Source organism: Ixodes scapularis, unplaced genomic scaffold (genome assembly GCF_016920785.2).
Source record: "Ixodes scapularis isolate PalLabHiFi unplaced genomic scaffold, ASM1692078v2 PGA_scaffold3__209_contigs__length_174095766, whole genome shotgun sequence".
Classification (NCBI taxonomy): domain Eukaryota; kingdom Metazoa; phylum Arthropoda; class Arachnida; order Ixodida; family Ixodidae; genus Ixodes; species Ixodes scapularis.
In genome coordinates, this window is record NW_024609868.1 from 34,545,326 (window position 1) to 34,617,414 (window position 72,089).

At 43.8% G+C, this 72,089-nt stretch overlaps 3 protein-coding genes across 5 annotated transcripts in view; all 3 read right to left on the reverse strand.

Moving 5' to 3' along the window:
* Positions 1 to 23,846: 23,846 nt before the first annotated feature.
* On the reverse strand, positions 23,847 to 37,613 carry LOC8030739. Of its 3 annotated transcripts, none has more exons than XM_029974999.4 (7): positions 37,195 to 37,613; positions 35,924 to 36,271; positions 33,419 to 33,508; positions 30,340 to 30,663; positions 26,219 to 26,392; positions 24,877 to 25,050; positions 23,847 to 24,304 (listed from the first exon to the last, which is right to left on the reverse strand). In XM_029974999.4, exons 1-7 carry the CDS (start codon positions 37,195 to 37,197, stop codon positions 24,119 to 24,121), a joined length of 1,299 nt encoding a protein of 432 aa, XP_029830859.2. In that variant the 5' UTR covers positions 37,198 to 37,613; the 3' UTR covers positions 23,847 to 24,118. The 3 variants fall into 3 exon arrangements, with proteins under 3 accessions (XP_029830859.2, XP_029830858.2, XP_040067231.1); XM_029974998.4 differs by having other exon boundaries at positions 33,248 to 33,508; XM_040211297.3 differs by lacking the exon at positions 24,877 to 25,050 and having other exon boundaries at positions 33,248 to 33,508.
* Positions 37,614 to 48,546: 10,933 nt separating this feature from the next.
* On the reverse strand, positions 48,547 to 56,027 carry LOC8030738 (collagen alpha-1(IV) chain). Its single transcript, XM_002402665.5, has 3 exons — positions 55,279 to 56,027; positions 50,250 to 50,871; positions 48,547 to 49,768 (listed from the first exon to the last, which is right to left on the reverse strand). Exons 1-3 carry the CDS (start codon positions 55,294 to 55,296, stop codon positions 49,026 to 49,028), a joined length of 1,383 nt encoding a protein of 460 aa, XP_002402709.3. The 5' UTR covers positions 55,297 to 56,027; the 3' UTR covers positions 48,547 to 49,025.
* Positions 56,028 to 71,740: 15,713 nt separating this feature from the next.
* LOC8030737 (keratin-associated protein 19-2) overlaps positions 71,741 to 72,089 on the reverse strand; it is a 5,047-nt gene continuing 4,698 nt past the window's right edge. Inside the window, exon 3 of the mRNA XM_002402664.5 lies at positions 71,741 to 71,947. The gene's annotated coding sequence lies outside the window, so the exon portion shown is untranslated. The remainder of the gene's footprint in view (positions 71,948 to 72,089) is intronic.

Below are 72,089 nucleotides of genomic sequence, written 5' to 3' on the forward strand. Positions count from 1 at the left end.
AAAATTAAGTCTGCGCTGTGGCATTACGCAATGCAAGCACGACGCTTTGCATTCCGCAATGCCACAGCGCAGACTTCATTTTTAAGTCTAAACGAATGTTCCACCTCAAAAGCTATCGGACCGCAAGTTCCAATTTCGAGTCACTTAGAAATCGTGCGGTATTTCGCTTCGATGCACGTATCGGTGCCCGCGTCTCGGATCACTGATGAGGGGACGGGAGGACAGTGCTTAGAATCGAAGAGCACTGAGTGACTCAACAATTTTACATCGCAAAGAAAGTCATGACATATGGGCTCTTTTCAGCGTCGAAGCTATAACAATGATGCAGCGCTTTTGGATTCGAGCATTATTCGTTCACCCCTAATCAATGTTAAGCGTGTCATAGTATAGACCTTTCCAAATACCGCCTTCTGGGCGCTGCCACCTTTTTCTTCTGGGCTGTGGAAGGCTTTCTGAGCGTGCGCAGTAGCTGTCTTCCACGAAATACGAGATGCCACGCATGCGTCCACAGTTCAGTGACTCAGCATTTTCCGACTGGAAGGTAAGAGCTGGAACGGTCTATAGCGTTGAACGTGAATGGACCTGGCGGCCCGTGGCTTTGGCCTTCAGTCCATCGTAGGATTAGACGAAGTATATCGATCTTACGAAGGCGCGAGCGCGTCTATACTTTGATTTATCTAAGCTAAGAGCAAGCCAAACGCTACTATCACCACAAACAGAAACGTGCAGGCGAAATACGGAACGCCACGACGCGTTCTTTCCACTTGATCGTAAAAGTTGAAGGTAACGAAGGCACAGGAACACAAACAAAAAAATCACAGGAGGACGCTGAAACTTTGCCTTTGAGAGTGGAACGCGATAGCTAAATATAAACCACGCTCGTTCAGGAGCCGCGCAAGCGTGTCTGCGTGGTCTATTCGGTGGCGTCTTTGTCTCGAAGGGTCGTCGGTTCAAATCCTGCCTCCGCCTAAAATTCTTCGGATTTTTTTTTTTTTTTTTTTTTCATTAAGGCAAAGTATTACTTTATAAAGTAAAATCACTTGGGGACATCCGGCGACCTTTGCTTAGCATTACATGTCATGTCGGGTGGGACGCTCCCGGTAGCTGTTCCACCCGCGTTCCTCCTCGCCTTTATTCCACAACATGGCGAATAAACTTCTCCAAAAGCGCAACGTCACAACGTTTTGAAACGAGAGCTTTAAGGAGCTCGTGCCGAAGAAAATAAAACTGTGCATCGCAGAGAGCTCAAAATCCGCGAGAATCTGACTCTAGCGGTTGAGATAGAACGCAAAGGTTTTTAGAACCTGTCGTTACCTGGAACAAACGACAATTGAGGGAAGACGAAATTTATCTATGAGCCGACGTCCACTTATGCCCAATATCGTCAAAAAAAGAAATGACATTGCGAGCGCCTGTAGCATTATTTCAGTCAAAACAACTTGTCTGCAAGAAAAAAAAACAATATTATTTTTCTGGTTGACGAGCATTTTTCACTTACATAAATCCCAAGCGCGCGTCCAATATGTCAGTTGTTGTTTTGACAGGCTTGGGTGAGCGTTGGTTCATAAGAGAAATTTCGTCTTTCTGATTTATCATTTGATCCAGGTAACGTCACGTTCTCAAACTTTTGCGATCTTTTCCAACCTCTAGGGTCACATTCTCGCCGAGCTTCAGCTCCCTGCAATGCAAACGTTTCTTGTTTCCTTTTCTTCTTTTTTTCTTTTTTTACGCAGGCTTAAAAACTGATTTTTTTTTTTTTTTTTTTTTTTGTGAGCGTTTTGCACTTGTATAGCCCATGGCATCTTGAGAAACACAGGTTACTATGTCCCCGGTTGTTGCATCGTCATTTGTTTTTCGACGTACTTATCAGCTAATGCAGCTGTCTTAATTGCTCCCGAGTGATAAGTTTTCTTTTTCTAATGGGACACGTATATTTTTAAAACATTTACCAGAAAAAAAAAATATATATATATTACCAATTTTTACGCTTCTAGACGCAATTTAGGGAGAGAATGTGGAGGTCGCAGCCCGCTAAGCCTTCCCCGTACTTACAAGATGCTTATATATCTCACTTGTTGGAGAGATGATTGACGTGTGAAAGGTTGGTTGCCAATTGTCAGCGACAGGCCCATGCAATGCAATGCCTCCTGCTTACTAAAACAGCCCGCGACAGGATAAAGCCAAATTGCCGGTCCCCAGTTATCCTCTTTTTTTTTTTGTTTTATTCGTATGCATGCCTGTCGCCCCCATTAGTCATTATGCGAGGGCGTGAGTGAAAATTTCAAAAACACATACACATAAGCAAGCAAAAATATGGTTTACTATGTAATGAATCTCTGAAGTTTACTACGAAAGTTTTGAAATGTACTATTTTACGATTCCCTCTTTCACTTGCAAGAAACGGGGTTCAGAGCAGCCCCCTTTCTGACTCTCCTGGTCAAGTTTCAACTTGGCCGGCTTACAGCATTTTCTGGCAGGACTCGTTTGTTTTCCTCTGCTTGTCGCTCAAGCACCGTTAGCAACGAAGCTGGAAAGAGCATTTTCGCGCGATGATTTTGAATGATTTTAAAAGTTGTTTAAAGGCGTCCCAAAGATTTGAGCGTTTGCAGCGAGCTTTCATCCGAACCTTTTTCGTTCCCGAGCGACAATCTTTCGGTGGTTTCAAGAATTTAGAAGAAGCGGAATTTTCTTGGAAGACTGAGACGAGCGGGATGCCCGGCAGCTACATTGCGTGACAAAAATATCGCCGCTGTGGAAACAACTTTGGCCAAAAACGATCGGGGGACATTTAAATACATTGAAGCGGCACTACAAATTGGATCGCCGGCAGTGTAAAAAAATCTGCACGAGCACGTTTGAGTCCAAAATTTTTTATTCCGATGGGTGTCTCGCGTTTTGACAATTGAGCAAAAGCGCATCCGTGTTGAATGGTGCTAAAAAATGCTGGTCAGCTTCGACAAACGAAACTCAATACACCTGTTTCTGACATTGTTACAGGCGATGAGACCTGGATTTACCTGTTTGATTCCTAAAATAAACGTCAGTCAACAGCAGGCCTATGGCGTTTTCTCGATGAGGATCGATCCACCAACAAAAGTGAAGCGTTCCCGAGGTGTCAGAAAGAAAATGTTGGCGACTTCTTTCTGCAGAAGAGCTTATGTCGCAACTATTCCTCTAAAAGAACAAATGACTGCTACTGCTCAGTGATATGCGCAACAGTATGCCTACCAAAAGTTTCCGGCAAAGAACGGCGGCCAAGATCAGGACTGAGTGGTATCCTCTTGCATCATGAAGACAATGCTTCCGCGCACACAGCCAACATAACCATTCAATTCGGAGACCACAGACGTTAAACATTTGATTGATCCCCCTTACAGGCTTGACGTGGTCCCGAGTGATTATTTTCTGTTTACTACAGTAAAATATCGCATGCACGGTAAGAGGTTCTGAAGCCCTGGAGAAGCTGTTCATGCCTACACTAGTAAGCTTGCAGCGCTCGAAGAAAATGAGTGGAAGGAGTATTTGCACAAATTGTTTCCTAGAATTCGAAAGTGCAAATAATGTCATAAAGATTATTTTGAGAAAATTTATTGATCAAAAAGATTTTGGGCTTCTTCACTTTGGGTATCTTAATACTTCCTTTATATCGTAAATACAATCAATATCTGCAACATACCCAACTTCTTCCAGCAACACATGCCAAATACGGCATAAAGATTATTTTGAGAAAATTTATGGATCAAAAAGATTTTGGGCTTCTTCATTTTGGGTATCTCAATACTTCCTTTATATCGTAAATACAATCAACATCTGCAACATACCCAACTTCTTCCAGCAACACATGCCAAATACGGCATAAAGATTATTTTGAGAAAATTTATTGATCAAAAAGATTTTGGGCTTCTTCATTTTGGGTATCTCAATACTTCCTTTATATCGTAAATACAATCAACATCTGCAACATACCCAACTTCTTCCAGCAACACATGCCAAATACGGCATAAAGATTATTTTGAGAAAATTTATGGATCAAAAAGATTTTGGGCTTCTTCATTTTGGGTATCTCAATACTTCCTTTATATCGTAAATACAATCAACATCTGCAACATACCCAACTTCTTCCAGCAACACATGCCAAATACGGCATAAAGATTATTTTGAGAAAATTTATTGATCAAAAAGATTTTGGGCTTCTTCATTTTGGGTATCTCAATACTTCCTTTATATCGTAAATACAATCAACATCTGCAACATACCCAACTTCTTCCAGCAACACATGCCAACTACGGATAGTTCGAACAAGAAAATTAGAAAATAAAAAATCTTGTATGATAACGATATTCATCCTCGTTTTTAGGCCTGTCCAACCTTAAAGATCCATGATGTTGTGGCAGTATATGAAGATATCTTGTTGGCACATGTACGCCCATATACGATATGCAGGGTGTTCTTTTTTAAGCTTTACAAGTTCGTTTTAAAATAGTTGGGAAAGCTACACTATCAGTTTTGTGCACGTGAGTTATACGGCCAGGGGGACATAGAATAGACGGCTAATCGTAATGATCAGTTGGCTAATTAAGTAAACTTTGTTCATTAACATTTTATTTAATGCAAATAGACATACGGTTCCAATTACAAATTTGCAGAGCGTTATCGAAAACAACTAAATCAGTAATTTTCATAAAGACCTAGAGCGCATGAGAAGGGCAGTCAGTCGTGCACTAAATTTACCACTTGTGGAGCAGGTACAAGGCTAGTGGTTGCGGTAAGGCGCCTGCACGAGTTTTCCGTCTCTTATGAGAGCCCCAGTCTTGTATCTGCTCCGAAAGTGGTAACTTTAGCGCACTATTCCGCTTCTAACGCGCTCAAAGTCTTTCTAAGAATTACTCATTTAGGGGTTTTGGACGACGCTTAGCAAGTTTCTGATTGGAACCATATAAGTATTTTCACTAGTTAAAAAGTTAATTAACAATTTTTACTTAATTAGCCGACTGATCGTTACGATTAGCCCCTATACTATGTCCCCCTGGCCGTAATCTCACCTGCACAAACCGCATAACTGTAGCTTTCACAGTTCTTTTAAACAAATCTTCAAAGCTTTAGAAAAACACTCTGTTTACTGTGAAATGTGCGTGTATATTGTGAAAATATTTGAATCGTAAGCACTTTCTTCTTCGTTCGAAAAAGGTCCAACCTTATCATTGTTTCATTTGATTGCAACATACTTTCGTTAATTATCACAAATATTAGCGCACGATTTTCAATTCCCTCTAACTCATGTGGGACGTAACTTTGTGGTGGGTTCCAAATAGCAGAAACGTACTTTAAAATATGTGTGAAGGAAGACAAATAAAATGTTTCTTTTAGGCTATGGATGTGTTCTTAAAATCCTTACTTATAAAAAACAACATTTTCAGAATCACACCCGCCACCTCCATAGGCATCTTGTGGTGTCTACCGTTGTGAACCAGGGGATCGTGAAATATGCTGCCGGGGGATTCTTAAGGGGATACTGACAGGGTATTTACGCTCGCTGAGGTTTTTAATTGTACATGGCATATGAGAGCCCAACTACACAGAAAATAATTCGCGCCTCGAAATTTGTCTTCCTCCCTCCCGAAAACCGCCGATCGAGAACTGGCCAATTTGAGTCGCGCTCACTCTCTTTTTCGTGGTCACGTGCCGTTTTCTATGGTTTAGACACAACCACGAAATATAATCAAAGTCGTGGGTCATTGAAGGACCCACACTCAATACTATAAATAAAAAAGAAATATAATTATCCTTTTTTTCTGGCTTCTAGACGCCGCAAATCGTTGATTAAAGACAAGAAAAAAAAACAGTTGCACAGCCACGGGACTTCCACCAACTCTCTCCCCCTCTATATTTCTTCTTACTCCCCAGTTGAGTTTCGGTTACGGTTTAAGGCAATTGCTTTGTTTAACTTTATTAAAAATATACGTGACGGTGTAGCAAAATATTGATTGGGTAATCTTCTGACACCATGATTAATCGCCTAGCAAAAAATAAACCCAAAATTTTGGGGGGTGCATATGTATCTTTAAATACGAAGGAGTGTTGCTTCTTTCTGTTAAAAAGACCGATAGTTCCGTGTTCGGAGGCTTCCTTTAATTGTGCATAAAACAACTACATGAATAGAGTAAAGACATTAAAGCCATAACTGTCTGCCTCGGGCGGTTTCAGTAGATAAACAGTTACAAGAGAACGCCTCGGCGCCGAGTGTCCTGTCGCGTGCAGACAATGACTGCGGCTGACTTCCAGCCAGTGAACAGCGACTGTCGGGCATGAAAACGCGGGAGGAAAGCATTGTGGGCCCGCGTATGCGCCCGTACAAACTCAACGATTTCTCGTTCTGTCATGGGTTACGACAGTGCACCAAAACTTCTCCCATCCAATCAGGGTCCAGTCAAAGTTCCACTTGGTACAAGCCCCGACGCACTCGACGAATTGAACAAAAAGGCCGTAGCACTCACCAGGGAAGAAGAAAAAACAAGTTCCGTGGCTCAGAACTTGGGTATAAAATACCGAGCATCGCTCTGTTTAAAAGTCAGAAAAATATACGGACTCTACGATCCCGGCGAAGATCGCTAAAACGTGCCTCGCTGGGAAACTTACTCCAACAACGAAGCGCGGACGGTAGTAATAAAATATGGTGTCGGGAACGCGTCTACGACTGCTGCATTTACCGCGTCGTAAAAATTGGCATCTCGATGTCCGCCTGATCACGTCATAGATGTATCATGTTCCGGGGTCACGATCCTTGCGGTGTCACAACAGGGATTGTACCATATGTGGCAGACGCCTGTTTTTGCTGCAAGTTGCTCTCCATCTGACTGTTCACAAAAGCTGTCGTAGCAAGGAGTTTGAACGTCGCCACGGCAGCGACACTCGCATTCGCTCGTACTTTTTCGCCAGAATTTCTACGCCCAAACCGCGAGGATAGTGATATCCAACAGCTTGACACGGAGGTTTCTGTGACGTCATTTGTTGCCACTTCGGGACGACTTTTTGGCAACCGAACAGAGTCTCACCGGAAAAAAGCTCACCGGAAAAAAGCTCACCGGACAAAAGCTCACCGAACAGAAGCTCACCGGACAAAACTCACCGTACAAAAGCTCACCGGTCGAAAGCTCAACTATTTTTCGGTGGACCCAGACAAAAAGTTGACTTATTTTTGGCGGACCCAAACAGAACATCACTTTTTTTTTTTTTTTGACAAGTTCTGAGGAGCCTTTTCTTAAGCACAAAGCTGTGACAATTAAGCATTTGTACAACTATCGTTTGATGGGAGTCTACAATACGGCAGTAAAACAAAATAACAACTTTTTTTTATTTTTGTACTGTTGGGCCTGGAGAGAACAACCCAGACGTATGAAACTAGACACAGTGAGGGCCTGGTGTGTTACTACTTCCCGCACGAATTATGGACTCACTTCTTTAAAACATACACTACCGTCACTTTTGAATGATCCCAAAGGTGAAAATATTGAAATTACAAAAAAATCAAAGGGTATGCTACGCGAAATGCTATTGGAAAACAGTGTTAACGACTTTTTTTTTGTAGATAATCGATGCAATAAGATGTAGTACTTTGTTTTTTACGTGTCCTGTTTGAAATGTCTCTGCTGCTTTGCTACACGGAGTAGGGCCTCGTCAAGCTGCAAGCCACGCAGCTTTTTGCCCTATCTCCCTCCTTTGTAAAAAAAGTAAAAATAAATTATTAATATTATTATTAGGTTAGACGAAATTCTTTTGAAGTAAAAAAGACCGAGCTATAGACTGTGGGCTAAGTGGTTTCACGTCAACAGTTCTATGATTGAAAAGTATTTTCTTTAAACCCGGTTAACTAAAAACAAAGATCGAACGTTTAGAGTTTGAAATGAGATTTTTCACGAATGGCCCACGCAGGGTGACCGTGATCCGATGACGACCGGAATTTCCTCCGGAGCTGTAGAATGTACGCGAGGCCTCGCTAAGGGACGAAGACAGGACCAATAAATAATGTGAGGGGTAGAATAACGGGTTCCACAAGCTTTTGAGACAGGGTCATAGAAGTGTCCTGAGGTTGATCGAATGTCTTCAACATGTTCAAGCGTCGGTCACGAGAGCTTTGCTTCAAGCACGCCAAGGTGAACCCATGATGAAGAGGGTTCGGAAGGCAACGAAGCGTTTTCGAAACCGCCCGAGGAAGCTGTGTGTGGACTATCAGCTTCACAGAGACGTGCCGAAACTGCTGGAGGCCGTGGGAGGCTGCATTCGCCTTTAAAGATTTTAGAACTTCACATCCTTTTCTTAAACAAGAAGATACCTTGCGCGAGTGATGTGCACTTTTTTCGTAGAATACGCGGCTTAATTTCTCGTGTTCTTTGAGCTCATGTAGAGCCGCCTCGGTGGCTCCGAGGCGAGAGCGCCGGCCTACGGATTCCAAGGTGGCGGGTTCGAATCCCGACCGAGGTGCCCGCAATATGACGGAGGCTTATTGCGGAGAAGGCGCCGTGTAACCGAGCTTTCGGTTGCACGTCAAAAGATCCCCAGGTGGTCGAAAGTAATCCTCAGTCCTCCGCTGGGGCGTGCCAGATGCCCGTTGTAGGTTTGGCACGCAAAACCCCCAAATTTGACTTTTAGCTCATGTAGAAAAACAAAGAATTTTCTCCGGGTGAGCTTCTGTTCAGGTTCACGAGTAAGAGTGGTGAGCTTTTGTAAGGGTCCGTGAAAAAATCCGGCGAGCTTTTGTCAGGTGAGCTTCTGTCCGGGATTCCCACTCTTTATGTATGAACAGGATAGGACGCTAAACACACCAGTCAAAAACGCGTTCCAAGCACCGTAACTGAAGTAAACGAACGTTCCAGACATATGTATAGAAGTCCCATGAGCACACGACCAGCGAGCGTTGCGGGAAAATTGAGATAGTATGCGCACATTTCCAGGAATCGAGAAGCGACTTCGGTCGCGCTTTGAAAATTCTTCTAAAGGCGTGGCTATAACTCTCAATCTACGATGGTTTCTGACGGCCGCATCTTAAGGCTTATTCACACGATGCATCTTTTCAACGCGCCACAGTTTAGCGAAACCAAAATTTCGCGAAATCGGCCTGTTCAAACGTGGAGTTTGACGAGCGAAACCTGTGACGTACTGACTCACGAGAATTTCGCCAAACCTTGTCATCTGCACCGGGAATACCAAGCGTTTCGCATCAAAATGGTATGAAGTACGCACAGTGTGAAGAGACAGCCTGTTTTATTAATGCCACTCAATGAACTTCGTCAGATTCGGCTCACTGGGTTTACTAGTCCTGCCGAACCCGGGAAAAACCGCGAGATGATCTCGAAGCATTTTCGACATTTTTGCACCGCTAATAAAGAACGTTATCCCCAGTCATCATGTTTATATACGGTGCTAGCACCCGCCGCGACTGTTGACGAATCTGCACCGCGCCCCCAATCCGTACTGTAGGCGCCGTTCACACACCTGCAACTGAGTAGGACCAAGAGTCGTCGCCCGTACGCACCGCTTCTCCGCTTGTCGCTCGCAATGTTTGTTTGTTTTCTTTCGGCTTCGGCTCGGATACGGAATCGGTCGAAAATCAAGACTCCTCCAAAAGCTCGCTCCTCCTCGAAGGTCAGACGTCATAGCGAAGTCGAGCGGCCATTGGCAGCGTCCGCGTTTCTCCTTCGGGTGACTGACAGGCCTCGGTAAGGTTTCAGCGAAAAATTGCTCCAGAAGCGAGAAACACGCGCCACTTTTTTCGGAGGCGCGCCACTTTTTCGGTCGCGTTCAGACGGAAAATTTGTTTCCCGACACCTAGTTTCGCGACACAAGATTCGCCAACAAGATGCATCATGTAAATATACCTTTAGGGTTGCTTAACACTCTTGCGACCGACTTCGACAGAACCGGTTTCTAAGGCACTTGTGACTGCTTATGACGGGCCGTGCAGCAGCGATGGCGGTCGTTTGAGGCTTAAAATCCGGTCGTGTCAGAGTCGGTCGTAGTCGGTCGTAGTCGGTCGTAGTCGGTCGCAAGGGTATAAGCCAGCATTTTGGCTTTGAATACATCGTAGATATCCGTGCCTAGACTCCCTCCCTTGTGTCAGGGAGCAGATCAACACCACCTAATATAATCAGGACCCGCGGACAGCCTCCTCCACATCCATGGAGGACGCTGTACCTATACGGAAGGCAAGTCGTCTGCTTCTCGCGAAGGAGTTGCCGTGACGTCAGAACGACGCCGAGCTCTGATTGGCTTTGATAAAATAGTTGGTAGACCTTGATGCTAGATGCCTTGAAGTCTACTAGCTATTTTTTTTTTTCAATCAGCCACTAAGAGCTCGTCGTTAAGAGATCATCGTAAACCCTGTGCAAGAAGCTGACGAACTTGCGCTTAGCATAGGATGGGGCCAACCCAGCAATTGTAGCCGAGCAATACAGTCCAAGCGTCCTTTTGACGCATTCATTGGACACGAAACCCATGCCGAACGCTTACACAGCCATCGTGTCCAATCGTACATGCCCTAGATCTCACCATGACGACGCCAACATTCTAAACTGTAGGATATGATTATTTTGAATGGCTCTCAGTCAGACTTGCCAAGCTTTCAGAGCAGTAGAACTTTCGTGGAAAACAAACGTTTTCACGTGTGGTAGAAACGCTTGGCCTCGCCGCCTAAAAGACAAGGACCACGCCACACACCCTCCCCCCCCCCCTTTTACCCTCTCCTCACATACGTCATCACTAATGAACCCACATATCGCCACCTAGCTCGCTTCACCTACGCCGCCAGTACGTCTTGCAGTGTGCGTCTCGCAACGAGCGCGACGCTATCACGCGGAGACACCAAAAAGCACGCGTCTGCTGCTTTGTGGCGTGCTCTCGTCGAACTTCAGCGCGTTTGCTGTTTGGGGCGGGACTGGAGTTCGCTAACGATGACGCAACGCGCAGGACTTTTCTGTCAGGTGGTATTGGTCAGACAGAGGATCAAAAATAGTGTCGATACTCTGAGAGCCTTGCTTTCGAGCCTTGTGTGAGTCTGGAGGTGCGACCACTCAAATTGTGTATAAACGGCGCATCTAAGATTTTTAAAGCATGAAATGCTTTTTTTTTATATTTAGCGTATTAATTCCACAAAATGTTATGAAAGATCGAAGGTGCTTCAACTTTCTCTGCACTACAAGAGAGAGAGAGCGTTGCAGTAACCGCTCCCGAGGTTAGCGTCTTTCCCCGTAATTGCAGGGAAGGCACTGGAATGGTGAAACGCTGTCGCACATTAATGTTCCCCGTGGCATGGCAGACAAAACAAATCGCCTGCTTGTCATTCCATGGCGCTGACCCTCTGAAAAAAAGAAGCACAAGAGGCGTAATAAAAAAGTGACGTAATACCGAAGTCTTCGCTTGGTATACGCGCTGACCGTGGACTGGTTTGGAGCACACCTATATAAAGTTCGCAACGTCGCCACGGGATAGCGCCACAGACCCACTGACTGTGGAAACTGGCTCGAAAACACCTTCTGCAAGCGCCGAAAGATGGCGACGGGTTGTATATGTCTATAAAGCCCCCTCGGTGTGTTTGCGTTTGTCTTGCAAGGAGCGCCAAATGCGCCAGTGCAAGAGGCCCGTGTCTCGAGCGGCCCTTGGAAATAAATGACGGCGCATTCACTGAAATGACAGCCCTTGAAAGCGAATCGCGCCGGAGCACCCGCTCGTGGCGCGTGTCTTGCGCGTTTCCACATTAATGGTTGGCAACACTTGTATGCGGAAATTTTATCCTGGGACCTTTTATTTCGAGATGCTTGGCGATAAAACGCATAGTAACGGAGGCCGCACTGGATTGGCTGGTTATAGGGAGCGACGCCGTGACGTAACACCTAGCAACCGAAAATCGCCGGCGACGTCCCCCTTTACCAACTTTCGCGGCGGCGCCCCACCGGCGGCCTAGGTACGCCCTAGCCCCGCTGTCCCCCACGGTACCTCGGTTGCTAGGTGTTACGTCACGCCGTCGCTCCCTATATCCAGACAACCCTGTGCGGCCGCTGTCCTTCATGCACACGCTAAGTGACCTGATCTGCTTGCACCAGGGAGAAGAGGAGTTTCGAGAATATTCACCCTCTAAAAAAGTCCTGAAAGTGCTGCATTCGCTTTGTTATATATTGGGTGATTCAAGTATCGGCCAGGCTCTTTAAATAGACTGCAAAATTCGGTTTATGAACCTATCGCGCTACGACTTTGTGCAGAGTTGCCCACAGATGGTGCTTTTTGTTTGTAAAATTTGCAAAGAGCCAGCTTACCTGAGGAAAAAGTAAAAAGAAAAAAAGGCTTAGCTCCTATATAAAACGCCGCTAAGCCACCGATCTTCAAACCATAGGGCGCCCTATTGTTCCAAGACCGGTGGCTTCGCTGCATTTCCATCGGAGCTAAGCCTTTTTCTTTCTTTACTTTTTTCTCAGGTAAGTTCGCTCTCTGCTCATTTTACAAAAATAAATGCACCATCTGTGAGCAACGCTGCAGAAAGTCGTAGCACGATAAGTTAAGAAACCGAATTTTGCAGTCGATATAAAGAGCCTGCCTGCTCCTTGAATCACCCAGTATAACCGCGGCGCGAAATGCTGACGCATTTTTTTTAAAAATCAGCGTGACGGCAGCAGCGATTTCGGCTAATTGTTTGTTATGGTAGCACTTGCTGCCTGAGTTGCACGTCGCTTTGTCACGCTTGCTGGCTTGTAATTTACGGACATCCTAATATGCTTTGTCTCCACCGATTTAAGCTATTGAGTACCATAAGGATGTGCCTAAAATTTGTCGCATATACATACGAGGTTTGAGAAACCGTCCCATAAGTCCACCGGAAAGAGAGAACGAGAGAGAGGGAGAGAAAGAGATAGTTTGATTAAGAAAAGACACCAAGAATTATGTGGCAAATGGCGCGCGAGGTACGCATTAGAGTATATCGGAGAGCGCAATATTTTAATCACACTACAGTGTACGGTTGCACTCTTTCTCGCTGTAATCTCAAGAGCATCAAACCTGACATCAACAAATGTTTTTATTTATTTATTTATTTATTTATTTCCCACTCTCTTTCAACTTTTTAAATTTCACAGGTGCAGCCAAAACGCAAATTGGTGCCAAAAAAAAAAAACACTGGCCTCAGGGAGATTGGTGGACTTTAAAAACCACGCTAAACCTTTTTAAGCGCGGCACTTCTTGGCAAAAGACCGGATCTTTGAGGGAGACTCTAGTCAACAGATGTTTCTTCAGCCATGATGTCCTCCGTGCCCAGGGCGAAATCCGCCTCCTGGTCGGAACCCGCCTCCAGGCCTGAATCCGCCCCCAGGCCTGAATCCTCCGCCTCCGGGGCGTCCGTGAAAGCCTCCGCCTCCTCCTCCGGGGCGTCCGTGAAAGCCTCCGCGCTGTGCTTCAGTGGACGTGATGCAGAGGGTGACGACTAGGACTAGGGCCAAAAGCAGAACCTAAAAGCAAAGGAGGGAATTGAAAAATTATTTATTGCGATGATCAATGAGAACCCGGATTGAACAGCAACGAAAAACAAATCAGGCTACGTGATGCAAGCAGTTCGGCGTTTTTGTCGAGTCATTACTTTATGCACGTATTGATGTAGCAAAAGCGGTTTGACAGCTTTTCCAGGTCATTGTATTACGAGAAACTTTTAATAACTACTGAAAACCGTATCCTAGTCCTGATTCAGCCCCTCAATTGTTACGTTTACGGAAACAATCTTGAGATAACGAACACAAAACTCTCAACATTATAAGCGCAAAGCTCTGCATGTGCCCATTCAATTTATATACGAACTCATCTCTGTTACGTCATGGCGCGGTGGTGGCGCGTCGGTCGCACTTCTTGTCTGGGACTGTGGGCAGAAGTCCCCACGCCAGACGTGTATTCCTACGTTGTTTTGAAAGGAACCAGACAAAAACCTGCCATCTCGTCAAAACGCCGCGACTGGGGCCGTACCAAAAGTGTCGAGAAAGGTTTGAAGGTCAGTTTTTACGTGCTCGGTTCGTCCGAGAATCTGGATATGTGCCGTGAAAAGGGAAAGGCAGACGCCGTCGGACAACGATTGCTTGGGAGAGAAGCACTTTGGGTTGAATTCACGAATACTCATGGTCATCAGATTTATTTGTTTTGTTCCAACATGAACGACTGAAAACCGTCAAGTTGTGCGGACCACCTGCGGACTACGTTTAGTGCGCCTTCAAGTTCAAACGGCCGCCTGATCGTTCGAGCTGTCGTCTGCTCTTTCAAACGTTTCTGCTTGTCGTCTGCTCTCTTAGACGACGCCGGCTCGTAGACCAATTGTTGGCCCGGTGCTTGCGACAAGAAGTAAGTGCAGGCCTCAAAAGACTTAAATTTGAAGGTTGGTAAGCAGACTCGATGTAAACAGTAGATACAAGCAGGTGTTGATCATTGTTACCAGTAACCATCACCGACTTCTTAGGCCTAATTCGCTTGGTCCGATTCTGCTTGCGATTTTCAGTATCGACGTCGGCTATCTCAGCTACGGTTCACGCTTTTGCAGCCCGAGCGGCGTCGCGACTGAAAATTGCGAGCGAAATCGCATCATGCGAATCAGGCTTTAGCGTACATACTGCGGCGTCGACGCGGAATGAATCGCCACATGTCACATTATTCACGCGAAGTTTTGCGGTGTAACGAGCCTCGGTAATTTCGCTGACGCCGCTCAAGTAGTCAGACATCGCCAGGAAGACGTAGAATCAACGATTCGAACGCGAAAAAAGGCAGGGGGACTCACACCGACGCCGACAACATCGCGTTCCAAGGTTTGTTTATGGGCGACGGTGAGCTTCTTGCCCACACCCCCATCGCGCATGCGCGGCGCCGGTGGCGTCCGCTAGGGGCGCTCCGGTTTGTTTGTAAACATGAGTTGGTGTATACACGTTTGCAAGTCCGGCTTCAGGGCGCTGACATCTTGCCTGTCTGGGGTGCGCTTGGACCAGTCATAATCCGATTACGAAGCCTTGCTAAGGCGTCGTAATCGGATTATGGCCGCTCCCGAGAGCGCACCCCACTGAGGAAGATGGCGGCGCCCTGAGACCGGACTTGCAAACGTGTATATGCAGATACAAGATAAGGAGACAAATTGACAGAATCTGCGCGCTTTTGAAAAAGACTGTTCAGTCGTGAAAGAACGTTTCGATTAGCTCGGGTTTCTTCTGATGAAACAACACAATCGAGTATATTTGACGAAAATAATCTCTGGAGAAGGGGAACAAGAGGGACAAAGGGCAAACGAAAATCTCCAAACACAGCTAGGTGACTGGTGCGCGACCGAAAAAATCCGCCTGGTCCGGGTATCGAACCCGGGATCTCTCCATTACAGATGGAGCGCTCTACCAACTGAGCTAACCAGGGGTTATACGTCAGTAGAGCAAACTGGTTTTATCAGCTGCCACCAGTCTAACACCAACAATGGCGAAGCTTGCAATTTAAAGTTATGATTATAATGCAATTAAATGCAAAGGTGCAAGCGAGCTGGACAAAATTGACGAAAATAATTCCTGGAGAAGGGGAACGTACAAGAGAGACAAAGGACTAACAAAAGTCTCCAAACGCAGCTAGGTGACTGGTGCGCGACCAGAAAAATCCACCTGGTCCGTGTATCGAACCCGAGACCTCTTTATTACAGGTGGAGCACTCTACGAACTGAGCTAACCAGGGGTTGGACGTCGGAAACTATACTTCGCTTCGCCTGAAAATGGACGGCGTATGCTATAAATTATATAAATCAAACCAACACCATTTGAGTGTTACAGGACCTTTAAAAGCAGCGCTGTGATTGCTATCACGTGACATATTCAAAACATTTGATTTGTTGAGATGGCTCGTTTCGTCCGCTGCCGTTTGTCATAGAGTGAAACATAGTATAGTTCGTTCCGTAACATGGTACGTTTTCTGCAGTGTGTATGAATCTATTTTTACCTAACGATATGGAAGAACCTTTTCGTCGCTGCGCCAAACAGTAGAATCGGCTCACCAGGTCGCATGTGTTTTCCGGCTTTCTTCACTGTGCTCAAGACAACTACAACTCGAGAGTGCCGAGGTTATCAAATGTAACCCATCCGTTTGCTTCACGATGTACTGGTTGACTTTGTTTGTATATCTTCAATAAATCTCAGAATGTGTTCGCAACAAAAAAAAACACGTTTTTAAGCTCAGCGCTCAGGTGTAACCAGCGCGTCTTCCATAAGCCAACTTTGAAATTGCATTCCGATTTACAGATACCTACCATTGCGAATAACTGCATAGATGGCAGTAGAAATTCGAAATGATTATAGCGGCACTTGCGGTGTAACTTCGTATGAAAAAAGGGGGTCTCTGGTGCGCGTCGATACCAAAAATTAAAAAAATGTAAACTCTCCAACTTTTCTTCTTTTTTTTTCAATTTCCTTGAAAAAAAAACTTTGAATGAAAGACGGGATTCAGATTATCCATTCAATAAACGAGAAGAAAAGGACGGCAGCTAAATCAGACTAGAAAGATACTCTGGAGCAATATGATTTGCCTCTCAATTGCTGTGCCTTAGCCTAACATCTAGCGGCATGTTCTTTTATCCCTTGCCTCGTTCAAAATAAAAGTTTAAGTAAAAAAGTTTAGAAGACACCATAAAAATCCGACTTGAAAAAATGGTCAAGGAATCGTTCCAAAGGAAAATAATATTGCTTTCACGCCTTAATACTCAACCCCTAACGGTGGAATGATGTTAGGTATAAGGTATATTGATCTAAATCAGTTATATTAAGGACTGCATTTTATGTTAGCTTTCATTCTGCTAACACTGCAAACGGGCGTCACTCACGGGTACTTCCAAATCTACCCCGTGGTCATGTTATTTGGTCGCTCACTGATTTTGTATTCGATAACACCGCTCTACTATACATTATCCACATAAGCGAAATCAGCATACCTTCAAGTATTTTGCTATACTTTAATGAAACTATTCTTTTTTTTTTATTTCGCGAAAGCACAAAGTAAGCTAGTAACTGATATCTACAAAAAAAATCGACAAAAAAAAAGTCCAAAGAAACCTTTCGACCTAACAATCAAGTCATCCATGTGACGCTAGGCATGACGTGAGCATGTGACACGTCATGGGTGTTTTAACAAATCGTATATAGACGTGCGATGGTTTTTACAACGCGTAAGTTTGATGAAATTTATCCCGCGATGTTGAACGTTCACGCACATCCCTTGGCTCACCGTTTTGCCGACTGCCATGTCTGTCCTGTCGTGACGGTATCGGAGAGAAAGAATACCTTGGGCAAGATGTGCCAGGGTTGCTTTATATAGTGCAGACCCTCCCATCCCGTCCTACGTCACTTCGAAGCCCTGGCGACCAATCCCCGCGGCAGAAACGCAAGATCCCCCGATAGGATGCCATCGTCGAGCAGGTGGTGCCGAGTAATTTTATTTTCATTGTACTACCACTTTTTTTTTCAATGGGGGCTATCTTTACTTATCAATCCCAGCACTCTGTCCATCTTTATTTGAAATTTCTCTCACAAAAAAATAAGGAAAATACCTGCACCTGACCCAAGGCGCCGCAATAGACAGGACCCAATCGGAAAGACCCCCGCGAGACGGCGGTAATACATTAAAAGGGCAATGCAACTTGCAGTGCGCAAACCTGTTTTCGATTGCGTCCTTTCGAGTCTACTTGCGTAAGATGGCGAAGAACGTCCTTCGCAATCAACGCGGTTGCACAAATCGCGTAGTCGAGAAACACACAGAGTTCGTAAGCCTCCGGGTCAATGAACCTATACCTCACTGCATAGTAACCGACAGCTTAAGGAACGCGGGGCGTGGCTTATAATGATAACGCTTTTCTTGCTTCGTGATTGGTTATTCGCTGCCCTCATCGGCTGATGCCGCTCTCTGGTTGGCCCTTGAGCGATAATGAGATGCTCAGAAATCGCCCCGCGTTTCTTAAAGAGAGACTTACAGGGTATTTATGCTCGCTGAGATTGCTTTATTTGAACGTGACTTATAAGAGTCCGCCTATCGAGAACGTAATTTGCGGCTCGAAATTTGTTTTCTTCTCGCCCGGAAACGGCCGGTTGAGAATTGGTCGGTTTCAGTCGCGCTTACCCTCTTTTTTCCATGGTCACTCCGCGTTCAAACTATGTGAACCAAAGATATCCAAAGTCATGGATCATCTAATGCACACATTTAACATTAAAAATAGAAAAGTGTATGAACCTTATTTTTGTGACCTTCAAAACTACGTTGATCGAAAAAACAAATTGTAGAGCCCATCCACTTCACGTGAAGATGAAGGACCAGCGAAGCTTTTATCTTTATGACAACGTTACGACATTTTTACGACAACAATACGACATTTATACAATTTACATATGATTGCAATGGAGACAAGTACACGACCTGGTTGTTAAACTTTTTGTTTTTCCGATTTAGCCCAAGTCTCTCAATCAGCATCGCAAAAGCGAAAGAAGGTTAGATTGGCGCGTTCTGCCCTCAGCCTCGTCACAGCCACTCTTAGCTAAGATAAGTCGGTGGCCGTAGATGATAACAAGGGATCAGGACCTCACTATCTGATAATGCCAAGGAAGGCTGACTCAGGCGGGTTGCCCCCTCATTTTATTTATACTTGCCACGACCAATCGGAACGAAGGAGCGCCGTTTCAACGGGAGCTTTTTGTTAAGATCCATGGACGCATTTTTTTTTTCCAGATCCTAGCACATAACAGCTTCGCTGTAAATAGTTGCACAGATCATAGGATGTGCAGTTACAGGTTATTCTCAATATGGCGACGTATCGCTGGCTGGCCGAGGCGATGACGGTGCACGACGGACCAACGTTTCGACGGACGTGTGGCCGCTACTTAGGAACTGTTGTTCGTGGTAGCGGCCAACCGATCTTCAAGCGCAGAGCATCGAGCGGAAGGGATGTAAGTGCGAAATAATCTCAAGAAAAACGGTGCACGCAAATTCGTCGTGGTCGTCGTCAGCATCCAACGTCGGAGAAGCGGAGAAAACAACAAAAAAAACGCGGTCGGGTGTGTCCACGTGACTTCCGGCTATGAGCGCCCATGCTCGTGTTTCGGTTTTGGTTCGAGCAGTTGAGTGTTTTGAATTTATTAAGACGAAAGAAAAGCCTCACTTGTCCCATTGAGCGAAAAGCTGGAGTAAATGGCCATAAAAACGCGATTGCGCGGCACGCGCCTCTCCATGGGTGACCCTACTTGTTCATTTCCTTGACGTTGTCCTTGCGGCCATGGACGCCGGCGGGATTTTTTCTTGACGGGGGCAAAACATTCGCACCTGTCGTTCTGTTTTGTTCTCTTTTTTTTTTTTTTTTTTTCTTAATCTGGGGGGGGGGGGGGCGGCAGTGTCACAGGGTAAAAAATATTCCTGCAATCTACGGAAATGTGTTAGCCAAAATAAACGTAAAGGGTGCATATTAATACGCCCCAACCAATACATTCCCGCGACAATTTTACAATATTTATATGTAAAAAATTGTAAAACAAATGTTGACAGAAACATTCTTAAGTTGGCAGTTCTAATCGCTCACGTAAAAAGCCCCCCCCCCCCCCCCCCCCAAGCATTGTGACACCTCTCGATGTAATTCCCGCAACCCGGACGCAAAACTCTCGTGAATGATGAACGGGACAAACATATCAGGACCAACGGGTTATCGCTGACGAAAGAATCACCCGTCATTTATTATTTATCAGATTCTGCAACACGCCCACAAAACAAAAACTGAAAATACATCCTCGAATTTTCATTCATATACTTTTAGAAAACGAGGAAATATGCAAAAAGGCAAGCAAGCCTTTACATGATGTTTCGAGTCTTTTAATAGAACAGTTCAAAGATCCTATCGACGAATTACACTTCCTCCATGACATTTGAGTTTCCCCAATGAACAGTTTGTCTTTTCATAATACTTAACATATGAAGAGAGAAAAAGCTAGATATCACCAAAATGAGTGCGCGAGCTTAGAGACGATATCTCCGAGAAAACATACCATTTCACTTTCGTAAACACGAAGTCATAAAAGCTCTGGATTTATAAGAAGAGAACCAAACTGGAGAAACACCAGCACCCCAAATACAAAATACGCAAATGCAAGTCCGCAATTATATTGTATTTCCGGGTATAAACACTGATCAACGCCTACCTACTGCGACAAGATTGATAAGAGCTGAAATTTAACCCAGTCTTTACCTGGCATCGCTAGCGTTTAGGGTGAAATTTTCGAAAATAAATGTTGCTATTTATTTACATATTTTTCTTCGATAGGTTTCTCCTTCGTCAGCTCCACTTAAAATTACAGTTAAGATCATTCAGATAAATGAATGGGGCCCTGTCTGTTTGATAACAAAACTGAAAAAAAATTATGTTAGAGTGCTATCTGCTAACTCTATCCGGGTCTTATGTTTGTTTATCTGGTACCTGAAAAAGGGCGTCCCCCCGAAGTGTTGTGTATTCCTTCCCGTTTGTGTCCTTTTTTTAGTGTAACACAATCATATATCTTTTGCGATTTTGTGTTCAAACTTTAGTTTTACTTGAAAATATATATCCTTGATTAAAAAAAAAGACTAGGCCTATTCGTAACAGATGAGTTGAGGGTGAAGCGTACATCCCAATCATCCATTTCCGTGATATTTAAGGTGCATACAATGGTTTCATTCGCTTTATAATCGCTTGGATAATGCAAGAATAGACTCATTAGGTGACTTCCATAATTTTAGGGTGCAAGTGAAAGGGGTTTTTCCACTTTGAAAATTAAGTGTATGTTGTTGTTTTTTTGTTGTTTTTTTACCATGTTTTTATTGTTCTTTTCATTTTTTTTTATTTTTCCTTCAGTGTTTATCAAGTTTTTTGTTTATGCCCTCCCTATCATAGTCCCAAGTAGGAACTGATAGTACTTTGAAATAAATAAATAAACATTAAGCTGAATTTTCCGACTCCGGGTCGTTTGCGCGGGAAGACGACTTGCCCTCGCCTCCCAACCTCCGTAAATGGTCATGTTCACTGGCGCTTATGACCTGCTCTTCAGTGAATCGTTTCCAAAACACGTGGTTTATTACCGAAGCTGGAATGCCCCGTCCTTGAGGCCGAAACTGCCTGTCCTTTGGTGCGTCAGCTATGCAGCACTCGGCGCGGCTTTTCCAAAAGCAACCTGAACCCCGGCGTCCTCAGCACACGGGGCGCGGAGTTGGAGAGAACACTGGAGGAATTGCTTATTAAAATCTCACGTGGAGCTAGGCTCGTGAAAGTGAAGTAGTGAGTGAAGTTTTGAAGAACGGGGTGGTGTTTGGCATTTGCCCCATGAAGATAGTTATTGTTATTTCCCTTTTCCCCTGGTTTGACTTTTCCCAACCTTCCTACTAATGTCCGCAGAGCCCCGACCACACGCCCCACAAGAGGATATTGAGGGAATATTTCAACAGACAATTTGAGAACTTGTTTTTCGGGCCGTTTCATCAACTTTCTACTCGGGGCTGGAGTCTGGGCTTCATCACCACTGTGTGTTCATCGCGGGGGATTGCGGTGTTCTCAAAAACGGGTGCGCCCCTGCCCAGATTTGGGGTGGGGGGTCGCAGAGGCAAAAGGGGTTTGGTTGCCATTTTCGTTCCATTTGTTTCTTAGTCGTAATACGAGGTAAGACATCTCCTTTTTGTTATGTTCTGATAGTTGCTCTCAATTTTATTTTTTAATTGCTTTCGGTTGTTTTTCCCATTGTCAGCGTACCAATGGTCGCCCCGCTTGCTCGGGGGACCAGGCAGGCAGGGACAGTCTGGCTTGGGGCTGGCAAATGTCCCTTTTGCACCACCCCGCCGACGCACATGCTTGCGGCCGTCCTAGAAGTCGTTCTAGAACTTTAGGACGGCCTAACTTGACACATTACGTGAAAAACAAGCGGCTCGGTGTTGTTGTGCCCGAAAGATGGTCATAGAAATACGTCATCAAGCGCCACCATACGTCATCAGCGTCATGTCACCGCCGTAGCGCCGTGTAGAAAAGGTGCGCTTTGGACTTCATTTCTGCTCGTTAAGTGTTTCGTGCGCTGGACTGTGAGGCGACCGCGTCTACATCTACGGATTCGACATCGACAGCAGTGTCGACATCTACGGCGGCTTCCGCAGGAAAACGTGGCCACCCACGCAAATACGCCATAGCCTCCTTCAGTGTCCCCCTCTAGGCGTCGTTCTAGACATCGTCCTTGAGGTCTTCCTAGACGTCGTCCTAGAAGTCGTCCTAGAAGTCATCCGAGACGTCGTCTTAGAGGTTGTCCAAGACGTCGTCCTCTCGGCGTCCTCAAGGCGTCGTTCTCGACGGTGCCCTACACATCGTCCTCTAGGCGTCGTTCTCGACGTCGTCCTAGACGTCGTCCTTACGGTTGTCCTAGAGATCGTCCTAGAAGTCTTCCTTGACTTCTAGCACTCTTAGACGTCGTCCTTGACTGGCTTTCACCTTCCTACACCTAAGCAATCTTAGGTGTACTCGTTTAATTTTAAATGTATACGTGACTCTGCAGTATGATATTGATCGGAAGTTGCCTGACATCATATAAAATCGCCTAAAAATGTTTTAAATTTTTTTAATGGGAAAGGGGGGAGGGTTCAGTGTCTTTTTAAGCTGTCGGTAAGTTCACTCTCTTTGGCGAGCACGCGTCAGTTCTCACGTCTGTACAGGACCCTAATGGGCATTCATTCGAACGCGCGTGTATATCCATTAAAATTCTCAGGGGACCATATAAATGTTCATGAGTGTTCTTGTACATCCTTGCACATCCAAATTAGGGTAAATGTGGAACAATATAACTCTTGCAGTTTCATGCAGACGAATGTTGTGGTGTATGCGGGCATGCTCATGCGCTTGCTTCTACGCATTTTCTCACGAATGCGGTTCTGCAAGCATGAACTGCTATATTATGTAGACGGTCGTCTGTTACGTGTGTGCGTCTACACTTCTCGATCCAAGCACACGTGACGTGTCAGACACTTTAGGAACGTGGGTATTTTAACTCATTGCAAAAGCCTTTCACCCGACACCTGGCGCTTTTTCTCCTTCGATTATTTTATTACTCTCTCAGTATTGACCGGCACAAAGAAAACGTTTTGATTTAAACATGGATTTTTTTACCTGTCGCTTTTATGCAGATGTCGCGTCCTTGAAGATACATCTGTATGGCAACGACTTTCCAGGAACCATTATTGAAAGTACTAATCGTTTCTTGAGCGAACTCACGCAAGTCCACGCTTTGCCTCTCGGCTTACTTATAGAGTGCCGTCGCCTGAGGCAAAACACTCCGAAAACACTCAATATTAGCTTTAAGAAGAACTGGCGTCAGCAGCAAAACTGGCCTCCAGACGGCGTATAGCTATAGCCACACCCACAACCGATACGCTGACTTGTTTGTATTCTAAATTCAGTCCTTCTCCCAACTGATACCGGCACTAGAGTAGCTAATTTTAAACTCGAACTTTAATAGACCTCCGTTTTTTTACAAGCATACTGGTCGATATCCATTCGCTTGTTTTTTTAAAGAGTTATTTTCTAAAACAAAAATTGCCACAGGAATTGCTCTCGCCGTAATAACAAGCTACTCTCCACTTCATAAAAACACGGTAGACCAACATTCAGCGATTGGCTCAACGAGTTTGCTTGGTATCACGGTAAAGAGCAGGGGAGTTTGCCAGTTCACCTTTTCGTCTCCTTCCCTGAGCGCATTCATGGAAGTAGCGCGCATAAAGCGCGAAACCGGTCAACTGGTATCTTTACACGAGTCGCAGGGCGGTGTCAATGCACCTTTGGAAACGTGGTTCGTCTTTTTTATTGACGTTTTTTTATGCTCCTGGAGAGCTAGCGTATTTGTTGTTGTTTCCCGCTTGTTTTCCGGCGCATCGGAGCTCGACGGACGAAAACTGGTTAGCCGATCACAATCTTCAGCGCTGGACTCTTAAGTTTTATGCGCAACTCCGGTGACCCCGGTTGACCCACGGAGAAACCTCTCGCGGATCGCCTTGACCTTCGCTTGACCCCCTTGGCCGCTGTCCGAACGACCAAGTCTGTGCTCGCGGGACGCGTCTAGGAGGTCGACGGTTCCCTTCGGAACAAGTTCGTGAAAATGTCTCGGGACGCCGCGGGTTGATGCATATTTTGCAGGAATTCCGCGAAGGCGTTCTCGTTCCGGTACACGTTCAGACGATCGAGTATGTCGCTGCCCATCTGTCCGAGTCCCTGGAGCATCTCTCTGGCCGCCTCGGGGAGTCTCTGCAAGTCGGACAGCAAACGAGAAACATTGCGATACGTTTTTTTTCGTTCGTACTGTGCTCCGTTTGACACAAAATTTGGCCCCAGCCGACGCGGAGAGCAAGTCGTCTGCTTCTGGCGTAGGAGTTGCGGTGACGTCACAACGACGCCGAGCTCTGATTGGCTTTGATTGGAAGGATAGCGAACATACCTCAATGCTAGATGCCTCAAGGTTTACCCACTATTATTATTATTTTTTTTTAATCAGCCAATAAAAGTTCGGCGTTCTGACATCATCGCAAGTCTTGTGCAAGAAGCAGACGAACTTTCGCTCCGCATACGATTCAATGGAACCAATCAAGCAGTTCAAAAAGTATAACGTCATGGCGCGCCGTTTTTGTACGCTGGCTAACATCGGCTAAACCGATCACACACAACGAATAATTCCGGGATTCTGCGCATTTGTTGTTGTTTTTTTTTTTGGAGCGCCGATGCTCCATCTGTGTTCCTCGTGCTCAGTCCAGGATGACCGTAAGACATTCCCTCGCTCTCAACTTAACAGCATCAGGAATTGTTGTGCAATTGCCACTCACCTGACTGCTGCCTTGCGTATTCTGTCCCGCGTTGGCCAAAGTACGAGCGTCGAGGTTTGTGCCCTCGACCTCAGCTCGAGTTGCTTGTTGTCCCTGCTGTTGAGGCTGAAGGTTGCGCAGTCCCTGCATCAACTTGTCGAAGGCGTTCTGGTCGATGATACCCAGAAGAGGCCGCTGTAAGAAAAACCACAAAAAAAAACTTGTCAGACCTTTTATCCAGACGTCCATCATGTCAGGCGTCCATCATGTGAATGGTTCAAAATATTGATACAAAAATTAATGTATTTACTATTTACCTAATTTGACTCCAGAAAAGTTGTCTATTTGCTGGGTATCTTATTAATAAGGACCGTTTTAACAAAGCATGACTAGACGACTGTGAGGATGAGATTTATTATCCCAAAACCTTGTTTAAAAGGTCACGCCAAGATTCTGACTCCAACACTGATCTTGTTGGCACGATTTTAATGAACATGATTGTAAACCTGATACTGGGGCAGAAAGAGAACACAACAGAAGGTAGTAAAAGAGGAGGCAACGTCTCAAACTCAGCTGCAAAGTTTGCAGCTGAGTTTGAGACGTTGCCTCCTCTTTTACTACCTTCTGTTGTGTTCTCTTTCTGCCCCAGTCTCAGGTTTACAATGATGTTCAACTTACACCAGCTCGCCTGCACTCTGACTACTTTTACGATTTTAATATTTTCCCGTGAATCGACCATATGCAAAAATTGTTCGAACGTCTGGCAACACTCTGTGCGCTGCCATATTTGTTGCGTCGAGTCTCTCCAAGTCGGACAGTAAACGAAAAACATTACGATACGTTTCATTTCGTTCGTACTGTGCTCCGTTTGACACTACTTTTGGCCCCAGCCGATGCGTAGAGCAAGTCGTCTGCTCCTTGCGGAGGAGTTGCGGTGACGTCAGAGCGACGCCGAGCTCTAATTGGCTTTCATTGGAAGGATAGTGAATATACCTCAATGCTAGATGCCTCAAAGTTTAGCCACTGATTTTTTTTTTTTTTTTCAATCAGCAAATAAGAGTTTGGCGTTCTGACATCATCGCAACGCTTGTGCAAGAAGCAGACGAACTTTCGCTTCGCATACGATTCAATGGAACCAATCAAGCAGTTCAGAAAGTGTATCGTCATGGCGCGCCATTTTTGTACGCTGGCGAACATCGGCTAAACCGATCACACAGAACGAATGCGCCGTGATTCTACGCATTTGTTTTTTGGTGCGCCGATGCTCCATCTGTGTTCATCGTGCTCATTCCAGGATGACCGTGAGACATACACTCACTATCAACTTAACAGCATCAGGAATCGTTGTGCAATTGCCACTCACCTGACTGCCGCCTTGCGTATTCTGTCCCGCGTTGGCCAAAGTACGAGCGTCGAGGTTTGTGCCCTCGACCTCAGCTCGAGTGGCTTGCTGTCCCTGCTGTTGAGGCTGAAGGTTGCGCAGTCCCTGCATCAACTTGTCGAAGGCGTTCTGGTCGATGATACCCAGAAGAGGCCGCTGTAAGAAAAACCACAAAAAAAAACTTGTCAGACCTTTTATCCAGACGTCCATCATGTCAGGCGTCCATCATGTGAATGGTTAAAAATATTGATACAAAAATTAATGTATTTACTATTTACCTAATTTGACTCCAGAAAAGTTGTCTATTTGCTGGGTATCTTATTAATAAGGACCGTTTTAACAAAGCATGACTAGACGACTGTGAGGATGAGATTTATTATCCCAAAACCTTGTTTAAAAGGTCACGCCAAGATTTTGATTCCAACACACTGATCTTGTTGGCACGATTTCAATGTTTTCCTGCGAATAGACCATATGCATAAATTGTTCGAACGTCTGGCAACACTCTGTGCGCTGCATCTTTGTTGCGTCGAGATTCCTTTGCTGTTTGTCAATTTCGTATCGTTGTCGGTAAAAATCGAGGCCTACTGCTCACTGTCACCGACCCTCACCCACACCTCCGAGATTAGTGTTAGTATTGTTTTAAGCTCTTCTTGGGTATGTAAGCATGTGCTCGTCGACCCGCCGCTCGCTGGTTTCTCGCCGCAACCAACATCGCAGACGTACATTTCAGCTCGAAATCCGGCTTTGAGTACCGATAAGGGCACGGGCGCTTGGTTTTCAAAAGCGATTTCTCTGCGCGGGTGCTTTTGCAAGCGAAGGATTTTTCCGAACTACGATTTTGCGCCCTGGCCTTTGTTAGAGCCAAAGCCAACTGGTGAGACGGAGCATGTTCTTCGGCGCCCCACTAGATGGCGCTGTGCACTCAGCATATCGAATATTCCAAACAGAAATGGAAATATGTTTACGTATATTGAAGTAACTCCCTCAAGACAAGAATTACTATGACCAAATTCTCGATCTGTCACAAAAGAGAATTTGTGAAACCTGGAGTTTCCAGTCTCGTGGTGCTTTTCGCGATTCTTTTTTTGCGCCAAAAAACAAAGCAAAGCAAATGAGACTTTAGATGTTGAGACACTGCGAAGCCGATCGGCCGTATGGCGCCACTGGCCTGTGTATGACCAATTGAACAAGTTCAGTGCAACTTTTAAACTGGCGTCTTTGGCGTGCGTCACGCAGTAGTGACACACGATCACACGCCAGTATGATGCTTGCGAAAGGAGGAAACATAAATAACACATAAAATTCATTCGAACTGGTAAACTTCCCACATGGTAAAATGAGACCGAAGCGTCCATTTCTGTTTCTTGATACTGTGTTTTCAAGACGTTGAGGGGAAAATAGCTCACTGCAAGAGGGCAGAGATAAGCATATTCAAAGCGTGTAAACACCTGTGACGTCACAACGCGCTTCGGGTAGATGTCTACCCAAACGTTCCAAAATGTCAAAATTTATTTTCTGGATTTTTTTTTTTTTAGTTAATGCGTGCTCTTCTGCCTGAAATGTGCCTCCGACTGGTGCGTTCACTGATCACTGACTCTGTTTCCACGATCTTAGATAGTGACGTCATGACGGGATTGCGATTCGCCGCGATCCTCTGCGGCACAACAGCGGATGCGAATACGCCACACGCCTATTGTTTTGTAGGCTGCTCTGCCGCAGTCTAGTTGAATAGTTGAAGGGGACATTATCTGGCAAAGGTAACGGCCCTTTATAAAAAGACCTTAAATCAAAAGAGGGACATATTTGAGGAGAAACAGAAAGGGCGAGGGATCTCTTACGGAAGGGATAGATGTATCCACTTTTTTATTATACAGGGAGAGTGATTTTTATTGATTATTTGATTGATTGATTGATTTTATTACGTGCCCAAAACACCCTAAAGGTTTTGAGATTGTCGCACAAAAAAGTCACCTTTACGTTAAAAAAAATTACCATTCAAAGACATGAAACACATAAAAGCCCAAAATAAATTATATTAAGTCATAATAAATTATATTAAAGGTACTTTCCGCTGTTCCAAAAGTAAAATATGGCAAACAAAAAAATTGTTCTATTACAAATCTTTTTTTTTTTTAATTCGTTGTAATAGTTATTTTTCAAATTTCTAGTTAGGATAAAACGTTTCGCAATGTCGTGTGAATTTTGCTTGGATACGTAACTTTATGCTGCCTAAAATATCATGTATATCAGTATGACCTTAGATTAGTTTCTGTAAAAACATCACTTGTCGGCAATTCCTACAGTCACATAAAGCGCTGAGGCTGAAAACCCTAAGATAATGGTATTAGAAGTATAATCTCCTGTGAAAATGGCAATTATAGACTATGCGAACCAAACGCTTTGTTTCTACCGCTTCAAAGCGCTCACATTCACTTTCCGATAAATTGTTTCACGCGGCCCCTATACAGGGTGTTTGATTTTAATTCGAGCATATTGATTACAAGAACTCCTTGAAAGGCACAGTAATGAAGTTTGTGCAAGTGAGTTATACGGCCAGGGGAATATTATACAGGTGGATGATCTTCACATTAAGTCGAATAATTAGCTAGGACTTTTTAATTAAAGTTTGATTAGTGAAAATACACATATGATTTAAATTGTAGAATCTGTGAATGTCATCAAAAAAAGTGAAAGCCGTTTACAACTCCCTGTAACGCCGAATTGGAGCGCAGCTCTTGAGGAGGAGGAGTGAAGGGTACTGAGGGGAGGGTAGACCCCTCCTCCTCCTCCTCCTCCCCTCATTCTTTAATATGCTCCGGGGGGTGTCACGTGACCTCGGGGGGGGGGTCACGTGACTTCGGGGAGGGGGGTCACGTGACCTCGGGGAGGCGTGACCTGGGGGTCACGTGACCTTGGGTGTCACATGGGAGTCACCTCAAGGTCACGTGACCCAAGGTGACCCCCACGTGACCTCAGGGGGTCGCGTGACCTTGGGGGTCACGTGACCTGGAGGGGTCACGTGACCTCGGGGGTCACGTGACCTCAGAGGGGTCACCTTGGGGTCACGTGACCTTGAGATGACCTTGGGAGGGGTCACGTGACCTTGGGGAGGAGACCACGTGACCTCGGGGGTCACGTGACCTCAGAGGGGTCACGTGACTTGGGGTCACGTGACCTTGGGGGTCACGTGAGCTTCAAAGGGTCACGTGGGGTCATCTTGGGGTCACGTGACCTTGAGATGACCTTGGGAGGGGTCATGTGACCTTGAGGGGTCACATGACCTTGGGGTCACGTGATCCCAAGATGACCCCCAAGGTCACGTGACCTTGGGGGTCACGTGACCTTCAGGGGGTCACGTGGGGTCACGTGACCTTGAGAGGGGTCACGTGACCTTGGGGGCACGTGACCTTGGGATGACCTTAATTACGCCGACGCCGACGGCGACGCCGACGCCGCTCAAGCCGGGAACGGGCCCCTAAGAGCTGCGCTCTAAAATGACTAAACCAGTCAATTGTAGAACTTGAAGCACGTGGGAAGCGTGGGGATGCACCAAATTTATCACTCGTGCAGCAGGCGCAAAGCTAGCGGCACAAGACACCTGTACAAACCGCATTACTGCGCCTTTTACGAATTTGTTTTAATAAATTTGTTAGAATTAAGCTCAAACACCCGTTATAGGAGCCTCAATTTACGCAAGTGAGCGAAGCATTTCATGCCCATATCTACACTACCAGCTAGACTAGAGTCACTGTAAGTAAGGTACGCTTCAGAGTAACGCCACTTCCGCCATCTTGTAGTTTAAAATCCTTGTTGCCAGTGGCCTGAAGATTTATCTTAAATCGCATGGAGCACTTCTTTGTCCTCCAGAAACGTTAAAGCGGTCCGCAACAGAGCAAAATGATATTTCCTTAGCTTCCTGACAGCGCATCAAAAACTCAGGAAGTCGAATTTTTGAATCGTAGCTATCGCCAGTGGCTCTCGCATTACACTACAAAAGAAAATGGCGGCGCCCACAAGACACTCCGAGAATAGGGTGCCGCTGCTGTTAGCGTAACTAATTAAGTGGCTATAATCTCATCTCCGCTTAAGTGTCGCATCACCTGGGTTCCGGCCTGCCCATGCTGTCCACCCGCAGCAGGTGCGCCAGGGTTAAGCTTTTCTCCCTCGAGGTCCGGGTATAACCTCGGGGCCTGGGTAGCGGACACTTGTTGCCCTTGCTGCTGGTGCTGCTGATTGTTGCGGAGCCCCTGCAAGAACCTGTCGAATGCGTTGGGCGCGAAGCCTGGGTCGATAATGCCCGAAGGCAATCGCTCGAGGATCCGTGATGGCAAATTAGTAAGGTCAAACAGTCCGTTGAGTGGAGACGCAGTACTTGTCCTGGAGGGCCCTTGAGCTGGAGTTGCTGTGGCTTGCCGCCGCACTCTCTGAAAATAGCCACCGATTGAAGGTGCTGTCGGTCATTTTGACAGGTCCCAATTGGAGGTTCAGGAAACCTAAAGGGGACAGAAATCTGCACAATCGTTCAGTTTGGGACCTTTGCGGAGAATACGTTCGCTGGGAAGCGATTAATAATGACGTTGAAGTTACTTGATATACCATCTTTAAAAAGAAACAGTGAAACTAACAAAGACGAGCAAGAAGAGACTATCTTAAATTCTTAGCGCTGTAGTATCTTCGAATTCTCTTTGACCGTCTTTTGCTTGGTTCGTTTTTATTAATGGAAAACAGTTCTTTATCTTACCAATACGTTATTTTATAACTCGTCGCTGGTTCTAAATTTTATCCTAAACCTATCTATTTTTTACCGGGTCATTGATATTGGTATGGAGAGTTGTACGGGCGCGTTTTTTTCTTGGGATTATTATTACTAGACCTAGAAACTTCTTTACGTCTTTGTGTGTCGTTAGTATTATTATTACGAATATTGGACAATTCTATGTTGCTCTCTGCTTTCGGAGGGGGGGGGGGGGGGGGGGGAGTATAAAGGCTTGTAACGCAACATCTGAGTTGATTTTTTTTCTTCCCCCTCTCTAAGTTTAGAAAAATAAAACAATTGACCAATTTGCACTATTTCTATAGCATGCATTGCTTGGCTGTCCTATGTTGCTCTGAAAATGTATTCTTTTGTTTGTTGGACTGTTTTTATAGATAATAATGGGGGCGAGGGGGAATCTTTTAAACTATTTTCCTATTGCTAGCAGGGCAAAACTGCCCCCTTCAAAAGTACGCTTCTTCAATGTAAATAATTAAAACGCCGAAAACACGTAGAACAAGTACAAGGAACGACGTACGCCACAGAGCGCTTTGTGGTGTACGTCGTCCTTCTACGTGTTTATCGTGTTTACGAGCTCTAATGCTCTACAATGTATAACCAACTCGCCCAAGTTCATACGCTTCCGCAATGCTTTTTCAGTCACGTTCAAGACAAATTAAATTTTTCAGAGCTCGTGCGGCGACAATGTCTACACTACGCTCTTGAAAGAATGAAGCTCGTGTAGTTTCATTTGCAGTGAGTAGCTCTTATATAACAACCTACTGTAAATCATCGAAACGTTTTGCAGTTTTGCAAGTTGTATCTTGAAATTTTTGTTTAGCGCTCTTTTAAGAACCCCCTTTTTTAATTTTTTTGTATATTCTTTGCTTTTTCCCAAGTTCTTGCGTGTGTCAATCTGGCAACTAATCTGTACATTAAACTTCCAATTCGAAGGATTATGGCTTATTTGTTTCGCAGCCACTTTGAATGTGGTTGCCCTACTGCTGCAGTGACAAATGAAAACTTGGGCAATAAATCGATTGTATTCGCTTTCGAAACTTTCTGCACATTTTCCTGTTCGAAGCAACTAGCCACTTTAATTGCAGGTCTGTGTCTCCGAGAAACCCCAGAGTTCATACATCTGTTGTTCAAGATGATTCAACAATATTTACTTTAAAAACGTTCTGGAATTTTTTTACGAAGTTTCAATAAATGAACAATAAATATTATTGTCTTTTTCCAGGAAGAACACTAATGTATCTCGTATAAATTTACATATTGTTTCTCGTAAATAAGTGTATTTAAAGCGTCGTTATTTTTATTGGAACTTGTTTTATCTGTATTTGATAATTAGTGCAGGATCAAGAAACATTATCAATTCAATTCAAATGCTGAATGTAGCAGGACTTTGCATTCCCTTAGGGGTTGAAAGGGTCTACGAATCTTTTTTAAACTTCAGTTTCCACGCTCTCTGGGTTTCCATGAATATCATCATTTAAATTTTCACCAGCATACAGCAGACTAAAATATCAAATCTTAATTCTAAGTTAAACCTTCAAAATCTGACCTCTTAAGAAACATCAAGTCTTTCCAGCTTCATATATTAGCCATCAAAGTTTTATTGTTTATCTCCGCATGATACTAGCATCAGCAAAAATATGTGGACCCTTTCAACTGCCAAATAACAGAACACCTGAGAGGGGTACAAGCCTCATTTTTCTAACAATGAGTGAGTACAAAACTTACAAGGTATCAACAAAAACCCATGCTTTTTTTTTTTTTTTTGCCATTTCTGAACGACAACCGGCTATTTCAAAGAAGTGCATCCAACAGACCGATCTCATCAGTCAATTTGTCCACGCCACCGCTGCCGCAAATGCGTTGAGGCAACTTTAGTCTTTCTGCACGCGCGAGAACATCGCTAGGGCTCTGCGAAGGCAACCAAGAGTCGAAAGTTAAGGCGGCGTCACCCATGCGCCGAAAAGTTTGTGAGATTGGTTTGCTCAATACAATTTCACGGACCTCAAGTGTCATGATTATGTATTAAACAGCCCCTGACTAAGATAATATTCTTCATTTCGTTGCACGACTAACAAAAACAAAATCAAAACACTTTAAGAAGATAAGCTATGCTTATCTTTTTATGCGGATACTCAGAATATGAACTCAAGTATACGGATACGCAAATAAGCTATGCTAACCCAAAATCGTTATTCTCTGGTTCCAATAAATGTGTTCAGAGTCCTAAAACTGACCTGCGATTTATCCTGCAATGAGGTTGACTCTGACGCCGTCTCTGCTTTCGTCTCGTTAAAATCTACACTTCCTTCAGGCTCCGTTTTACGTGCCATGGCCTCTCGTAGTCTCCGGTAGAAGTCTGGTGAGAATCCCGGATCGACCGGTATGCGAATAGGAGGTGGTCTCACGATTGGTTCGGTGACTGCGCCGGGGACGTCTTGGACTTCGAGAGTCCCATTTTTACTGGAACTGGTCTCGGACGTCTGGGATGTGTCGTTCTGAAAAATTTTATCCGAAAATGATTATACCTATATCTAATTCGCATTGCATTGTATTCAAATCATCGTATCCCATTCTACTTACAAGAAATTATAATACGTATTTTAATGTACATCATAATTCTGCAATAATCATGGTATATCTCAAAGTGAACATTAGCAGTAATACTGTGACATTTGCTTCGTTCGTCGAATAACAGTACTCTTCTAATACAGAACCGCAATTACTTTACAGATGCTAGTTTTATGTTTACAAATCAGCTAATAAACCCCACCAGAATGTTTTAACGTCCTACAAATGTTTCAATGCTACTTTAAACAGTTTCAAAAAAATAAATTATATTACGTTGTGCATTATCTCCCATATTAAATAAATTGTAGACAATAATTGCAACCTCAGGCCATAATCGTCTTGGTCAGTTATGAAAAATGTAATTTTATCCCCAGTTACGCCGTCATGCATTGAAGTACGCCCTCTACTTTGGACTTTTACCATCAGCTCCTGCAGTATAACTGAATGCCAGAATATGTACTTTAATACGTTAACAATATTGAACGTGTTGCTGCCTGAAATCTGACATGTATATGTAAAATCGACGTGACGTATTATGTGAACCCGCGTCCTTTGGTATTACAAATAAATCATTTCTATTACCAAAGGACTCGGGTTCATATAATACCAATGAACTGGGCTTCATATATGACTTAGGAGGATGACAGTTTATGGATGGAAGGTAATGGTCATACATTCTGCGTCGGGCAGCACCTGTGCCACCTCAGTTAGAAACATTTGAACCCCGTCCTTCATCGGAACTTAAATTTCGCCTTCTCTTACACAAGCTGTCTCATCAATTTTGGGAGTAATCTACCATTCTTTTATACATTTTTCACCAATATTGCAGTGTTCCTTATGCAATTTTGATCATTTTCTCCTTCGTTCTTTCACGCTTGTCAGCAAATCCAGGTTCTCATGCCAAACTGGTTTCCCCTTCCAGGAGGGCTGTGCCAAAATACGTTTATTTTAAAATCTGCGTGTTCAATCAATCCAACTTCATGGTTCGGTGTTGAAGAATGCTTAAAAGACATATTACGAGGGCTATACGTAAGATGTCTAATCACTGTGTCGATTTCCCCCTCGTCATTTTTTATTTGAATACACCTTGAGTTAATGCTATCAGAGACCTGTATCTTAGTTTTCAATTCGTCTAGTCGATAGATTAAGAAACGCATTATTATGTTCACGCTTTTCGCCTTGTGATTTGTCCTCCTCAAGCAGAGTCATCGGAAGTCACTGTGCTTTTTCTGTTCATGATTCGGTCAGCGATGATACAACACGTACAGAAACAAGACGAACATCATGATGCTGCGCTTTTGGCGCTATCTGATTGGTCCCATGAGCTCGTAGCGTCGGCTACGTATGGACTTAAGGTAAAACGAAGTACATAGGTATAATAGATCTTTTCCCGAATCGAAGCTCTCCTTGTGGCACGATGGCACGAAAAAAATTCTGGGTACCAGTTGGCCACTTAGTTTTGCTTTCAGTTTCAGATGCATCAAAATCATCGCGTCGTGACGGAACACGCTGCTTGCGCGTTTATTGCTGCGACTTCCTATAAGTGTACAATGCTGTAGGCGTTGCCGAGAGATACCGAGAAAAACACCTGACACTGTTTTTGTTGTTTCCGATGTGCCGGATTTTGGACAAAGCTAGGCAAGTGTAGAACGATGGATTGCAACGTCCTTGCTGGTTCCCTTGTCGTGCAGCACGTTCGCATGCGCGTGAAGAGAAGTTATGCAGGCTTGGAAGTTCACGTGCTTGGCTGCAGGAGTACAGACGGTGGCTGTCTGATCGAAACCAAAGCCATGCCACTTCGCTGCGTGGCTTACTGATTCCCAGCATGCAACGGGCACAGTGTTGCATGGAGGGATTTTTGAAAGTGGCCTATTAAGTCAGTCAACCCATTCGTTCGCTATGCATACACCATATTAGTGTGTGTCCTTTTTCTCCAAGTCAACAAATTAACTTCCAGTGATGTGCAATGATACCGGAATACCAAGTTTGACGGATTAATTAATCGGGCACTTTCAAGGGGATGGTCAAGCGCATTCATAAATAACATTACGTCCATCCTAACACGTAAGCACAGCGATCGAGTTGCATGTATATGTTCGTGCGTGAGACTCCTATAAATCGACCCTTCTGTAAATGACGTACTCTTCCTGGGTGCTGCCATATCTTTATCTATTAGGCTGTGAAGTACAATCGTAACATGCGCAGTAGCTCTAATTTCTAAGCATTACGCACGCCGTGCGATAGCCCACAGCCCGGTGACAAGGCAAATCTTTTCTGGGCCATAGGCAGATAACTGTGGATAACTTTTTTTTTTTGTTAAGAGGAAATGACGTGAAACCTACCTCGGGAGACTGATCTTCGGAAAGTATTTCGGAAAGGTTCACGTGGACGAGCTTGAACTCGGGATGGGGTTTCCCGGACTGGCTGTTCGGAACTTGGGGAACCCTGAACCTCTTGTAGTAGTCGGGCGCAAACCCAGGGTCGACGATGTCCGGATACGGCCGGCGGAAGTTCCCCGGGGGCCAGTTGGGAGGCCGTTGTTCGCCGTAGCGCCACACCACAATGTCCCCATCCGAATCGGCGCTAGGAGCCAACTGAGTGGTCGCGGTCGTGGTGCTTGTCGTGGATTTCACGTCATCCGCCATGGCGGCTGCCGCCAAGAGCAGCACAGCGAAAACTGCGGGAGTCAACTATTTGGAACAAACAAGAATGTCTGGTCAAAACTCTATCCGATCAGAGAATTTGAGTCCCGAATGTTACCAATGGAGTCTAACACGGTGCCGTAGTGAAATAGTTATATGGTTTGAGTACAAACGAAGGAGAGCTGTCCTGCTTTTGCACAAGGTACCGGACGCATGAGGAAAGCTGACACCGAAGATAAGCGGTTTTGTACAAGAGTAGGGAGCCGTTATCTGAACGTAGCGAACTTGGACTGATATGACGCTAGTGTCGAGCCGGTAGGGCAAGTGCGTCTCAGATAATGTATATACAAAGGAATATACACAAAGGAAAGCATATACACAAAAAGTATGAATCTGAAAACCCAGTCCCTCATGGCTCCTACGTTCTATGGGCTAAAGAAATCAATGCGCGTGTTGTTGATTTTTCCCGACAGGTATGAAACAGAAAAAACTTTCCGGTTGTAGTAGATAGGCTGTACTTAATCACGCATCATTTTTGGCAAGTATGGTAAGTAATCATATTTTCCGATTTATAAAAAAAGGCTCAAATTAAAATCAAAAGAGCATGATCTAGTTCGGGTACGTTTCTCTTGCTTCTACGGTGTCATTTCTTTTGATTTCAGTTCTTCGGAATAACATCTAACTTCGGTTATGCTTTTTTAGTTCATAGTAACTTCGTCTCAGTATTCACGAGATAAATATTCATGAATCAGTCGTCCCGTAAAACAAACTGAATATTAATCTACTCGTGGCTGCAAAAACGTCTAAACATTGAAACCATAAAAGACGCCCCAATAGAGAATTACGTAGTCATTTATTCACAATTGGGATATCTAATTAAAACTTCGATTGAGACATTTCGGCCATCTATATACACCCAAAGCAAAAAGTAGGTCAAGAAAAATGTATCAAAAACGTCACTTTCAACTCACCATCAATGCTGTAGTCAGCAGCAGCAAAAATTCCAAGCGACCTCGTCCTAGAATTGCGAGCTGACGTCTGAAACAATAAGCTCAAGGGCTGTTACTTTATATACAGAAAAAAAAAAAACAATATTCCCTACGCGCTATTGGTTCGACACGAGGGTGACGTCGCTATCAAAGGAAACACTTCTCTTATAGCCTAATCTGAGTGCAACCTTTCATTTTCGAGATCGCCTAGGTTATCCCAAAGACCTGGTCTTCGCGCTACGCAACCGTTTTAACCTTTCCTGGCAAAGAAGTTCGAACCAAGCAGAGCAAAAAGAAGAATCTCAGGACGGCTCTCACGTACACCTAGTTTGGCACTTCCACCTTACCGGCGGCGGATCTCATGTGTACCATCCCATTCGAACCCTCGACGCCCTTGAATTTTGTTTTCTTTTATATGCGCGAGCTGCCTGGAGCTTCGTGTTGCGATATGTGGCGTTTCCCGGACCCGTTCAGGGGCCGGAAGCAACTAGCAGCCAATTTGTGAGCCGATAAACTTGGGGCAAACGAGTCGTCGTCGTGGTCTCGGAAGAAGCCGGCCCTGAGCGGCGGCGCCGATAGCAACACCGACGGAAATCGTTACGGCTTACGGCACCGCGGTCTTCGTCGAGTCAGGAAGTCGACCTCAGGAAACATCAACTTATGGCAAAAAGACGCTTCGGACTTGACCGAAACATCGAATCCAAAACTACTGCGCATCCAAAAATTGCATAAAGCGTATGAACCCTTCAAATTAATCGCCTTCTGCACGCTACCACTTTTGCTCCGACACTCTAACAAATAAAAAAAAAAAAAAAATAAGAAAGAGCTGATCGCAAAAGAACTTTGAACTTTTAGGAATTCTTCATCCTGTCCATATTTTGCACCCAGAATAGTTATTTTAGTCGCCCCTTAAAAAGGGTTCTTCGTGAAAAACACGTAAGATATTCTTTCAAACTCATTCTTTGATGCGAGAGAGTTCTTCATTGCCCGGTTGTTTTTCTAGTGCGCCAGGGGGCGATAGTTTTCGAGGCGAAACAGTTCTTCACGAGCTGAAACAGTTCTTGGGGTGTCAAAAAACCTTTACAATTTTTTTTTTTTTTTTGAGCGTACGATTATAGAACGCGTTTTGAACATGCGCAGTACAGTAGATCCCTCCAGCAAAATATCATAGGTCGCGCATGAGTGCACAGCTTAATGACTAGGCATTCTTTGCCTGAATGATGCGCGCCTTAAACGTGAATATAAATTCCTGATAATAAAACTCGAGACTCAGGAACACAGAAAGAGACGTCCCCTTCTGTGTTCACGAGTCTCGGGTTTTATTACCATGAATCACCACCAGCTAGCTTTTTTTTTTTAAGGTATTATTGCATTTATATGGATTCCCTGCAAATCTCGCATCTTCTTTCACAAGGTACTCAAACAACGGTGTTGAACCTCATTTTATTTGGATGAACATGTCCTTTTGTAGTTCGTATAAGCTATTTCTAACAGTCTGCTACCCAAGAAACTGCTACCTATTTTGAAAAGGACAAAGCGCGACTTTGAAAAGAATCTGAAAAGGTTCTTGAAAACAAAAACGAGTTAGAAGTGAATTCTAGAGTATTTTTATCTCGTGAATATGGATGTCATGTTCGTTTTTCCTGGCCATGTAACTAAACGCGACAAAACACAAAGACATGGGCAAGGACAAGCAGAACGTTTTGTTCTCTGGAGGAAAACTCAAGGAAACTCAGTACGCGTGCGTGAGGACCTCTCGCTTTCGGTGCGCACGGCTTGCATTAAACTCTTTCATTATGGCGAATCACTGAACTTCATTTTCAAAATTCGCTTTGACAAACTGTACGTCAACGGCAGTTGTTTCCAGTATGACTCAGCGGCCGACTCCGTCACAGAGATTCCTAGATAGCAGCGATGACCTCTCTCTGATCGGTCGCCGCCGATCGAAGTCTTTATACGTCACTACGCGACGTATAAAGACTTCGAACCATACAGTCACGTTCACTAATATCTGTAGCCTCCTTATCAAACGTGGGGAGTTCAGTGACTTTATTCAAGATAACAATTCTGACATCTTCATTGTTACAGAAACGTGGCTAAAGCCTGAGATGAGTGGCTGTGCAATTTCCCCCCTAACTTAATGTTTAATATTTACCGATGTGATCGGCCCGCACAGAGAGGAGGTGATGTGCTAATAGCGGTAAAAAAAAATGCATTGCTCCCTTTCAAATTACTGCCAGCTCCAATATCGAGGCTACCTATGTTTGTGTTACATCGTCCTGCACAAAAACTATTATCGGTGTCTGCTTCCGACCTCCGAATTATAACGGCACGTATTGCCACGAGCTTCATTCTCTGCTGCTTGAAATCAATGAGCGGTATCCAAAATCACATGTCTTAGTCTTTGGCGACTTTAACTTCCCTAACATAGATTGGCTTAGTCCAGGGGTGGCCAAGCTGCGGCTCGCGAGCCGCATGCGGCTCTTCGCGTGTTAAAGGGCTGCTCTTGTTCCCTCCCCTCCCCTACCTCCCACACACACAAACACAGTCCCACACACACACTCCCCCGCCTCCCTCCCGGTCAGACGAGCACTTCCCCAAAAAGAGAAATGGAACGCGTTTTAAATAGACAGACAGGTTGCAGTTTGGTATTCTTGTGCTACTACCTTGCGCACAGTTGGACTGCTTTCGACTCAGACAGATTGAAAGTAGATCGAGTTTCGTGTATTGCTCTGGACTAAAGTTTGCCCCCCTCCCCCTTCCCCCCCTGCAGCCCTTGGAAGTTTCGTGGTTTTGTTTGCGGCTCTTAGGCCGGGTCAGCCTGGCCACTTCTGGCTTAGTCTCACAACTAGTGGATCCAGTGAAGCCAGGGATTCGCTCGATCTATGCTTAAACCATAATCTCACACAAGTCGTCAACAAACCTACACGTGAAGGCAACATCCTTGATCTTATTCTAACGACGTCTCCAGACCTGGTGACATCCATTAGCCAAACGAAAGATTTTAGCGACCACAATTTGCTGACTGTGGAGTTATCCTTACCCATTCATTACAGAAACCCATCCTCAAACATTATCAAGGACCACTCCAAAGCCCATTTCGACGCAATGAACAGCAATCTTTCTGCATATCTATATCGTTGTATACCGCCAGTTTTTACTCTAGGCCGGTAGAAAAGAACTGGTTACTCTTTAAAAACAAGTTAAATTATCTCGTTGACCTGTTTGTACCTTCCGTCCATGTACGGAGCGATGATTGCGACCCATGGTACAACAAAGCATTAAGGTCCCTCAACAATAAAAAACAACGATTGTTTAGAAGAGCAAGGCGTCCAGACTGCGACGCTGCCTGGGATGCATACTTTTTGTGCCTTAAGACCCACACTCGGAACCTTCGTCTGGCTAAACATAAGTTTTTTCTTTTTTTTTTAGAATCTTTTTTTATCCTGCGTAACAACCCGAAACATTCTGGAAGATAATATCCCCTAACTATCGCTCCTCCTCTATCCAGCTAACCGATGAGGACGGGTCCCCAATATCTGAAACGGACTGCGCCACAGTACCAAACGACAATTTTTCGTTTGTGTTTACATTAGAAGACGCCGACGTCCCTATATTATTAGCACTATTAGCACTAGCCTATGGAACCTATTGACATCTCATGTGCTGGAATAGCGAAACTCCTTGACAACTTGAAATTAACATTCTCTGGAGGACCTGACGACATCACCCCCAAAATTCTTCACTACACCAAAGCAATGTCCAGAGAATTTCTCTGCTTTATATTCTCACAGTCCTTATTGCAGGGATGGCTACCATCCGACAGGAATCTTGGTAAGGTCGTTCCGGTTTTTAAAAATGGGGATCGTTCTTCGGCTTCGAATTACCGCCCTATATCTCTAACCCGCGTAGCCTCAAAATTTCTAGAGCATATTATCTACTCAAACGTTGTATCTCATCTTGAAAGTAATAAATTATTTTACAACAAGCAACACTGTTTTCGTAAGGGACTGTCTTGTGAGACGCAGCTCGTAGAATGGACCCACGAGTTATACACTAATTTTGAATCCGACCACCAGACTGCCCTATTTTTTTTTACTTTTCGAAGGCTTTTGACCGCGTTGCCCACTGTCGCCTGCTTGTCAAACTTTCATGCCTCAGAAATGACCTTCTCATTCTCTCCTGGATCCGGGATTTCCTCTCCTCTCGCACTCAATTCACCCCAATGGATAGTTCTTCATCCACCCGCGCTGAGTTTATCTCGGGAGTTCTCCAAGGCTCGGTTCTTGGCCCCTACTTTTCTGATCTTTATTAATGACATTTCAGGCAAGACTTCCTCTAACATCCGCCTTTTCGCTGATGACTGCGTCCTATATCGAAGGATAGTTTCTTTTGAAGACCATCTTCGACTTCAAAGAGACCTGGACGAAATCCAGGCATGGTGCACCAGGTGGTTAATGACACTAAACAAATCGAAATGCAAGTTAGTCCAGTTTTCACGAAAACGACAAGGATCTCAATTCTCGTAAAAATTAGAAAATAACTTAGTTGAAGACGTCCCGTGCTATGAATACCTCGGTGTGACTCTAACTAACGATCTCACCTGGAACGCTCACATCAAGCTTATATGCGCTGAGGCGTCTCGCTGCCTCGGTTACATAAGACGGAACTTGAAAGTGGCTCTCCCATTCGTGCGAAAATTGGCTTATGAGACATACATTCGACCCAAATTGGAATATGCTGCGGCCATTTGGAGTCCTCACCAAATATACTTATTAAATCATATCGAGGCAGTCCAGAACCACGCTGCCAGGTTTATCTTGAAGAAATATGATTGATCAGTTAGTGTATCCTCCTTAAAGAGCGAACTGAACCTTCCTTTACTAAACGTCCGTCATAAGATAGCGCGACTCTGTCTCTTTCACAAAATTTATTACTACCTCCCTGCGCTCCGAGACCATCTCCTCCAACCTCCCAGGCGATCTTCATCGCAGCTAAATTACCCGTGTCACGTTTCCCGCATCTCCAGGCAGCGCAACCTATTTTAACTCATCCTTCATCCCTCGTACTCTTCTAGACTGGAACAACCTCCCCTCACTTATTGTAGCCCAGACGGATCCCACCGCATTTCGCAACGTTTTTTGTTCTGATTTCTGTTAATCCCCACTGTGCCGTTCTATTTGTTAGTCTTGTGCTTTACTGGTTGCACTGTATCAATGCTTTCATACACTTATGCTCCCCATGTACCCATTCTAATTTGTGTAATGCCGTTGCTCGTGGCAATGCCACTTTGTTCTTGCAGCACCCCATGTATTCGCATATGTCGTTGTTACTGTCACGGCCACTCGATGAGTCCTAATTGAGTGTCCGTGTTACTGTTTTATGCTCTCGTGTTATGCACCCCCCCCCCTTATGTAATGCCCTCAACGAGGGCCTTTAAAGAAACTTGAATAAATAAATCAATCAGTCGATACGTCATGAAAGGATCTTTCGGCCGCCAAGCGCGTGACACTCGTGTGGGCAGCGCGTGCAATTGCAAGCTTGCCAGGTATATTTTCCCGCCCTGGCACCAGTCGTGACGTCTTTTTCTGGCCTTTCTGAAAATAGCAGTAGTGCGCGCTCATAGCTTTGATAGGCGCTGAAGATGCGCGAGAGTAGAGAGTCCAAAAACTCCTTTTGTGGCATAACACTCCGAAAAAGGGAGGGGGGGCTTGGACAGTACTTTGTAAATGATTTTCTGCAGCCTCCGCCCAGCAAATCGAAAGATAATCTCGATATTCGTGATTTTGGAGGCCAAAATGAAGATGATTTAAGTGTATTTACCCAAAAACAGAACCGCTTCAGTTTCCCTTTAATCAAAAGACTGTGTTTCCTTCTACCGTAAGATGGGCCGCAGCAGATGCGACAAACCATCGGTGCAAGCTCTGCGCTGTGAGCGCATCATGCACGGACCCAACCCCTAACCATTACCCAAACTACAAACCGTTCAAGAGCAACATTTTTTCCAGTAAACCGCAATTAAAACGAATCAATATATATATATATATATATATATATATATATATATATATATATATATATATATATATAAACTGTCGTAGTACATACAATAAACTCCTAGCATAACAACTCCGCAATACGGATCTCTGACTTATTACATTTTCCCGGTCCATTGTTCTTAAGCTACTCTGCCTCACCTATATATATATATATATATATATATATATATATATATATATATATATATATATATTTAGTGTTGTTGTTGATGTTGTTTTTTTTTGGCACGAACAGTAAAGGCCCGTTCACACTCTTGCGACCGAGTACGACCGAAAGAGAACAGACCGGTTTCTAAGCCTCTTGCGATCTCTTAGGACCAGCTCCGCTGTAGCGCATCCGGTCCTAAGAAGTCGCAAGAGGCTTAAGAACCGGTCTGGTCTCTCTCTGTCTTACCCGGTCGCAAGAGTGTGAACGGCGCTTAATTGGAAGCGGAACTCCTAGAAATTAACCCGGTTACCGATATATTTAGTCGGTTCGGCACAATCGTCATGAATAACCAATTCACACCTCGAGGCCAGATCTTCAGCTGCCATGGACATTTGTGATAGACGCGGAATCGTCGAACTGCCGCTTCCTTTTATAAATCCATGTAAAAGGCGAACTTTCACTGCCAGATATATAGACAGTTCAGTTTTCGTTGCCATCCCATCGACTTGATAGGCTCTATTGTGTCAGTTCTGCAGCAATGCTGTTCTGTTTCCAGTTTTCGTCAGAGAATGAACTTGTCAGATTTAATCCTGTTATTCTAGGTCAATTTTATCCTCACAACCGACAACGTCCTCATTGTGAGGTAGAAAGGATCTAGATAAATGATCAATTTTGCAGTTCTCGTGGTCAAAAAAATTTGGCATTAATAAAAATGAAAGTTAAACTTTTTTTGTTTCGTTTTTTTTTTCCCTAATATTTGGCCGTTGTACATAGTTCCCCCGTTGTTAATACACCATCCGTGTATAACACAAGGCACGTCCGTGTTCTGTTTTGTGGCGGCATCAGTTGCATTATATTCCTCTTGACGACCGTAAAGGATGGCGCGGTTAAGGCGCCTAACTCTTTGGCGGGTAATCCCTAATAGGCTCGAAGTGTAAAGACCACATAAATATCTAATATAATATTAAGTTGAAGCAAGCGGTTCAATCAACTAGCCGCGACGAAAGTGGTTTCAAATTTGTGTTTCTAGCATGTCCTCCACCTCTCGTGCTGCCTGTGCGCTGGCCTCTTTGTCAGATGATCCTGCAATTCCGTCTATGACTCCTTGAGACCAATAGCAGTTGAATCCGACTACGAGGTCAATAAGCCTCCCGAGCTTGTCATTGAGTAGAGAAATAATCTCGGTCGTTGAAATGGGCGCCGCATCTAATCACCCCAATCACCCGTTCATTCATGGAATGAATGGTTGATCACTAACAGCGCTGCTGCAGTCAATGGTCGCGTAAACATTAACGTCTTTCCCAAGAACACACTGAAGGATTGTTTTGCTTGGCGAAACGGTAAAATATAAAATTAATCGCAAATCATTGCATTGTTATATTTCTTGTGGCGGGGTTCATGTTGCACTGTCGTGCGACGTGAACCGGTTTGAGCGAGTCACACAGCGGAGAAATGCTAATGTTCTTCTGGATGATTTTTATGTGCGTAACGCACAGTGAATCTACATTCGTTTGGAGCATGGTGAGCTGTACTTATCGGTAATACGCAGACATTGTGTGTTCACGGAAGAGACCAAGTCGAATTTAAGGGGCTTTGCGTGCCAAGCCAACGAAGGGAATCTGGCACGCTTTAGCGGATTACCGAGGATTAATTTCCACCCTTTGGGGATCCTTTGACGTGCAGCCACAATATCGGTTAGACGCCACCTGTTCATAGAGGAGGCCTTTTCAACTGCTCTTATTGTAAGTGATGTATACTACTAATTCATGAGTACTTTTTGTTTATTGTCACAAGGAATTGAGAACACTCTAAATAACTTGATTGTTTATAAAACTGCTTGAATATATACAATTATATTAATGTTCTCCAAAATAGAAAACGCAAAACTAGAGAGCCTCAAGTAAGAGTGTGTTCAACACACACATTAGGGAGAGTGTTTGCAATTTAATGGTGGCATTGGAAATGGCTGATTATACTCTTGTTTTGCATTTAAAAAATACTTATCCTATTGGAAAAAATGGTGTCGAAAGAAAAGTGTTATTTGTTTCTTCGCGTAAAATATTCATACATCTCCATGGCTCTTTATCACCGTAGTTACGTTGAAACACCACACGTAGCCCCATAGACCCACAGCAAACTTTTGCGAATTAATGGCGCCCATAAACACGCAACCCCGGTCGAGCAGTTCAACACACTCTTACTTGAGGCTCTCTAAGCACAACTAGTGAAATATGTAGCATACATTTTCAACAATTTTTGTCACTTTGTAACATTGCGGACGACTGGAAGATAAGAAAGGTCGTTCCCATTTTTGAAAGTGGAGATTGTTATGTTGTAGGGAATTAAGTTTCCATCTCCATAACCAGTGTTTTGAGTAAGCTTTTTCAGTACATCATTTTTTCCCACGTAACCGCAAAGTTTGAGTCAAAAATGTTTATTTTTCATAAATATCAATACTGTTTTAGTAAAAGGTCTTCCTGTGAGACACAATTGCTTGAATTTACTTATAATCGCCTCCTTAATATTACCTATAACTCTCAAACTGGCGCCATAATTTTTAAGGCATTAGGTTGTGTATCTTATTCTCGTCTTATATCCAAGATTTCTTCAATTAATTTTGATTCGTTAACCATCTCACGTATTCGTAGTGTTTATCATTTCGGTTGCAGTATGCTGTTTCAGTATGGTAGTACTAATGTAACTTCGGGAGTCTCTCAGAGCAGCGCCCTGGTTCGCTACCATTTCCTATATATATAATTGATTGTAAAATTTTATTGACATCTAATATAATCTCGTATGTTGACGACAGTGTCTCGTATGTAAAAATTAACACACCGGATGACCATCTATTTTACATAAGGGGTGCGAAAAGTGGCTAATGCTGCCAAACAAAAGTAAATGACGGGATTAATTTTACTTGAAAAGCATCTCTCACAATTCTCATACACCTTCGGCAATACACCCTGTCACTGTATCTTCATCTTACAAACATCTGGGTGTCCTCTTTAGATCTGGCGTTTCATGGGCCGTTCATATTTACACCATGACTGCCGACGGGTCTAGAACTCTTGGCAATATAAAACGCAATCTCAAACAGCTTCTACGTACCTCCGCATACTAACTAACGAAACATATCGATTCTAAACTGAAATATGCATCACAATTTGAACTCCTCATCAGAAACACTTAATATCTCGCATTTAGGCAGTCCAGAATCGAGTAGCAGGCTTCATAGAATCTTCCCATTTAACCAACTTAAGTGCGTCATTTTAGTTTTCTCTACCTTTGCTTAGAGTGCGTCGAACTATTTTTCTTTTGTGTTAATTCATAAGTATAATAGATTGGCTGTTTCTCGAGTGTTTTCTTCTTTTAACCACCTAACAGATTATTCCAGCGCACCACAAACAGAAAAACTTTTCTACGTCTAGCTGGTTCAACAAACGCATACCTCGTCAGTCAACTCATCTGTTCCACGTCGAATTGGAGCTTGGAGTGACCTTCCCGAATTTCTAGTGCTCATCCCTGGTGCCCCATTCGTTCCGAAAAAATGTTATCTTTATTTTTTTATTTATTTTTTGTCGACTACACTCCCATTTCGGGGTCGATTGAAGTTGTTTCAGGTAGATTTCTAAAGCAACACTTTCCCTATGTGCAACTCGAGGAGGCGACGCCACCCAGCGTACACGTCCTAAAGCAGAGAAGAGGAAAGCTAGCGTCTATCCGAATGTGCAGCAAAACCTGGCTCGGCCAGGCGGGCGAAATGTGAAACAGAGGATCGGGAACAAAATGCACGCTGTAAAAGTTGCGAATATGAAAGCCTTAGAGGCGACACGGGAGTGCCCTCCGACGGTGCGTTGTTGCCTGCCTCGCTTTGACGCTCTTGTTGACCCACTCTTGTCGCCGACCTCTGTCTCTACGCCACGCACTCTAAAAAAGTCTGTGCGTCTACTTTCATGCACAACACTCGGAGAGCCCATCAGCGCAACTTACAAGGGGAGCTCAGCGAATGACGATGCCGAAACATACATTTATACCAAAAAACGCAGTCTAAGTTGTCTAAGCAATGCAAAACGTCACGCTCGCATTGCTTAATGTCATAACTCAGACTGCGTTTTGTAATCTAAACATGTTTCGGCATCGTCATTTGCTGAGCTCCCCTTGTAAGTGGCGCTGATGGGCTATCCGAGTGCTGTGCGTGAAAGTAGACGCACAGACTTTTTTAGAGTGCGGTGTCCTATTCCAATAAGCTATGCTGGAACTGGCCATATATACGCTATTCCGCCAATCGCCTTCTGCGCCCTAACATCTTTGTCCACTTGACCCTGAAATGCATTCTGAGCACGCGCAGCGGCTCTCTTCCACGGGATATATCAGACGCAGCGCGTGCGTTTAAAGCTCAATGATTGGGCACTTTACGCCCAACTGCATGGTGAGTGATGGAAAGGTGCGCACACCGTGATTTCTCTCCTGAAACCAAGCACCCTCACGTTATGGTCCCTGACAGCTTAGGAATTGCAGGCCATGATACGTTACGAATGTCCTATCATCACTCCTCAGCCAATGAGATCGTGGCATTGACCGATAAGGATGCCAAAGAGCGATACCCAAAGCGAGAATCGTGAAGCTACCAAGTCACGCCCTGCTTTCCTTGAGTTCTCACTGACACGAAGTGTGTCGATGCCACGAAGTGTGACTTGCACCCCCCTTGACTTCGGTGTGCACCATTTCAACAAATGAAGAAGAGACGGTCGCCGCCTCCAGCGTAGCGGCTATTTCGCGTCTGAATTCTTTCGTCCGGTCAGCGGAATAAGTTCAATATACGTCCACGGCACGACGAGGCGGCATGTAATGAAAGCGTTCACGATCTTACTGTACTTGCTTTCTGTCCCCTGTATCGGCGTTATTTGATTTGATTAACACGGCTTTTGTCTGTTTTTGTGCTTTAGCTTTTTGTATCGTCATCGAAGTCACGATTTTGTTTCGTGAAGATATGCGGACGACATTTTGAGGCGAAGCACATGAAACATTTTACACAAAGATGTATAATATTCCGGGAAAAAAAAAAGTTAAATGCTTTGCAATAATACGCAAGTGCCTACTCATTAGAACAAAAGAATGGATAATATATACGTAGTAGAAAGAAGCTTTATTTTTTGTCTAAAACGGTTTAACATAAGAACAGTACAGCGCCAGTATTTCGAGAAACTTGGATTTGACAATTAAATAGTTCAATTGTATTCTAACCTTATAATAATTAGGTAAATTTCAAAACCAAATTCTAATATTTTAATATTTATTTCACTATTGCAGGTAGTTAATACCTCTGTTTTAGAAAGTATAACGCCTAAGTACATACGATCAAGAACAAACCTAATGCCCATAAAAAGCATATTACAAACCCAACAATTCTATAACGAATCGCTGTTTTTTATTTTATCTTGCTCCTCGGTCTTAAAATGCAATGCAAACGCATATTTTGTCGTCAGATCATCTGTATCTTCAGAATTTCAAGAATACAAAGCATAACAACGTTTGTATTTTATACGTACTGACAACACATATCTAAAGATTAGGGGGCGTACATGCCTTTTAAGCCGGCCCGAAGATTAACGTTTCTTAGCTGCCGCCTTACCATCGGAGTAACTAAAACTCGAGGTCTGTCCGAAGGTTGAACTCTGCCCAAACCCACCAAGATTGGGACCAAAGTTTCCGCCGAGCGAACCAGCCGAGGCAGCCGCGACCTGTTTTTGGATATTCATCACTCCCAGATTGAATAGCCCAGCTCCAAAAGGTAGTTCAGCACCACCTCCAAACTGGAAGTTGGGATCAAGAATAGGATTCTGTATCGGTTGGGGCAGAATTCCTGGAAATCCTGTCTGAGGCCTGTCAATCCCTCCTCCTTGACCCGAGAACTCTGAACCTGACAATCCCCTGTCCGGATGTCCTGGTGCCGATATTTCTGGACCTGAAAACCCTGGACCGGGTTGTCCGGCTCCTGAAAGTTCCGGACGTGAGAGTCCCGTAAATCCGTGACCGGAAAATTCCGGACGAGCATGTCCGGCCCCGGAAAACTCTGATGCCGGAAACCCCTGCCCTGATGGTTCTTGTTCCGATCTGGGCGGACCAGCACCGGAGTAATGGGGCCCGACGCTTCCAATTCCTCTGCGACCTTGGTCAATTCCTGAAAGCCCCGGGCTTTGACCATTTGCTTCTGATATGGGTATGTTAAGGGGTCTTGAGTTGTCTGGAACGAAGCCACTGGGTCTGTAGTTGGGCTGGACATCTGGTGAATTCGGGCGGTAGTCCGGGCTCTGTTGCGATGTTCCTATGTCTGTAGGACGATGAGGTCCTACGAGATAAACACAATATATAATGCCTTTTATTTGTTTTTCTTAAAAACAGTTTATGTCAATCTGGCATAGAAATATTGAGCCTGTTTGTTTACGTGTATAAAAACTGAGGTTATGTGCCATCATGCCTAAGAGCTTTCTATCTTGCGATTTCTTTCTGCATATGTTACGTTCCAGTCCCTTGGCTTTCAATACACTATAGATGTTGAGTACTCATTTCTTAAGGTAGTCGTTACACAATCAAAATGGGCAGACTCTATGCCGCTCTCAGCCACGTAAGTTATTGTCCTAGTCAGTTTAAAGCCACATTACTTATACTAACTTTAATAATTTTAGTACCCTATCATTCTAGCCGAAAATTGCGGCTGAGCAAGTTGTGATGAATATAAAGGTGATTTTTCTAGATTTTTAAAAACTAAAATGCCCTAAATGGGACGGTGTAAGCATTCTAGTTTTATCCAGTGCAGAAAATCAACTGACCGTTCAGTGACGGCCGTCCTGCAGATGGCCTCTTTTGGTCAGGCAGAGAACCACTCGATGAAGCCGGTGTCTTCTGTGGAACAACGGCCGGCGAGCCATGACGAGTTGGTTTGACACTTCCACTCCCACCCCCGGATGACGTCCATAACCCTCCCATGACGTTCACAGGTCTCGGATTCGGTTGTCCGGGTCTACCGTTCATTCCATTCCCAACATGGGAAGCTGACCCAGAAGACGACACGACTGGATGCCAGTTGCTGGAGTCTGGCTTCTCAGTTCCGGGAGGGCGTCGCGTTGGAGGTCGAGACATGGAGGTCATGGGCCTTTTTTTCGAAGCTCCCGCCAGAGGAAGGTTACCCTGGACTCGCATGTTCTGAGGTGGCATCAGTGGCATGGTGCTCCTCTTGACTGCTGTCGAGGTTGGCGTGGTCAAGGCGCCCGATTCTCCTTGTCGGATGATCACTGACGGAAGTTTACCGCCCACTATCCTTCCCAGGACTCCAGCGGACAAGTCTTGGTCGTCTGTGACGGCAGAGTCATCGAGCCTCTCGAGTTGGTCATTTCGTATAGCGCTAACGACGTTCGTTGCAAGACAAAGCGTCAGCAAGAAGATGCATGATTCCTGAGGGCAAGACAAAAAAATACCAAATTAAGCTAAACCCAATGTCAGGGAATGATTATTGCAGTACAGGATACTACCATCCCTTTGCAAAAAGAGGCCGTACTTGAAACGAACTTGAAATATATTGAATACGAATATTCATTTTGTATTCATTCTGTATTATTTTGTCCCCATTCGAAGTACGTGCGAAAGGTATTCAAAATATATCATAAATATTAATTAGAAAAACTTTTCGATATACCAAATATATAATTCGTTGCCCCTCAAAATGACATTTGTGCACTTTTTAGTGCACAAATGGCATTTTGAGGGGCAAGGAATTATATTTTTGGTATGATCTAAAATTGATATATTTTGAATACCTTTCGCACGTATTTCAAATGGGGACAAAATAATACAAAATGAATATTCGTATAGCTACACCGCTACACCAGCTACACATTTCTGGGGGGATTTTGTTAGTAAATGTGTCCTTGCGGTATTTGAAGGCACTACTAAATACATCCCACAAATAACCATTAGAAACGAACACAAACACAAACACCACGACGCACTGGACACCTGAATGACAGTCCCGTTCACTGCTCTAGAGTCTTATATAGCCTACATATTGGAGGTAATCATTTGGCCGGTGACCAGCCCTGCACTTATTAAGGTTCCAAGTATTCGATATTCTCCTCGGGAGTCTGTCGAAGGGGAAACCGTCTTTTGAAGTTCGTGGACGATATCTCTTACTACAAGCATTAATACAGCTAATAATAATTCGGCGCAGTCGCTAAAACAATATCCATAAAATCGGCTCCTAGAAACGATTTTATTGCTTCTCTGCGTAGCACCACCCAGGATGAAGCGAGTGAAGCTAGTTTCTTCACTTTAAAATAGTTATTTTGCTTTCCTTTACTAGTTGACTATTTAATATGGTACTTAACGTCACTATATTAAAGTCGTAATTATAATACAATTAAATGCAAAGGTGCAAGCGAGCTGGACAAGAATGACGAAAATAATTCCTGGGGAAGGGGAACAAGAGTGACAAAGGGCAAATACAAAGAGGGACAAAGGACAAATTGTGTTTGTCCTTTGTCCCTCTTGTTCCCCTTCTCCAGGGATTATTTTCGTTATTCTTGTCCAGCTCGCTTGCACCTTTGCATTTGATTGCATTATAATTAATTGCAAGCTTCACCCTTGTTGGTGTTAGACTGGTGGCTGCTAATAAAACCCGTTTGCTCTACTGACGTCTAACCCCTGGTTAGCTCAGTTGGTAGAGCGCTCCATGTGTAATGGAGAGGTCCCGGGTTCGATAGATACCCGGACCAGGCGGATTTTTTCGGTCGCTCACCAGTTACTTAGCTGTGTTTGGAGTTTGTGTTTGTCCTTTGTCCCTCATGTTCCCCTCTCCAGGGATTATTTTCGTCATATTAAAGTCATTGCTCACATCATGTACAATGGTGAGTATACACATTCAGTGAACTAACATTGTGTTAACACAATTGCACGCCAAACATATCTGCTCACAGCACTTTCTGAAGCTTTCCAGTATCAGCAAGTGTTGTGGCTGTAGTTCCCGAACCCCGTTTGTGATTGGTGCGCAAGAAACTCATCAGGTCTGTTCTTGATAGAAAAAAGGAAACAATAACATAAACTGCGCTGATTTATCAGTCCGATGCTGCACAACTCAATTGACAAACTAATCAAATGTGTTTAGGCGCTTCAGTGTACTGCAAATCTGCTTGAAGTGAACTTCTGATAGGCGAGCTTTTCAATACTTTGGTTGTTTAAGTCAGACTAGCAAAGTATTGCACTCAAAAGATACTTAGAGCATAATATAAGAGTATTTACGATTTCCAGGTATTTTAAGAGCCTTCTGCACATATTTTTCATCGCTGCATTTTTATTAGGGTTGGAGTATATTTTGCATGAAATAAATACATATTTTACAAAATCTATGTGAAAGGTATTTTGGGCCTACTAATTTAGTATTTACATATTTCAGAACGCATGAAGGGAACTTCAAATGTAGTTTAAATAAAGGTATTTTTAAAAGATTTTCAGAAATATATTTTAGTACTGAGTAAAAAAAAAAAAGTGTATATTTTCGGTCTATTTATTGTGTACTTACAATTATGAACTGTACTTCAAATACACTCAAATTAGAATGTGGTATATTTCAAACGTCTTAGTTTTCGCTAAAGGATAGAACATAAACAGAAATCTAAACTCCCCAAAACAGAGACGACTAGTCCATTTTCTTGAAACTGTTTCAACGATATGACATGCAGTGCACGAGTATTAGTTCAGACATGTGGATCTTCTCATCGTTAATACGTAATTATTGTGAAGAGGGATGAATATCAATACGATTGTGCGAAATAACTCTGTAAACTTTATAACTCTCACCCTCGAAGCTATAGTATAAGTACATAATCAATCCGTAGAGGAGATAAACGATTGAAAATAACTCTTCCCGCATTAGGTTTGATTGTTTAGAAAAAAAAATAATTATGCCGCAGCCTCTGATGAAGTGCAATCACTCTAAAAAAAAAAATTTTAAAAAGCCCGTGAGTCTGCTTTCCCGCACAACGCTCGGAGAGCCAATCAACGCAGTTTACAGAGGCAGCTCAGCGCATGACGATGCCGAAACATATGTTTAAACGAAAAAACGTAGTCCTAGTTGTGATATTAATCAATGCAAAACGTCACGCTTGTATTGCTCAATGTGACAACTCAGACCTGCGTTTTTCTGGTACTCTCTAAGAAATGTCCTGCGCGTCTACTTACTCGCAAAACACTTGAAGTTCCATTCTCTGCGGTCAACGAAACCAACTCAGCGAATGAGGAGGCAGAACTTCTGTTTAGACCTCAAAATTTAGTCTTCGCTGTGGCATTACGCAATGCAAGCATGACGCTTCGCATTGCATTGCGGAATGCCATGGCGCAGACTTCATTTTTGGGTCTAAACGGATGTTCCGCGTCATCATTCGCTGAGCTGATTTCGTACATCGCAGAGTTTGGCTCTTTTAATGTTTGGCGGTTAAGTAGACGCACAGGCATTTCTTAGAGCGATAGCATACTTGTATTACAAAATATATTATAAAGATATAAAATACGACTGACCGAAACGATGTTCTTCTTAGTGCTAAACACCATAGTCACTAGTAAGAAACGCAGGGTGTGGCTTATTATGTTGACACTCATTGTTTTGTGCTTGGTTCTTGTGCATTCTTACCGGCGAATGCCACACTGTGATTGGATGCGAAGCTATAATGAGATGCTTGGGACAGGACCACGCCCTGTGTTTATTGAGCTTTCAGTGACCCTATATTTCCCTCATAACAAGCGGTTCAAACTGACTTAGGCCGGCATACAATCAAAAACGCGGCATCAAATTAGAAAGAAACTTTTGTTTCGGTATTTTTTTTCTGCCTTCTGTGAGACTTGTGCACGCGACTGGTGATTCACGTAACAAAACACAACTTAAAAAACACCGATTTTGGGTGTGTTTTTTTTTTCTTTTTTTTTTCTGTCTTTTTTTGTTGATGTTATTTTTGAACGTCTGAGCGACTCTGAGAAAATTAACGCAAACGTTGTTGTCGACCGGAGCTGCTGCCTTCCGCTTTTTCCGCCGAAAACCCGAATCCAATTAGAGTTTCCTTCCTACTTGAGATAGCCTTCCGTGCCCTTGAAAAATAAATGTAAGCGATGGCGTGACTACGCATAAAGTACCGCTCTACCGGTCACATGACACTGGCCTTGCTCCAAGAAGTCTGTCTCGCTGATGAAGTTTATTTTAGAGCAGTCTTGCTTACGGAGCGAATGTTGCGAACTACTCGGCACTCCACGAACACCGGGTAAACAAAACATTTCCTATGTTTTCCTCGCGAAACGTTAGCACACTACGACAGCATCGACAAGGCGATTGGGCCCGAGTCCAGTAACGCAGCACTCGTATACAATACGTTCCCGCGCTCAATCGTACACCCTAAAAGAAAAAAAAAGAAAAAAACTTCTGTGTATTTGTTTTTCTGCAGAACACAGAGACAATCAACCACGGCGAACCACAGACGGATCTCATCGAATGACGAAGATGACACTACGACTAGATCTAAAAAATATGATGTGGTCGAGGACAATAAGCTAATGAAACGTCATGCTCATTGTCTTCGTGCTCATCATATTGCTTGTTTTATCGTATTCTGAATTTTGTTACTTTCTAGGGTCCCACCGTTTGGCTTGATTGGTTGTATGTGTGCTCTGCAGAAAAGCGAGCGCAACTTTTTTTTTTCTAGTGTAGTGTGCGGTAATATTAAAGTGCAAGACCCACAGGCTGTCTAGTCCAGCTACTATTCGCTCCACATGCTATCTCACTCGCATTCGTCGGTCGAAAAGGAACCAGTTGAGTTGACTTACCTGTCGCCGGTCCTTCATCGCAGGTCGTCGTTTGGCCCCAGCAAAGCGGCTTTCCCCGTCAGCTCGCCTTCACCGTCTCGAGTTGCGCGGAACAGCGAACCCCCGTCCGACCTTCGTTCCACATTAGGCGGAGGAATCTTCGCTCATTACGGCCACAACTTCCTCCTTAAAACGGTTCCTTATCTCCCACCCACCCACTCCTTCTTCCAGCACAGCTTTCTTGCTTACTTCCCTGGCCTGGGCGTCGCTCTGTCCGGCGCCGTCTTCGCCGCCGTTGCCCCGTCCCTGTCACCGGTGACCTGGCACGCGCAACACGAGCTCCAGAACGGCCCACGCTCGCGGACGATCGAATCAAAACCGCTCCGTGTTTCCCCTAATTGCCGCAACCGCGTTCAAAAGCGCGAACGACACGCCGGCACGCAAAAAAATAAAACCGGCGCAGCGTTCATGAAGTTGCTCCCGTTTCGAGCCGGGCCGGATGCGCTTCTGCAGGTCGGTGGAGCTTCGCCGACGCGTATACGCGGTTATTCCGACAGCGTCGTCGTCGGCATCTTCCTAGGGGCTCCAAACTGTCGGCCGCCGGTGGTGAACAAAGAGGAGCCGGCGTAGACACCTCTCCGCGAATGCCTTGCGCGCGAGCTTCCGAGATTCGGTTCCATGGAAATAACCGCGGGAATGGTGAAGGCGCTTGGTTGGTCTACCCATGGGCGTAGCATGCAACGCACTCAAGGCGAGACAGTCCATCGACAACAAACACCACCCCATGCGCGCGTGGGGACGACCCCCCGCCTAAGTGGTCATCCGAAATAAAGGAAACTGCGGCCGTCGCTTCCCGTACCCAGAAAAATCCAACACTGGCATAGAAAGACAAAAAAAATACCAAAGGTGCAACAGCAACTCTCCTCGTTAAGGTTGTTGTTCGAGTCGCTGCACAGATAAATGGCTTTCCGCACCCGCGGGATTGGCGCCGACACTGTGGCGCTTTCTGTTTGCTTCTTGCTGTACTTTTAGATTTTTTTTTTTTTCTTCTTCCTCTTATGATATTTTGATACTTAAAGTTCCGCTCGCGCGGCGACGACCAGTCGCCGGTGTGTGTTTCCGCAAGGCGGCTCTCGTCCGCGCTCGTTATACAATACACGGCGTCGATAGCTGTGTGAGATTGGGACGCGGCAAGACAGGGAAAAAAACACACTCCGGGAAATACAGAGCACCAGAGTCTTGTCCAGCCCCAACCACAATAAACGAAGTCGCGTATTGCGAAGCTGCCACTTGGAACGACTTCGGAGTTGCGGCCTGTTTTTCACTGCGGACGTTCTTCTTATATTTTCTGGTCAAGAACCCCTCTATTCTCGTGTTCTTGTTTTGTTTTGTTTTGTTTTCTTTTGTTTCGTTTGTCAGGGCGCCTTCAGGTCACCTCCTTGATGGACATGACGTCCCGTTTGCGTTTTCAAACTCGGGAGCGCGTTAACTGTCGGGTCTGTCCCGCCCGATAGCCAGGGGGATTCCCGTATACGTTCGGCATGTACATTTTTTGTCTTTTTGTGTGTGTGTGTCTGTTTCTTATCTTGTTTGGTGGAGCGTGCCGACACTTGCGAAAGGACAAGGGCTTCGCGTGACTACGGGCAGTTAACCTTCATCGCAACGCAGAAAGGAAGTATGGAGGGATGGATGCAGTTTTATTAACCAGATCGTCTAAAAAGAGCGCCAGCAAGAAAAAGGCGTTCATTTACAAACGTTGAGGCCTGGGCCGAGTTGGTACGACATACTTCGGGATTAAAAACAGCGCAAAAGACGAATGACCAGACGAAGAAGTAACACGGACGCAGCGCGGTTTTCTACTGAGTTTATCGATCGCAAAGTCGTAATATATATGCGTTGTCACGAACAAAAAAGGAACAAAAAAGCTAAAGGAGGAATTCAGCCCACGTGATACATCACCAACAAAAAAGGAGCCACGACAGAGCCGTATAGAGCACGTGCTAAAAAAACCAGCAAGTCAAGGAACTAGCAAAAAACATCTCCTTGCCTGATAGGGTCATCGAAGGACTGCTTACACATGCAGCGCCCAACCTCGCTATCTCAACAGCCTCCAGAATTTCACGAGTAAGCTAATCCCTGTGTCGCTTAACAGCCTCACACCGTTGGAAGTCGGGTAGGCAACCACAGTCGCGGCACTGAATGTCAAGATGACCAGACACGGTTGTGGAGACGCTGTAGGCGTGCTCTCTTAACCTGTCATTGAGGCAGCGGCCCGTCTGGCCAATGTCTAGATAATTCATCTAGACGAACTAGATAATTCACTTCTTTGTCCTATCAGGCAAAGAGATAAATTTTCTATTTCATTGACTTGCTTGTTTTTTGTTGTTTTTTTAACGCGTGCTCTGTACGGCTGCGGCATGGCGCCTTGTTTCTTCTTTTTTTTTTTTGTGATGTATCGCGTGGGCAGAATTCTTCCTTCAGTTTCTTTTCTTTTTTTTCTCTTTTTTTTGTGTTCATGACAGCGCATGTATATATTGCGATTTTGCGATCAATAAACTCAGTAGAACAGCGCTGCGTCCGTGTTAATTCTTCGCCTGGTCCTTCGTCTTTTGAGCTGTTTTTAATCCTGAAGGTGTTTTTATACTCCGTTTCGAGCTAAGATCGGTCACAGTCGATGCTATAGGATCTGCCGTGGTCCTCAATTTTTTTTTATGTGCAAGATTGGCATACTCAGCAGTAGCGAACGCACAGAAACGATGACCGCCGTCACGAGGTACTTTTGGTAGAGATTGATTCGCACCATCGGGTCAGCGTCGGCTGTGCTCGAATTTACATGAAAGTAAGCATGGCAAGTGAAGACGTTCTTCGTTGCTCCGCCTTTGAATCGAGTTCAATGGGCTCGGTGATGCCTCGGCGTCATGGTGTAATGCTTAATCTCGCGCGTGCAGTCCGAGCAAAATTTCAGGCTGCAGTTTAGTGTTGAGGCAATGACCTCTTGAAGGAAATTGTTCCCTCTAAGTCGTCAGTGAGACGCAATAAAATGTCCTATTGTGCAAGTTTTTTTTTTTAGTAAACGAAGGCGCTTGCTGGAAACGTTGATTGAGTCAAAACCGGCACTACTTCGCGGAAAGCTTCAGTTAGGTTAGATTGGCTTTGCTCAATTTCACGCGAAATGCAATTTCATTTAATTTCTCGTACGTCAGATATGTCGAAAGAGGGGATTTACGTCGCCCGTTTCTACGAAAGTGACACTGCATGATGGCAAACGGTAACTTTTATTCTGATGAGAAGTTTCACCATGAAGAAAACAAAGAAAGTGTCGAATGAAGAATCCGAACGGCAATTTCTTTGTGTTTCGACACTTGCCCGCACACATCTCGCAGGCGGAACCGATTAACATCTTCCCAAATTTCGCGAGCAATGCTGCTAATAAAACCGGAATAAAACTCTAGATGCCCGAAGCACCCCTTCTTTAAAGCTTCGAAATTTATATTTACTTTTTATGGTGCAGAGGTTTTGTATGGCATCTGATTCCCCGAATGGATATCAGCATTCGAAGAAAGAATGTTTACCCTTCACATATTTCTTCTGTTTTCACACTTTTTTATGTATTTTATACTCGTGGGACGGACTTGTGTGACGGGGAAATACCTTTTTGTCTCAGTCATGAACCGCTTTTTTTAATGAAGCGAAACGCGGCTGCCCCTACGTGACCAGCATGCAAGAGGAACTTCGATGAGCGGAAATAAAAGTGGGAGTTCTACACGAGGTAGCAGCGGCGAGGCTCCTTTGCTATTTCTTTCTTTATCAGATAATCACAATCGTTGCTACGAACCATTTTAAAGAACACTCTCGACTAATATAGCTGAAAATACACGAGGATGAGGCAATACACCTCTTTTGAAGGCGGTATCAACAAAATCGACCCGTCATTGTCAGGTACAGCTTAAGAGAATCAAGGCGTGTCTCATCATGTTCAAGCTGCTTGCTTTGTGATTGGTTCGTTCGCGTCCATGTCAGGCAGTGCCGCAATTTCATTGGTTGTGTAGCGACAATAAGGTGTTTGAAGGTTCTCACACCCTGAGTGTTCAGTGACTAAAGTCACTTTTCACAGTCACGTCCTTAACACTACATTCTGTTGTATCATTTTGCTAAGTTACGAACACAAGGGTTTTCATAAACTTTGTTTGGAGCTGGGAAACTAGGTCCTACAGTAACATTGATAACATTGTTAATACTTCGTTACATTGCCGAACATTTTTAGTTTGCAAGAAAGATGGGATTAATTACAGTGGACAATATTTTCGCATAACTCTAGTTCCCCGCTAACGCACCGTGTTTATACCAAGGTAAAAAAAAATCATGATTTGTTTAAAGTCCTATAAATCAAGTATTTGATTTAAATCATTAATATTTTGTCACTGGATGTATTTTTATACATCTCAGATTGATTGATCAATCCGTGCTATCACTGAAACAATCCGGAACAAATAGTTACTGTAACCCAAAGTACAGTTTGAGTATCAACATTTTAGTGATGTACTCCTAGCCTTACTATAATCAAAATAGCTTAATTTGTAGCTACTTAAAATGCCTCAGTTTCTCTCCATTTTGCCTCATGATTTCCATGCGTGGGGAGGCTGCATAACTGACGAACGGAGTGTAAGTTAGAAAGAAAGTTCAACAGTTTGATTTGCTCAGAAGAGTGCTGCTTTTAGCCCGTGTTCAACCTTGTACAAATATTATTTGCTCAATTATTCTTTTACCTAAATGCAAAACAATTGCGCACAGGAGGTTTTAAATGTGAGAAATAAAAGATAAGTAAAAAAATATTTTCCGAATTCTTTTTTTGGAAAACGTTTGATCTAGATCATCATTGTAAAACTGGTTTGATTTAAATCACGATTTAAGCAGTGATTTAAAAATCTTCATAATTTTGTATTCTCCATACTGAGTTACACCGCCTTTAGAACGTTTTCACGCATTCATTCATTCATTTATTCATTCATTCATTTTAAAAGCCCAAAGACCAGCTTCACGCTCCTTTGGTAGCGCGCTTTCGAAATAAATAATTACAAAATAAATCAGGATAATAAAGATAAAGAGATATATAAACTTAAAAAAATATCATCAACGCACCTTCGAAATTAACGCTGGATGCAAAATATTTCAAGGTTCGTGTTCGAAGCAGTCTGTTCAAGGATGCTATATGTAACTGTACGTGTTCCATAGCTACTGTGATATACAGATAAGAACGACAAAACGGTAAACGCAGTCTAGAAGGCTTCGAGAAACGCGTAAGTAGACAAAACTCAGTAGCGCAGGTGAATCAATTATGTAATCCAGGAGCTTATGCAGGAACATCAAATCACGGATCGTCCACCCATTATGCAATCAACTAAAGTTAATAAAGCTGCATATTTGTTTTTACTTTACTGTAATCATAGATTGAATGATAGTAACGATCAAATAATACACAAATATATATTTTTGGGCACGCTCATGTAAAAAGAAACAAAAAGAAAATAAGTTTAAACTTTGAAAAAGGGAATTTTTTTAAGGGCACCAGGTACTGTCCAGCGAAGGACCTCGTACTAAATTAAAACACCCATGAAACTTTGAAAGTGCAACCGAAATCTCAGTTACGCGGTGAATTCACCCCGATAAGCTTACGTCAAATTGCGGGCAAAGTTATTCGAAAAATTGCTTATTGTGCGTTTAGTGCTACTCCGGGCCCAAAAGGACTCATTTATAGTAGCAAAACTCAAAAGATCCCGCTTTTTAGGAATCTGCATAACTTTCGTCATTTAATGATTCATAAATCATCCCAAAAATACCACGCTGAAATAAAATGTATAAAACGTTGAAAAGGTTCGCAAAATCTCGTAATGCATGCTTACTATACTAATCAGCTTAATATCATCAGCAAATAACCCTAATTGAGTATACGTAATACAAGAAGGTATACCGTTTCGAGAAATTGAAATGGTAGAGGCGCAAAGTTGCTGCCCTGGGGAACATCAAATGTGGTAAAAAAGAGAGTCGGTTGAGCAATATGGCGCTTGCACGATATTCACCAAAATGCGCAAATGGCTGAAAAAACGCAAGGAACTACTTAGTTGGAAAGACGGTATTTTTAAAACTTACTCAAAGGTGACTGATTATTTATTTTGTAAAACTATTTGATCACATCAAAATATGCAGTGCATAAGCCTATCTTATGCTGCCTCGATAGCGCCACACAAATGGCGCAAACAAGAAATCGCAGGGTTTTTTTGTTGTTTTTTTTCATTACCGTTGGGTTTTCAAATAAAAAAGCTACTGTGCTGGAAATTGTTAACTTGAGGCTCTAACGTAACCAGTAAAAGTTATCTTCGCCAACACAGTGTCGAAGTAAGACGCCAAAAATCGCCGCTGTCGTATTCACGCCAACTGTGTCGCGCACTATACGAATGGTGCCCCTTAATTCAAAAACGAGCACTGTCTTGTTTTTACTCTTTCATAAAAACATAATGCTGAGCTGTAATCTTCTGAAAAATACGCATAAAGGTCATTATGCAATCAAAGTTTTCAAACCTTAGACAGGTTACAAAGCAAAAATTAAAAGACGTTTACAAACTCCTGTAACGTCGAATTAGAGGGCAGCTCTTGAGAAGGAGGAGGGGAAGGTACGGAGAGGAGGGTATGCCCTTCCTCCTTTCCTGCTCGCCTCCCATTTAGCGGGAAATTTTTGATAAATGTCTCGCTAATTTTTGCGGAAAACCTTTTTGCTAAATTTAGTGGGGAAGTTTTCTCGCTAAGTTAAGCGGGGAATTTTTATCGCTAAATTTAACGGGGAAAGTTTCCTACTAAATTTAGCGGGGAAAATGTTCCGCTTTTTTTTTGCTAAATGTAGCAGCAAAAATTTCCGCTAAATTTTGTGGGGAATTTTTTTCGCTAAATTAAGCGGGGATTTTTTTCCGCTAAATTTTGCGGGAAAATTTTCCCACTAAATTTAGCGGAGAAATTTTCTGGCTAAATTTAGCAGGGTATTTTTCCCGCTAAATTTAGCGGGAAATATTTTCCGTTTTTTTTGTTTTTTTTTTTTTTGTTAAATTTAAAGGGGAATTTTTTTCACTAATTTTAGTGGAGAATTTCTTTCGCTCAATTTAGCGGAGAATTTCTTTCGCTCAATTTAGCTGGAAATTTTTCCGCTAAATTTAATTTTTCCGTACCCATGATGACGTCACTTGTGAAGTCACTCGTGCTTGATGCTTGTTAACATGGAAACAATTATTCCGCTTGTGCAACGGAGCGAACTACAACGAAGCTTTTCTAAGCGGCATCCATGCAGTTTATAATTGAGTTTTGCAATACGCGATAATTCGAAAAATATACAACTAAAAGGGCTCCGAAAAATGTTAGTTACATAAACCAGGCCTGAGGAGTAATGCTCGTAATCTTGCAGTGTGGAAGCGTTCACATCATTGTATTCTTGTTTCCTTTTTCAAAGTTGAGATGCGCTTAAAATATTTGATCTGTGATTGCTTCGTAACGCGATATTTCATAGCTTGCTGAAGTCAGTTCATTCACCAGACTCAACTCTTACTGTATTCCAATCGATTAAAAAGTTGTTTTTTTTTGTAAAGCCATTGAAAGTGCAGTTTGCATTTCGATTAACATGCTAGTTGGTTTCAAAGCTAGGTCATATACTTTTTATTAGGAAATTTTGTTTTAGTACGGTCAATTTTTTAGCTTTAGCAGTAGCGGTGTGCTTTCTCCGTGGATTATTCAACGCACTTGTCTTTTAGGACACCGTTCTATCATTATCCTGTAGGTGCTGATAAAAGCAATAGTAATCACAATTTGAGTAGCAGGGCCATAACAGTATATGCCAGAAATGCGTGTGCAAATTGAAAAGGAAACCGATACAATAAAAGCTAACAGTAGTCATTTACCCGAGTTAGAGTTTCTTCAGCAAAACCGATAACTACGACAGAAGTGGCCAGAGTAAGGTCAAGTCTTTCCTCATCGAATTCACATATTACGCTGCTCGACATTATTAAAATAAAAGAAATTGAATAAACACTGTATGACTTTCTTTTTGTATTAGTACTTTATACGCCATTTCGCCTTACGACTGACAGCAAGGGATGCTACGAGCCATCAGAGCAAATCCAATGTCGTGTGAGTGTCACTGTCCCGTGAACTTGAAGAGGGGGCGCAGTCATGTGCTAGTTCATAAAGCTCCATGGATTAGCTGGGATCGCTGGGGGCGTCCATTCGGTCATCATACCTTAGGACTGGCGAGATGGTCGGTCGTAAGGTGAAACGAAGAATAAGAGACAAGTTTTTCTGCTACGAAGCTTGTGCCAGTAAACCCTCCATCATCATCATCAAACAGCCAATCCAAGTCAGTAAGATTAAAATCGCTGTAAATGCTCAAAGAAATTTTTAAGAAGTCATTCTTTCTGGGGTGGTCATCATTTGGGCCCATTCTCGTTTCGACCTTCTTGTTTGGACTTTCTCAAAAGGACCATTCTCAAAACGTCCTTCTCGGTTGGGCCCGCCGCATTTGATCCGTTCTCGTAATATCCTTCGCGTTTCATCCTCCAAGAAGAAAAAAATTAATTGGGTGCACTTCGATTTGTCGGTGTCATGACTGGGTCACCACATTTCCCCGAAGAAGCTCTTCTAGTTCGCTCCTCCCGACTCGCTTATACGCCAGCGCTCGCATATACACGCACACGTGCTAATTAGTGCCGCGGTTTGGTTAATAGTTCCAGGAATACGTCCCTTCGGCTCTTGAAACATTCAGCGAAGGTCAGGACCCTCTCGTTTGGTTTTCCGGTAGTGGTAGCAGGCGCTGGGCAATAAAACACCCAACTGCTCTTTTGTGTCAAAGCGTGGCTTCCTAGGTCTCTTTTTTCCCGTGTAATGGGAGAGCGCACTAGAAGTGTCCCCCCCCCCCCCCCCTCCTCCCACGCACACTCTCTACTGTAGTCTCTACTCTTCCTTAAAGTGGACCGCAGCGTACGCTACGAGCCGTCGGAGCCACTTCAGGGCTGAAAACGTACCACCCGCTATTCGTTCCTAGTGCGAACGGGACCAACTGCAAATAGGCCCGAATGCAAGAAAGAAAAAAAGGTTTGGGTGTTTTCAAGCGATTTTACGATTTTACGACTTCGCTGAATGAGAAGGGACAGACGGTTGTAATCTGCCTAGACCTTCCGAAGGCTTTCGATCGCGTTCCACACGCACAACTCATTCAAAAGCTAGTAGACGCCGGTATAAATTTACAGGTATTGAGATGGATCGAAGCCTAACTCACTAATCGTACTCAGTTTGTAGAAGTTAACGGTGCCAGATCTAGTACACTAAAAGTCACGTCGGGGGTTCCCCAGGGGTCCGTGCTGGGACCGGTATTATTTTTTAAGTTATATTAATGATATTGCAGACAGCTCTAAAGTTACCACTCGCTTATTCGCAGACGACTACTTAATTTATTCCAGAATTGTGTGCCCTGAAGATCAGATCACTCTGAACATAGCGTTAGAAACTATAAATGAGTGGTGCAAACTGTCAAAAATGCAAATTAACCCCCAAAAAACTGTATTCTCAAGAATCACAAATAAGATTAAAAACGTGTCTGTTTTTTATTATGAACTCGACGGTAGTCCACTAGCGTTCGCCAGTAATTTTAAACACCTAGGTGTAACCGTGTCTGGAGATATGAGCTGGAAATCCCATATCGACAACTTGGCAAGCACCGCTGAAAAAAAATTGTGGTTCTTGAGACGTAACCTCAAATTAGCAACAGAGAAAGCAAAACTAACTGCCTACTTAACATTTGTACGCCCTGTCTTGGAATATGCGAGCACCGTGTGGGAGACCCATACAGAAAAAACCAGATTGAAAAATTAGAAAAGGTACAAAGGAGAGCTGCCAGATTTATCACATCCAGATACCGAAGGACTGAGTCTGTCAGTGCGATGCTCACCCAACTAAACTTGCCGCCATTGGAAGAACGAAGGAGAGTAGCCAGATTAAAACTGCTGTATTTGATTCAAAACAAAAGGTTAAACATAGATTCGCTGAGATATTTAAAGTCTCGCCCTACTAGAGGACTTCGGGACGGTCATACCGAGATGCTGATGCCGATGAAAGCCCGGATCGACATTTTTAAATATTCTTTTTTTCCGAGGACCATAGCTGAGTGGAACAACCTCCCGCAAGATGCTTTTGCATGCGACACCATTGAAGGTTTTGAAGCCGGCCTGAGAGACCTCGCCCAACAACACATATAATGCATTTTTCTTTCATTTTCTTTTTTGTGTTCTTTAGTTCGCTTATATTTATATACGTTTAAATGCATCTGTGTCTGAATTATTCATGTGCTTATCATTCGTGGAAGTGTGCTTTAATTTTTTGTTTTGTTTTACTAATAACCCACTCCTGTAACGGCCAATAGGCCAACAGTATGAATAAATAAATAAAATAAAAAAAACGAGAATGTCCAAACGAGAATTGGACAAGGCTAGAGCTGGCGAAATGCGAATGGGACGTATTGAGGTACACCCATTCTTTCGCGCCAGGAAGTTAACACGTTCACAGAAGACAGTGTAGTCAAACATCGGCATTGAAGAAACATGGAAGCCGTAACACACTTCAATTACCAATCACCCTTGTTAAAATTCGATATCGCTAATTCTACGAGCTTTTGAACTCCTATAGATTACAACCAGTACACTTCCCATAATCCCTTTCCATTCAAATTATAATCTGAATGACGTTTAAATTATGCGTATTTGGCGTAAGATAATTGCAACTAAAGGTACCGTCGGTTAATCAAATATCGGCTAAGCCGATTATTGCCTTAGTGCTCGGCATGGCTTCGAATGAAAACTAAACAAGCGGGGTCCTTGAACTGAATTAACATGTGCTTAAGCTGGTGATAATTAATCATAATGTAACTCCTGAGTCTGTGTTTCGGTAAATAGAAGAAACTTTTAAGGTGAGGAAAAAGATGACAGTAGTAGAACGTAGACAACTGTAGGAGAAGGTAGGAGAACGTCCAAGGTAAAGACAACAGTAAAGACGTTCACTTACTCGCGATGCTCGCTCAGTGGCTGGCTTTACTTCCTTTATTTATTTTTTTACGGTAAAAACACGAATCCGTTCTTGTCAGTGACGAATCGCTTGCCGCTAGGGCCAGCGATGGAGACAAATACAGTTTTTTATTCTTACTGCTCCAAAGTAGTTACACGCATCGCGGCCGTAGTTTTGGCTTTGTTGCGGGTATGCACCGGTGCGTCTTTGTTGTTGTTCTTTACTTTTCTTCTTCTTTTTTTATTGCTGACGCCTAACTTGGGAGAGTAGCTGTCGATTCAAAGTCAACCGTGATGAAACTGACTTGGCGCTGAATGAGTTAGGAGCTGGATTGGTACTACAGACCAGATGGAAATTCGGCTGCTCGTTTTTTGCCTCCAGCGTTCCTGCCTGTGCTGTGAGGACGCCTAATGAAATGTGAATACGCCACATACTTCATTGACTCAGTAAAAAATAAATATTTTATAGGCACATTTTACCATAGGCTAGTAATGGTGAACATAGCAAGCTTTCTGTCGCTAGTAAGTGTTCGTGATTGCCAATTGTAAGCCGCAGTATCATTTAAATAAATAAATAAAGAGAAGTTTGTGCTACCCAGGGAAGTAATCAATTAGAATTAACACCGATATAAGTAACTATAGTTATATCTAGTTGATATGGGCACCTCCGTTCTTACAAAAAAAGGGCCCATAATGTGAGTTATCTATAATAATTAAACAAAAACGTATCTACAGCACGTAAACTAACTATATTCGGGCACTTTATACGGTCCGCACGTATCGCGCTGCGACTACACAGGTACAAACAGGTGGCAAAAATTCACAGTGAAAAAAAAAAATTTAAAAATCAACTTATTTTGTTGAAAAGAAGAGAAAAAAAACAGAAACCTGTTTAGGACAATGTGCGTCACCACCTTTCAGACGATGTACGCGTAGTGAGATATGCTGCCGACAGATGGCGCACGCCGCGTCGAGGGAGCGCAGACCGATTCGGGTTCTTCTGCGGGATCGTCTGCTATAGCAGACGATCCCGCAGAAGAACACGAATCGGCCGGCGCTCCCTTAGAGAGCCCGTAATTAGAGAGTGTTGAACTGCTCGATTACTCGTCATTGGTCGATCGTTATCATGTGGCTTCTAGACGCCATGTTGAGTTTAATTTTTGCTGCGGGCCTAAAAAGGTACACAGTCTTTTTTTTTCACTTTTACTTTATGCAAGCCTGAAAATTATTGAATATTTTATAAAACACATAAAAGTGATCATTTATTTGTCACCAATTCTATTTTGATACGCTAAGTTATTTCTAAACGCGAATATTCGTTAAAATCAACATCTTGAATTTCGTCGCGCACCTGGCAACAGTGGTTGCTGCTCCGCTTTGGCCTCAAGCAGTGGCCACGGTGCTTGAGGACAAATCAGACGCGCGAACCTGTTGGTCACAGTAAGTGTGGCCGCACTTGCCAGCTTTCCAGGCGACGAGCTATCGAACGGTAGTGTTGATCACTCTGTTTCCGTGAGAAGCGGGTTAAGGTTGTTACAGTTGTTATAGTGTGTACCCACCGTGGTTTGGCAAAACAGCGGTGGGTACCACCGTGGTTTTGCCAAAGTGCTCGCCACTCATTGCTACTCACTGCTTGCCGCTCGCCGGGGCTATCGACGTGCATCTACTGAGAGAGGTGCTGGTGTTTCATTTTCTATATTTCGTTGTTTGGAATCAGTTACGGCTTATACTGCATGCCTTTCTGTGGTGCCTGCGCTTACGAGCGGCATCGGCTAAGAACGGCACATCGCACCATAAGCGCAGGAACATTGAGGCATCAATCTATTAGCAACACAGTCGTTCTGTCGCCTCTTTCAACGTATGAATTTTAATAAATAAAGTAATTGGTTGTAATTTCGCTTGTATCGTGTCTCCTTTCGATATTGATAGGCGTTACTAAAATCATCGACTCCTTTTCGCATCTGCACACTGCCGCGCATGCTCTTGTCTGCTGCCATGCGAAACCCTAGTGCCCTTGTCTTTCATACATTTCAATATAACCACGCCATAAAATTGAACACTGCCATCCCGCCATCGCCTGACAGGGAAGTCCCAAACAACGCGATTATTGCGTCTAGCACAAGATGGGTATTTTGCTTACGGAGAGGAGCGCGGTGAAACCTCGGATCACGAGTTTACAATGCGACTGATTCTACTATGATTTCTTTCATTAAAAATGTGCAACCAACGAGAAACTCCTAGCAATCCATGTACTCGTTCCGAACTCGGAACCGTCCTGACGGACAGCGTACGAGCCAAAACCATCTTTTCGAACAGGGCCGCCCGCAGGTCCTACGGGAGCCGCAGGGCTGGCGGAGTGGCAGGCCAGGGCACCACTCGGACGGCTTTAATAATAAGAAGAATAATGCTTATTTTGCACCAAAAATACATGATGCAGGAGCCATGCCAAAAAAAGCTGTCAAATAGACAGCTTGACAAAGCCGAAGGCCCCCATACTGGCAGCGTCAGGCAAAGATAAGACGGGTCGATCCAGCCAGGCAGCAAACCAGCCAGCCATGTCCTCTCTAGGCGGCTTGATTCAGCCAGACAGCCAATCAGCCAACCATAGCCTTGTGACCAAACGCTTCCATGTTTTCCGTTGCGCCATCTCTAACCATAGAGCATATCTACTCCCTCCACGCGGTGTACGCGTCTGTCGGCAATACTTCTTCCTAAGCGTGCTTCGTCTGCTAAGTGGCGGCGCAGGTTTCCCAGGACAAGCTTTTGTTGTTTTTAGCGTGAAACGTTCTTTGGCTATCGGTGTTCGCCATTTCGTGAAGCCTGGAAAAAAGCGTGGCCGCGAGGCTCGACACTGATTGGTTGGCGGGTGGTGGAGGAGGAGTGGAGGTGCTCGACGCCGATTGGTTCACGGGAAGGTCATGTGACCAGAGGGTTGGTGAGGAGGAGTGAAGTAGGCGAGAAGGAGCTAGACCACCTGTGCGCACTCAGGGAAAGGAGCTCGATTGCATTGAGTGCTCTAGATGATCACCAGGTTTATCAGTCCGATTATCGGTAGTATCGCTTCATTCTAGAAACAACTATCAAGTGTGCACATGGTACGCGTTAATCTATCTGATGAAGAGTGCCATGAACGTAGGCGTCTGGCGTCTAAAAACTCAAACCATCGCTAAAAGTTTCTGGTACTAGAACGTTTCATGTATGCAACACAATTGCCTAACAATTTGCCTTTTCCTTTAAGGAGGTAAGTTCATTCTTTGAATTTTTTATGTGAACTTCTATCGCCTGATTGCACGTCTGTAGTCAATTGCAGCTAGATGCGCTGACAAACTGATTTTGGCGGGCCGTCTAAGTACCTAAAAAACATTGTTTACATGCTGTACTTCTCAAGCTCGTCCAGGAAAATGTTGTCTATATTATGTCTGTAATCCTATGAAAATGTCTGCATTGCTAATATCGGTGTTCGTACTAAATAGACATGGCTGTATGAACATATTTAACAAAAGTGCTTAATTGAGTTGTTGTTGTTGTTGATTTTTTCACAGTAGAAGTAACTTTTTTTATCACTAATTATACCGAAGCTACTCTGCTTTTTGTACAAATAGTTGACTAAATAAGCAATTTGAGTAGTAGGATCTCTAATTCAGTTTAATGCTATTAAATCATCTTGACCTTATAAACTTACAGTTGTGTTCTAAGAAAGTATGCTGAAAAGCATTTTCACTTGCTTGTAATATTTGTTAATAAGCTTAGCAAACTTAAGATGCACCGTGATTAGGTATTTGGAAAAACAACTGGATTAAGAACAGTGCGATTTAACTTTTAAACCAATTTTGTCTACGAGCGCGACGTGTAAAACTTTTGCAATTGGCAAAAACTTCTTAATATTCTGATGAAACTAACCAGATTTAAGACAGCTATGAAAAATATAAAATAACCACACCGCTCATCAATGATTTAACGATGTGAAAATATGTATAACAAATTGCGTGTATGTAGCTTGTGAGACTTTGTTTGATCGCGTATCACACACAGTGGTTTTATAAGCTCCTGCAATCTGGGATTTTCTAGGATTATAATCTGGGATCATGAGTTTGTTGAAAATACTTCAACCAAACCGGCAACGTTTCGCTTCCCCAATGTGTCGAGTCCTAAATTACTTGTTATATCATGAATTCTGCGCAAATTATTATACTGTTGCTATTGGTGTTCATCGCCTACTTGAGTGACTGAGTTGACAATGTTATTCTTGTGAAACATTTAGCAATCTCTTTGTGTGGTATTACGTTAAGTTCACTGACAACAACGTTTCTCAGGAAAAAATAACCTTCACAGTTGACTTCTGCCAAAAATTATTTAAATATTAACCTTATCTTGAAAAACAAAAACAAAAGAACTTTACTTTCTGGTATACTGCTTTATTGAAATGTTAGCTATCCCATTTACCTCACTTTATTTCTGAGCCAGAAAGGAAGTGACGAACTTGCTAACGGGAAATGCTCTTGTTGGTGACGTCACGGACATTTTCAAACATGGCCTCCTCACAGAACGGGCGGATCTCAAAGGTCCGTGATTAAAGCGAACTTATCCCTCTTTCTCGTATTGATCAGCCGATGGGCATCACAAAAAAACAGGGTTAGACGCGTGTTTTCAAGCGCATGAGCAAATTCCTCAATAGTTGGGCAAAAAATTAAAAGTTATTTTCTCTAGAAAACCCACGAGACCTGCCCAAATTGAATCGATCCCAACTGCGGTCCATGCTGTCTCGATCATCATAGTCCCACAACAACGGCTCTGAGAAGTAAGGCCATAAAATTATGGATTTCATCTCGTTTTCTGAGCAGCCTTTTTTGTTTTGAAAGCGATACTCTTAACTGGGAACCCTGCACAAATCTTTCTCGCTAGTGCTGGACTGACCGGATGACGGCATAATATCACATGACATCATGCTGCCTTGTCACGTAACAGTGTCACGTGATACCATAATGATTTCCCCGATAAATGTAGCGGGAAAGTTGATGTCACATGACCTGACATCATGTAATGTAAAGCCACTTGGCATCGTGACGTCGCTGTGTCAAGTGCGTAGAAATTAATAAACAACATGTTCTCCACTCCCCAAAACGACTCTTTGATATTTTTTTGACAAATTTAAACAATCGTTCCTTCCATACTGCATTCTATGCGTTATTGGACATTGGGGATAAAAGTAGCTGGTAATCTACTAGGCGCGGCGACAGTTCAAAGAAAATTAGTCCGATAGAAAGTGCTGCTTGTTAGGAACTCCATGAAATGATATTGCATCTTCAGTGCATTTGACAAACTGTCTGAAACAGGCGATTTGTTTTTGTTTTGTTTTTTCTTGCGGCGGCACTTTGTGGCGGTTTAATGTACAGTCATCGTGGAAAACAGGAACATTTATTGAAACACGAGTATTTACAGACGATTGAGCACACGTCTTCGGTTCAGTATGGTCGGCGTTTCAGCGTGTTTCCTGGACAAGCCCAAATTTCAGTGGGAGACAGAATTTGGCAGAACAGCAACAAAGCAGCCAGAGAATTGGGAGCCCCGCTCATCCGTGACCTTCGGCGACGTTCAGTAGTATCCTGCGGAAGCCAAGCAGAACAGAACCAGCACGTGAGCAAGAATATAGTCTTCTCTTTTTTTTTCAGTCCAAAAACCACCGAATTGCTTTAACCTATGTAAATAGTAAGATGCATCCCAATATAATCTGCCACATGATAACAA

Bases quoted from the DNA above. Each gene is read 5' to 3' on its own strand.
- LOC8030739 (XM_029974998.4), bottom strand. The intron at 30,664-33,247 runs GTCAGTTTTAGG...GGCTATTTTCAG, and splicing joins CATTGCAGGATAAATCGCAG to AGAGTGCGGCGGCAAGCCAC. The intron at 26,393-30,339 runs GTGATGCGACAC...TTTTTCTTACAG, and splicing joins ATGGGCAGGCCGGAACCCAG to CGGCCTCTTCTGGGTATCAT.
- LOC8030738 (XM_002402665.5), bottom strand. The intron at 49,769-50,249 runs GTCAGTTGATTT...TTTATCTCGTAG, and splicing joins AGGACGGCCGTCACTGAACG to GACCTCATCGTCCTACAGAC.